The sequence below is a fragment of the Lygodium microphyllum genome, chromosome 2 (genome assembly GCF_053477565.2).
Source record: "Lygodium microphyllum isolate KBCC chromosome 2, Lygodium_microphyllum_v1.1.10, whole genome shotgun sequence".
Lineage (NCBI taxonomy): Eukaryota > Viridiplantae > Streptophyta > Polypodiopsida > Schizaeales > Lygodiaceae > Lygodium > Lygodium microphyllum.
The window spans coordinates 64,136,917-64,209,005 of NC_141136.1; the positions used below are offsets into that span (position 1 = coordinate 64,136,917).

The 72,089-nt window shown below is 41.0% G+C and overlaps 1 protein-coding gene across 1 annotated transcript; it reads right to left on the reverse strand.

The window, feature by feature from the left end:
* Positions 1 to 10,965: 10,965 nt before the first annotated feature.
* Positions 10,966 to 50,380, reverse strand: LOC148039819 (zinc finger CCCH domain-containing protein 14-like). The gene is made up of 3 exons (XM_087694302.1): positions 49,999 to 50,380; positions 12,545 to 12,596; positions 10,966 to 12,446 (listed from the first exon to the last, which is right to left on the reverse strand). Exons 1-3 carry the CDS (start codon positions 50,195 to 50,197, stop codon positions 11,609 to 11,611), a joined length of 1,089 nt encoding a protein of 362 aa, XP_087550428.1. The 5' UTR covers positions 50,198 to 50,380; the 3' UTR covers positions 10,966 to 11,608.
* Between the last annotated feature and the right edge of the window lie 21,709 nt (positions 50,381 to 72,089).

Sequence of the window (72,089 nt, forward strand, 5' to 3'; positions counted from 1 at the left end):
TATCATGGGGTACTTGAAGGGCACAGTAACTATATGCATATGTTATGGCTACCAAGATAGTGGACTCATGGGGTACATCAACTTTGATTATGCAGGACATGCAAATAGTAGAAAGTCCACCTCTAGCTATGTCTTCACCTTTGTTGGAGGTGTTGTTTCTTGGATATCAGGAGTGCAAAAATGCACAGCCCTCTCTACTACCAAGGCCGAGTATGTTGTATCAATTGAGGCTTGCAAGGAGGCTCTCTGGTTAAGCAAACCTTGGTATTACTGATGGGCTTCCTACATTGCATTCAAATGTGGTTAGATAGACCCTAGTATTACTGATGTGGTCCCTACATTGCATTCAGATTCTATGAGTGATATCCAGTCAGCCAAGTATCCCATCTTCCATGTGAAGACCAAACACATTGAGATGTGTTACCACTTCATCAAAGAGATCATTGAGGATAGGTCTGTTGACCTTGTCAAGATCTCAACTCACCAAAATCTTGTAGATCTGCTCACGAAAAGTTTCTTGGTCTCAGTGGAGCATTTTATCTTCTTTAGGAGGTTGATGGGTGTTGGATGAGATGACCTCTTTCCTCATCCTGATGTTCTTATGTACATTTCTACTTTGTCACTTTTTTCTTATTCTCTCCTCACTAGGGGCACATTCACCTTTAAGTGGGAGGTTGTTGGGGGTAAAGGTACCTGTGCTGCCTAGTCACTTGTGTATTACTACACTAATAGTTGCACACCTATACACTGTAGGGGATGGGTGCCCATCACTATTACTTCATTCTTTATTCTTTTAGTGACATTTGAATAAAGGAAAGGCTGATCACATATTGTGACTGTTGGATTTCCCACATCCTCTCTCTCTCTCTCTCTCTCTCTCTCTCTCTCTCTCTCTCTCTCTCTCTCTCTCTCTCTCTCTCTCTCTCTCTCTCTCTCTCTCTCTCTCTCTCTCTCTCTCTCTCTCTCTCTCTCTCTCTCTCTCTCTCTCTCTCTCTCTCTCTCTCTCTCTCTCTCTCTCTCTCTCTCTCTCTCTCTCTCTCTCTCTCTCTCTCTCTCTCTCCAAACCATAGCACTTACTTTTTCTTGTGTGCTTCCACTCCGGGCTCACTTTCTTCATCATTGTGCTTGAAGCATCTATAATTGGTGCAAGTGTAACCAATCTTAGAGCACTCTCAACAGAGATGATATTTGCCATAGTGGATGCATGGCATATTTTGTCTATGTGGCGAGGCTACTTCAAGGCTTTCACCATCTTTAGAAACTCCTATCGTTTCTTATTGACATACGTTATGAGGTTTTATTTTGCATTGGTTGCAATCTCACTTTTACTCAGCTCAGGATCTTGCTAGGAACTCTTCTTATCCCTACTCCTTTCTCTATGGAGGTATCAATCCTAATAGCTTTGCTAGTACATCATGAATGCTGGAGTGATTTAGACCCAAATTTTTGACAATGTTGGATTTTGATAGCTTTGTCTAACATGTCATTAATGTTGGATCAATTTAGACCCAAATTTCCTACCATAATTTTGTAGGTCTTTTCATCATAGAATCCCTTGACAAAATCCTTTTTTATCACCTAATAGTGGGCCTCTCTATAATGGGAATTCGTTGGAACAAGTTATTGACCTTGGAGATACAATCTCTCATACTTTTCTCTTCATGTTGCTCTATGTTCATGAGCCAAACAACAAATTTTGATATCTAGCTTTAACAATCAATTTTTAAAGAGCTATTTACATATCTAGCTTCAACAATCAATTTATAAAGAGTTATTTACATGCCATGAATGAGGATTTCTCAATGGCATCAATCCTTGTGAACCAAGTTCTACCCTTCCCTTCTAATCATAATCCAAATATCTATGCCTACTTCACATTATACGTGAGGCTCTTCCTTTGCAAACTTGTTTGAATTATTCGAGAAAGCTATAGGGGTCATCCCTAGCTCTATACTTATCTAGTTTCTTGGCCACAAGGGGAGTCTTCTTGGTCTCTTATCCTTGTTATATTCTCCATTCTTGCCAAGAAGGCCTAGGCTACATGTGCTCCAACTTGGAGCATGTTCATGTGGTCAAAGAGTCATATCTATAGTACTAGATCCAATAGCAAATATTGAGATGACATTTTAGGTGCTATGTTTAGCATATTTCTCTAATGCCATCCATTTTCACTTGCATGTTAGTAATCTATTATGGTGTATCATTGTTGAATATGTAATAGCCTATTCAAGGTAAAAATCCCTTTGTTCTTGAACTCTAAGATCTTTTGCTTCACAGAATCATTATCATAGTTGAAAGGTCAAACTCTGCGACATTTTGTTAGGTATCTAGGGTCACTTTGAAGTCATTTGAGGCCTCCCCTAGTTCCTATTTTGACTATGCTAGGCTAGGGATAGGACTTCTTGTGGGAATTGGAATATTGAGGTCACTTTCAAATGCACACACTTGAGTGTCTCTCTAGGATCTTGATGATGAGTAGAATAGGTCATGATAGGTTTGGTTCTCAAGGGTTTGTTGTTGGTTTAAGTCATATTTTGTATTGGTTGGATGGGTTCCTTTTAGATCTTTCTTTCATTCATGTTTTCTCCTTACTATCTAATTGGTTTTTACTTATTTATTATGACCAATCGCCTTCTTTCTTAACAAGACACTATGTGTAGTGGTGATCCTTGTGTTGAGACAAATTTTCTTCTTTTGAAACCAAGTTGTCTATGATAGTGCTTGAAGGTGTAGTAGTGCTTAGTTAACGGAAAACTAAAACTAAACAAGGAACAAAATTGAGGTGTGCTCTACTAAGTTTCTCTTTCTTCTTGCCTTTCTTCTTTTCTTCCCCTTCTTCTTTGATAGCTTGAGGGTAAGAATAGAGTGAGATTGAGGTTGGTACACTTCCTTCTCTACATTACCTCCTTTTTGATGGAGCACTTGCAAATCAAATCAATTATAATGGAGTAGCATTAGTAGATTGAGGAACCACACTTGTATCTTGAGGCCACTTTCCAAGATATTTGAACTACAACACATGAAGGAGACAAGGTGAGTCTATTACAAACTCTTAGTCATTAGTTTTCTTGCTTACATGGGTTGGTGAGGAGAGGGCAAATGGCTATGAGATTGGGATGTGAGCCAAGTAGGTGAGAAATGGTCATGTCAATGAGTGTCTAAAACTCTTGAAAATAATAAGAGTCTCTATCGAGATTCATGCTTGCTACACACATAGTCCAACACATTGTGTAGTAATAGACAAATTATCCTAACTTTCCTATGGATGAGTGCAAGAGGGTGATGTGGGCTAATTATATGTATCATAGGGTTTTTGGATAATGGACATTTGGTGAGTCCAAGATATCTTTTTGAGAATTAGGGTTCCTATGAGCTATGATCTCACTCAAAGATGCAATATGTTTTACTAATAGTTTCATGTGTGTCGTATCCTTCTGGGGGTAAGGGTCAATGGCCAATAGCTGGGTGGGAACCCCTTGTATAGGTGCACACTATATAGTCATATATAAGTGAAGATATTCTTGATGGACATTGAGTATATGCATTACTAAAGGTCTCAAAATCTAAGTCATGCCATTCCACATCCACCACTTCCATGCAAGTTGTTGTTTGGTCATCTTTGAAATCTACCCTCTTTCAATTTATGATTTTAAACTTCTATATAGATCCAGCAACTTGTAAATACACCAAATAACATGACCTTTTGTGTGGATATAAGTCAATAATAATTTTAGAAAAGTCATCCATAACTTCTTGCTAAGTCTTTGGTTGCAAATCCCAATACTCATGGTGTGGAAACCACATGCTTTATAATGGACGATGTGTAGATACCCATACTTGATGAAGATTCTTCCATAGCGCATCAAAATTTTTCTTAATGCATGGCACTCTCCAAAAAGCATCCACACTTTACAAACCAAGTCATCCACACTTTAGCAATGTTTGGCATTCTTGTGTAAAGGGGCCTAATAGCATACACAATATGCATCATGATATGATATATGTCATGTATTTTTTAAAAATAATTCTTTCTTTTTAAATTTTTTAAGCTCAACATTCTTGATTTGCATGCTCTTTTTGGATTTTCTCCCACTTTTGATAGAGAATATATGAGAAGATCTCCTTAATGGCATCTATGTTTTTAGCAAATACTTCAAAGTGTAGATTTGCATAAGAACATGGTTTCTCCTAGTAGAATCAACATGGAATACATGCAAATTCAGTAGATATCCATGGATTCTTATTAATTGACCTCAAATTCAACTATCTTGTGAAACTAATCAATACACCTCTAAACCATTACATGCCATGGTTCTTCTATCAATCATGCAAAACCAATTTCAAGCTTTGCATGTTGCAACCGCTGGTATAAAATGCATGGATATGCTCTCTATACTTGTTTTTTAGAAGAGGTACAATTCTTAGCATTATTCGTCACCACTTGCATCACATTTATTACTTCCACATGATCAATGGATTTAGCAACAATTTGTGCAATGTAAGTGTCACTCATTATTTGGCCAAAACTATTGATTGCTCTCAAAAAAGTTTTGCCATGAGATGTAATGAGCATTATGTGGATAAGTGGATGCCATGCCACTACACATTGGACCAACTATCACTAACAACGGTGCATCTTGAATTGTCAAGGTTGTTTAAGGACACCATGTTCACCTGTTCTTTTTGACTTGTCCATGGCATGTGCCCACAAAGAGAGCCTCATGTCATGATAGGATGGTGGGTAGTAGAAGCCATGCCTAAATTCCCCTATTTACTTCCAAGAATGTTTTCAATGGTCCTTCTTACCAATTGATAAGGACAACCTAGTAAATCAATTACTTAGTCACTTGCAAACATTTAGGTGCATCAATATTTTTATTGGTAAAAGACTATGTGGCACTTTCTCTTCCAAAACCAACTTAATTATCATAGTTCTATTTCTATAAAAGTAAAAAGAGTATTGATTTATACCTAGACACTGCCATGTTTTCTTCCCCTCTTTTACTGAACTTCCTCCCTAAGCCTTTTTTCTCATCCATCTCTATTGGAATGGGAATATTTTCCTATTGTATTTTCTTCACTTCTAGAGAAGTGGTCTCTAATATGTAAGGCCCCTCCTAATTTTTGCAAGCTACAATATGCACACCCAATCATAATACTTGTCATTCAAAATTGTTGGCAAATGGCCACTTAAGACCTAGAAGCTTCTTGCTTTGGTTTCTCTCTATATGACTATAGTCTAGAACATTGTGATGAGCATGGTTGACCACCTTTTATGGCACTAGGGTTGGCATCACCTTCCATCGTGTACTTATAGTGAATCAAGACCTATTTATCATAATCAAGGGTTTACAACTTACATCCTTTATTTACAAGTTACATGGTACTAAAATTTGGATTAAAATGTTGACATAAGTATTACTTAATAATTTTGCATTTACAACACCTCACAATCTTTTATGTTTCTTATAAAGATTCAAAGTGAAAAGGGGATAAGAATGAACCAAACAAGGGTCTACGTCTTACATCCTTGATTTACAAGTTACATGTTACTAAAATTTAGATTAAATATTGACATAAGCATTACTTCATAATTTTACATTTACAACGCACACAATCTATTATGTTTATTATAAAGCTTTAAAGTGAAAATTCATCCATGAGTTGATACATACCTACTATTTGATAATCACAAATTCTAAGGCTCTTCAAAATATTTATATAATTTATATTAAGAAAAATACAAAAATACAAACTAGAATCCAAATGGTAAACACCAATACAATAGTGAGTCTTCCTTACACACAAATATTGTTGAGAATACAAACAAAATGACCAAAATTGAAACCACACATGATACAAACACAAATGGAACTAAGACAGATGGACTCCCCAAGGCTAAGTCTTTCCTTGTAAACTACATTGGAACCACTAACCCAAGACTTATCCATCAATCACAAACCCTCTACAAGCCACACACAACAACTCTTCTTTCCCAACAATAGGACAAGTAGCCAACACTACACAACCCATAGCACACATAATAATACACCATACGTATATCTAGATACTAAGAGTACTATTGTCTAGATCATGATAAATAGCCTAAATACCTAAGCATAGATTTTTACACACTATTAATTGATGTAGATCCATGAAATATTAAGTACCTAGGACTAATTTTTCTTAATGAAAGGCAAATATCCCAATCCATGTAATAGAGTAGGTCTCAACAACAAATCCAAACAAAATATCTATATCAAGGACCAAAACAACATAAGAGCAAGACAAATGGCCCAAGTAATAAAATATACCTAAGATTTTTTCTAAGGATAGTGACCAACTAAATGTCAGCAAGGATAGTGATTCCCAAAAAGATCCCCCAAATAAAACTCTTACTAGATTTGGTGAGTTTTTATCTTTATAGAAAATTAACCCCATCGATCTTCATTCATACTCGACAATTTGTCGTGTTCTTATAATAGTCTTCTAGATATGAAGAAAGCCATGCATGCTACATTAACATCAAGTCACCATATCACTTTTTTATGTGCTGTGTGGATATGGTCTAATCTCAACACCATAAACATGACTTGTTGATATAAAATTCTAGCATTATCAACATGTCACAGTCGATGTGTTCATGTTAATGTAATGACTATCAACAACTTAATACACTTAGAGAAATTAAAAGGGCTTAGAAAGCCATCCAAATTCTTAAACTAAAGGCATCATTCTTGTGACAAGTAACAAATGTTTGCAACAAATGGCACCTTATTGTGAGTTTGGGAAAGCAATGCCTTAGCTTAGCTTCAAGAGCCTACATAAGACATTCTTATGGATTTCATGCAAGCCAGCTATGTTTGTGTTATCCATGCTTATGGAGTCACCTTTGTACATGAGAAGATGCACACCACCAAGCTTACATGATGTAGGCTCGAGAAACTACTCGTGCCAACACATACTATTAGCAAAAATGCCCATACTTAATATCCCCCTAAAAGAAGCCAAAGAAGAGAAACGTATAAGTAGACAATGTAGGAAGGATACCAATGTAGGAAAAGTGAAAGAGAAATACAAGGAGAAAGAGGAGGGGAAATGAAGGATGAGAGCAAAATAGGAGATGACATCTTTTATGAGCTCATGCAACTAAGGCAAAACTTGAAGAACCTCCTCCTCATCCCAAGACATATATTGGTGAATATTGGGAGAGAAGAAATTCAAGGTACTTAAAAATCTCCCTTGGAAGCACCATTCTTTTGCATAAAAAGGATGAGGAAATTTATGGCACAATCATCTTGGCTTTGGAATGAGTTCTTATACTACAAATTTGCTCTTTGTAGGTATACATTACTTTCCATTATGGTCAAAAATGCCTAAAAGTGGGTCAAATTTATAGATTTTCTTAAGGGCACGACTAGCAAATGAATTAGTATAATGCCATGTGTAGTGTAACATTTGATTCTCAACTAGTTCAAACAATATTCATCTACTCCTAGTAAAAGGTGACAAAGTGTCTCTAAACTTATCTCCTTAAGGCACTCACAAGCAAATGATTTGCACTTGATGCAACCTTTTTTGCCTCAATTTTCCTAACTTTCAACATCTTTGAAGTGGCTTTTTCAATTTGATATAATTTTTAGTCACCTTAAAAGTGTAAACATAAAAACTGGTACCTCAACATAAAAGTTGCATTTGAATATATTATTGTTAACACCTTATTGTGTACATTCGTCTCTCCTGCCACCATTCTTTTGGCACTTTAATTCTAGCTTCATTCTTTCAACACCTCAATTCTAGGGCTTCTATCATGTAACCAATTAATTCTATATATGCATGTACTTATTACAACACAAGAGTGATATATGGCATCTAAGGACTACAAGCTCCATGGTTATCTAACAATGCTTCTCTTTTCTGGAGATACTTCAAAGATTAAGAAATGAAAGAGAGAAATTTAGAGAGAACAAATTGTGGGTTTCAAACTACAAAAAAGAAAATGATATGCAAACATTCAACTTTTAAATTGTACAAAAAACATTCACTTAACATCTTCTATACAACAATTATCCTCACCTCATTGTAAGACCACAACTATTTATTTTATTTATATCTTCTTTGTTATTTTAAATTCTTTAAGACTTATCGTGAGAACTTTGTGAAGATGCGTTTTCATAAACAAGTATAGACTCACAACTACTAGAGTGACTCACAAGTATATTCAACATCATGCAAGTAGAATTTGGCAACCTAATTTGTTGTGATCTTCCTCCATCCTTCTTTATCCAAAAGTTTTATGTTCTTACTTTGCAATATACATTATTCTAGCAAATGCACAAGCGTATAGAAGGCTATAAGACCTGCTTGCACCTAATCTCATTTGGATTCCTAAGTACGATACACCATATGACCAAACTATCCAAGGCTCCAAGTTAGATTATCAAATGTATTCACAGTTCAATGAAGATTGGGAAAATACCAAAGAGAGATACTCACAATTCAATGAAGATTGGAAAAATATCAAAGAGAGGTATTGTCTTAGCTCATTCCATTTCATGTGTCTAGACTTCTAATTCACACTTTAACACTTCATAGATATGCGTGCATGGCATATATGCACATGCCATGTATAGTAATGAGAAAGACATATACAATTACAAAATAGTTTACAAACATGCATGCATGCACTTATACACATATGTAAGCTAAAATCCCATCACACAAGTCTTTGTTGTATTATAATTCTACTCTTTTTTTTAAAAAAAGTTTGGAACCTTTATCTATCTCCTTAAAGCAAGCCCTTATGATTACATCACCCTTACATATGAATCAACATGACTTTGCAACCATCCAAAGTTTTTTAAAAACCAATGCATTCCTCAAATTTCTAGCTAAATTAAAATGAATACAGTTTAAACATTTATTTTTGAAATGGTTTCATAGATCGACAATTCAAATTGTTCTACAAATTTTACAAAAAATGTGACATGCTATTATTGCTCATGATAACATGCAAGTGGTACTAGCACCAAAACCTAAAATTGTTGATACATACCTACATGACACTTTAATATGTTATTTGATGTTTCATATGGTTTCTTAGACCCTTCATATAATAGATAAAATCCAACGATAAATTTGCAAAACACAAGTACACTTGATTTTTTAACGACCACACTCATACACGACAATGAGAGTTGCATAGCTTTGGCAATCCTATTTTCCATGCTCAGATGAAGCACATAGAGATACAATACCATTCCATTCGGGAGAGGATATTAGATGAGATTGTTGATGTGGAATATTATAAAAGAGAGAATAACTTTGGCAGACTTGTTTACTAAGACTCTCCCTCATACTTCATTAGCATTCTAGATTAGAGCCTTATGTTGTGTTCGGGATTATCACTATCTTGGTTACTAACCAATCTTCCATCCAAAAGTTGAAGAAACTGAAACTTGTTAATAATGATTTACATGTGGGTGAATTGTTTTTACTCATTTACTTGGGGTTTTTCACGTTGTCACTGGATTTTTATTATATTTGAGACTTGGCATACCACTTAATAAGCATCCACCTTAGAGAGAAACATCAAATTTTGCCGCACAAATTCTCTCAGGGATTTTTTGTAAGTCATTTAATACAATTATAGGTACAAAACTCTCATTAGAAATGGCTATGAGAATGCAAATACTAAAATGATCTAGTAGGCTTTACTAGGGAAAGGTAACATTGGACAAATCAATTGAATGAAAGAAACTATTCTCCTCACACTCTAATGGAGTTTTCAAAACTACTTATTGATCAACCAACATTAGTATTTTAAAATGTCCCTAGAAAGAAACTTTATATTCAACTTGTAGTTTAAAGAAATTGTTATTCGCCTTGCGAGCTATTCTATGTGTGCATGGCAAATGACAAAGTGACTCCTGCCCACTTTCTTGGTTAATATCCACAGCCTACAATAATAACAAATTCAACTTGCTATAAGTGGTGCTGCACTCTTTGCATCTTTGATTCAAGGCCATAACTCACATACGCAAAGGTTATCAATTGTTTAAACAATGCTAGGAATTTAAAGATATCAGTAAGTAATATTTGGAGGGGAGGCACCCTCCTCAAGGGAGTCCGGGTGTGTGTGTGTGTGTGTGTGTCTTATCTCCCCACCAAACCCACCCCAAAAAAAAAAAAAAACAAACAAAAACAAAAACAAATAAACAAAGCAAAAAAACAAGCAATGTCCACTTCTGGAGCCAAGCGCATCATACAGACCTTCTAAGCTTTACAAGGAAAAAAACATAAATACTTCTTCTCATATTAAGGTTTCAAATAGATTCTTAAACATCTGAAAGGTGGAGTTTCTCATGGCTGCTGTTAGTTAGCAAGACACCAAACACACAACATGCAGACCCGTTAAAGCATATGAATTCGTATGCAAGACAACTTGTCACTCAACAAAAGGGAACATAAATCTGATATATACAAAACAGAAATGGATAACAATCATACATGCACCTCCCTCTATGGTAGGCATAGAATAAGATCCTTGGCCAGAGACTTATGATGTATCTTCCAAAAAAATCTGGGTTAATTTCAGCTTCTGGAACGTGTGACTCAATATCAAACAAGCCTAACACTCAACAAGCAGCTGCATGAAATTCCTGTACACTACAGAACACTCCAGAAAATCATGGACTGTTAGCACTCATTATCTAACTAAGTTCCTCTCTGTCATAGCTGCTGCATATTCAGCTGTAAGACTGGAGTCCATGATTAAAAACGAATGAGCTGGTGTCCTAGCAAAAGGCAGTCATTCCTTTTCAAAAATTAAGAGCAGCACTTGCATAAATGCCAGGTATTGCAGGATTTGTGCCATGTCTTCAGATGATACATGCAACGAAAATCCCTATCATTCAAAAACTCAGATTGATTACAAGCAAACAAGCAAGAGTAACATCAAGCTGGACCATAACAGTTTAAGAAACTAACCTAGAAACACTAGAGGAAAGCATGATTAACCAGGCTGGCATCTGTTGTCCTCTGAATTATGCAGTCAAGAACTGCAATATCCAGCTAACATATAAAGAAAATGAAAACGTGGGCTGTGATTTTAGTTTTCACCATTAAAACCATGTGAACTCATCATTATCACAGGCTTGTTTCATTCAAATTCCTATGTTATCATGTTTCTGAAATTGGTGGTAACTTCACTTACTTCAAAAGGTTATCCCTTAAAAGTTTTCTGATTGTGAGAGCTTTAACATTTGTTTGTCCAACTTCCATTCTTACAGTATCTCCTTGCACTTTTCAATCCAGATGTTTTGACCCTTGTCTTTCATTTTCTCATGTTCTTGCAAGTTCACAGCCACCAATTTACTTCAAAACAGGTTATCTATTATGAAATTCCTGGTTCTGAAAACTTAATTTGCTCTGCTTTTCTCTTCATGAGTGACTTTGACTGATTAAGGCTTCATGTTCTGTAAGTTCCATACTCTTTTCAACTGGCTTCCTGTTATTGATCCATATCTTTCTTGTTTCCATTTTTCACTTAGTGTAAGAACTTACCCAAAGCAAAACCCTGACTGATTTAACTCTTAAATGGAAGGAATCAAGCATGAAGAAAACGCAATTCAGCATCCCCATGTGCAAAATGGCAACATTCTCCAAATGTGCAATTTCCTTTAGCAAAATTTTCACACATCTTGGTCTTGTAGTTGTGAGAACCAAACCCTGCAGGTTTAGGGGGCAGTGGATCCTTATTCATTAACAGTTCTTGAACCATCTGACTAGCACTTTTTATTTGGTCAAAAGTTCCTTCCATCTCAACATTTCTAAGATTAGGATCATTCTCATGTTCACAGATTGAAATTTTTGCACCCGTCATCCTACAAATCTGTTTTGCATGCATTCCACCCCTACCAATGATAGCTCCTGCCATATTTGCATCAATACTGATCTTGGCAGTTGAAGAGGCTCCAAAGGATGCTGCAGCTGCTATACCAGGTGGAGTTGGTTCCCGATGAAAAGTAACCACAGACCCTTGGTGTGTTAGAGCGGTATCTTGACTTGGGTATGCTCCATTCAGCCCTCCAGTAAATGCAGGATCTCTAGGAAAACTAAATGTTGAGCGGCCAGCTTCTTGATTCCCAAAGCTGATTCCGTTTGGTTTCCGAAGTTCTTTCTCACCATGAGCAAAATGACACTTCTCGCCAAAGCAGCAACCCTCTTTGGTGCCATAGCGATTGCAAAGGCGTGTTTTGTAGCCACCCAAGTTGGCACCTCCATCAGCACTTGATGGAGAGGGGAAAGCAAGGCCGGCCAAACCCAAAACTCCTGGAACCCTTCTAGAGCCTGTTACACCTACTCCTGACATTGTAAGAGCAGAAAATCCTCCTTGCACATAATGAGAAAAATGGCAGCCTTCTCCATATGGGCAACCACAAGTGCTGTTACACAGACAGGAAAATATGGTTTCTTCAGCTAATGCATCATAATGTCAATCAGCAAATATTCACTGCAAATTAGTCAGTATGATCAAACCTACCTGAAAAACTTCAAGCAAGGCTTCACTGTACCTCCTGCACCAGCCAAAAATGCTGCAACCAGAAATTGTTTGGACACTCAGCTTGTAAAGAGCTTAAAAGTTACCAAGACTAGGTGATTTCTTGCAGTCACTACAAAAGAACTAATAGAATATCAAACATAATTAATCAGTACAGTATGACACAATGCAGTAAACACATGCATATGAACAGAAAACACATCCTGTGTTTGCTTAATATTCCTTGAAAGTTACCATGGAAACTCTGTAAAGCTGTAAATTGCCAAGCATCTTTACCAAACCTGAAAACTTCCAGCTGAAACCCTACTCCATATTGACATGGATGCCATAAATGTTCAGAGAAGCCATCATTTCTCATCACGAATGCTGGACCCATACATGCTGCATTGGCTCGGTATGCCCAACCAAACCTCAAGTAGTGGCTTAGTATGTTTGATTTGGCCTGATTTTGGCATAGTGTCAGAATGGCAGCGGAAGAAGGAATGGAGACATGAACTCAGAAGTTGAAGAATCTCCATAGATGACAGAAGCAATGAACAAGATACAAGGTGGCAGCCCCAAGCAAGTGCTATATGCAGGAGTGAGGGTGCTGCTGAGAGAGGGGCAAACCCACAAAGTGGTGTCCAGGCCAAACAGCAAGAAAGAGATGCAAAAAACACAGGCTGATCTGATCACGAATAGTGGTCAAGAGTGCTGTGAAAGGCAAGCAGCAGCTGGAAACAGTCAATGCAAGCTGTAGATGATGATGACTGGCTCCAGGAAGTCCCAAATTAGGCAGGCAACAGATGAAACCAGGTAACCCACCTGTAGTATGGCTGAGAACAGCAGAGACAGCACTCTGATAAGCTCCACAAACTGAGATAGGCACCAAAGGGGTGTAAACAGCAGTGGGCGTGAGGAGAGCTGATGGTAGCTGGCTGGAATAATGAATGTGGGATGAGGATGCATTCACATAGGCACCTATCTATTGAGGATTTGGGGATGCATTCACCTATTGATAAAAATAAGCCACTTGATTTTAAACTGTGTTTGGCACTGGTTTAAAGAGACTTGATTATGGGTTAATTAAAACCCCAAATTTAGTGGCTAAACAAAATGACCTTCATATGATGGTGAAAATAAGAACATTCAGGTGTTTTACACCAAGAATTAAGCCATAAATCTTCCAGTACTGAGAAGCAATGGCTAACCTCCTCAACACCAAGAGAGAGAACTCCAAGCCTGAAAAGAACTGGAAGATCTCTAGTTGAGGAAGAAGTGTAATGATTCAAGATCTATATTTGGACCTCTAAAGACAGAATCTCCACTAACAACCCACAATAATCAGGCAAACCACACGATGAAGGGTGGGGATCCCTCCCACACATGCACACACGGAAAGAGATCCTAAACTAATCTCCCTAAACACCATGCTCTAGAAATAATCCATCAAAAGAATTGGTTCCCTACAAGTAGGATACATTCCTCAAACCTTTAACAAAAGCTCTTGGGAATTTGAGAACTAGGAAACAAAACCCCAAGTATGACTCCAAACAAAGTAGCCAACCACCTCCTCCAAGAGAAGCAAGCTCCTCTAGAACCAAATGCCTCCAATTGTCTTGACTATTGTTCCTTTGTCCTTGAGGTAATAGGAGGTACGTAGTTGTGATATCTTCTTCAACGGCTTACTTGGACCTCTTTTTTTTATTGTAACTTCTATAACCCACGTAGGTTATTCAATTGGAGTCCCACCTCTTCCCATATAGGTTTGACCTTCTTCTACCCTTCTACCTCTTTTGTTTTCCTCATAGGCCCTATGATGGCAAAATGCTGTTTTTGACGAATTTTGGGCTGCAGGAAATGCATTCTTGTTGGGTGGGACATTCCCTATCCTGTCCTTGACAAGGGAACATGTTTCAAAACGCCACTTAGCTGTCAGGAATGCCTTTGGGAATGCTTGCCTTGTCTTCGATCTGTAGCTCATGACCTTGTTTTCTTTCTTATTGCATGCACTTGTTTCAACTCTTGTATGCTTCTTTTGACTACATTCATGATGTATTGTGTTTGTAACGCACGTGCGCATGCCTTTGTGACACCCTAGCTTGTCCCTCTTGCCTTCATGAAACCCAAACCTTCGGAGTCCGGCTGCACCTCTCCCTCTCGACTGCCACCTACAGTCCTCTCTTATCATCTCTTATCTTTGCCACCTACCTAGGGGCCAGCTTGCAATTGCCCTTTGGGCCTTTTTGCTGGAGAGTTGAGAACAATAGCCTTGATAGTTGTAGCCTTTTCGCATGTTACTTCAGCTTAGTTCATTGTTTACTATTTATGAAATATGTATTTTACGGTTTGCTAGCATGTAATTGAGTTTTGGGTAGTGTCTTTAATTTTTAAATGCCGTTCCCCATTCCATGGGTTTGGCATCCCCATCACTGTTCCTATCATTGTTCCTGTTTCTTGTTCCCCGTCTCATGCTTCTATGGTTTCCCTCTACCTCTTCATTGACAATATTCAGCAATGCATGTGCCACAATCTTCCCATGAGTTGGGGCAGGGATATTGTTAGATGATGTGATTGTTTAGAGGGCGTTTCTTCTTCCTCCTTAGGTATTGTTCTGTTTGGAGGAAACTCATGAGGGGACATTTAATGGATGTTTTTGTGGCATTTCGATGCCACTGTAGGAGTTTCTAGGGGCCTCTAGAATCTTAGTGTATGATTTTGCGAGATGGTCCATTACATTTTAATGCCACTATATGAGTTCCTAAAGCCCTCTAGACTCTTAGGAGAGATGCAGGCACTGTGTCTTTTGGAGTTTATCTATGATGGAGCTTGTTGATCTTAGAGGATCAAACAATAGTGTATGATTTTGTGAGATGGTCCATTACATTTTAATGCCACTATATGAGTTCCTAAAGCCCTCTAGACTCTTAGGAGAGATGCAGGTACTGTGTCTTTTGGAGTTTATCTATGATGGAGCTTGTTGATCTTAGAGGATCAAACAATAGTAGTGAGATACCAACAAGGTTCTCTATGAGAGAACTATGCTTGTTTCTTGGAGAAGCACGAACCTTGTTGGATTAGCAATCAAGTGTTGGGAATTAAGGGCCATCGTGCCATTTATATGTGCACAGGTGTGAACACACCCTTAGCACATTGTACTTTCATACATATATCTATCTAAAACCTAAAGTGGTACACTCGTCATTGTACCGAAAAACGTGTTCACTCTATACTCTACTCTCTCGCACTCTCCCTGTCTCTCTCATTGCCCGTAATGATTGTCTGTCTCGATCTCCATGCCTACTCGATTCCTTCAAACTGGTATCAGAGCTGGCAAGAGACAACTCAGGTGTTGCAGGAGTCCTAGGTGGACTCGACGAGCAGGAGTTGTCAGAGTCGAGCAGTCGGTTGCAGCAGGTAGGCTCGTGAGCAAAGGATACAGTCAACTGCTACAGAAGTGCGAAGGGCAGCAACAGTCACGATGTGCCAAGTGACTGGTTAGGTACAGGCGTAATGGACGTCTGTCGGCGTGGCAAAGTGGCGCTGAAGGCACGGACCAACGGGCTCATAGACTCACCGATAGCAAACGGCAATCGGTTGCAACAGGCGGCCATCAGGTTCTGTAGTAGGGCGCGACAGCTGCACGCGACGGGACTGCATCGCACGCTGACGAACGTGACCAGCCGGCGGGCGTGACTGTCAGGCGACGCTTGGCGGGTCAACAGACCTGTCCCCGTCATTTTTCCTTCAAAAATTCAACCTTTTTTTTTATCTCTGAAAATTGCTTCACCCCCTGACGGGGCTTCGCGCGCATAAGGACAAGACTTCAAATCTGTGCAAAATTGGCTCAGAAATTTGGGGCTTTTCTCGAATCTAGGGATCTCAACATAGAATTGGACAATCTAACTCAGAAATTGCAAAGTCGGTGCATATTTGCCCAGGAATTTTGGGGCTTTTCACATTTCTAGTGAAATTCTTTCAATTTCACTGAAATTAGTGCACGCATGACTTGGAAAATTTGGGGATTTGTCCAGATTTCATGCGCGCAAGATGCAACAGTGATATTTGTCTCAGAAATTGCAAGAATTTGTGACATTTTGTCCCCGACATTTGGGGCTTTTCATGTACATGCACAAATTGGGCTCAATTGACCCAATTCCTCGACATTGAGGCACATTGGACTCCATGCAATTTGGGGCTTTTGCGATTTGGGCAAAATTTGTGCAGCATTTGGTCATTTTATGTACATGCAGGTTGAATTCCGCGCAATTTGAACATCAACACTTGGTAAAATTTGAGGGTTTTGCTGAAATTGCTTTATTTTGGCAAAATTGGACAGTCCTATGCATGATAGAAGAAATGCAAATGTGTGTTTGACGCTTTTAAGCACAAAATTTTGGGGCTTTTGACCGTTCGTGTCAAATTTTATGCCCGTGGGTACACGTACAACAGAAATTGCAGCTGAAATTTTGGGATTTCTCATGTAAAGTGATGCACATCCCTTTTGGAACAGCTGTGATCAGTTGGTTCATGCTGTAGCACTTGGTTTGGTGCTTCTGAAATCTGAATTACAGATCTGAAATCTGTACTTCTGTGAGGCCATTTATTGCTGATTGGTACTTGTTTGTACCTTGGTCACTTGGGTGACAATTTGGGCCTGCATTTACTGGTTTTTTGGTCACTTTTGAGCTGAAAACCATGGCTGGCAGTAATGACAGCAGTAATTTGATGCATATAAAGAAGCTTGAAGGCGCACATAATTTTGCAGTGTGGCAAAAACAATGCTACAATATCCTGTTACAAAAGAAGCAGGCAAAGCCGATCAAAACTAAAGAAGCAAAGCCTGTGGACGTGGAACAGGATGGTTGGGATGAGTTGAATGAGCTTGCACGCTCAACCATAGAGCTATCGATTTCTGATGCCTTGCTCTTCAACATTGAAGGTTTGGATTCTGCATATGCTATATGGACTAGACAGGAAAAAAGGTATAGCAAAGTCTACTCACTTGAGTGAGTTTAACTCCATTTTCAACCAGCTGGTTGCCTTGAAGTTCATGATTGATGAGAAATTTAAGGCTACTTTCTTGCTTTGCACTCTACCAGAGAGTTGGGATACATTCAGGACTACCATGAGCAATTCTAATGTGATCCTTTTGTATGCTGATGTAGAGAGTGCTCTACTTATGGAAGAGATGAATCGGCTGAACAATGCATCTAGCAAGTCTTCCAGTGCTTTGCATACTAGGGGCAGATCACAACAAAAGGGCAAATATGATGGCAAGGGACGCAGTAAATCACGTGGGAAAGATGTTGAATGCCATCATTGTGGCAAGAAGGGTCACTTTAAACGTGACTGCTACAAATGGAAGAAAGAGAAGAAAAAGGCAAAAAGACAGATGATTGCAAGGAAGAGAAGAAGGACAGCCAGCCTAACAAAAACAGTGTAAAAATTGAAGAGGTGAATGTAGTCACTCATGACAGTGACAGTGGGAGTAATGTACTCTTTGTCTCTTCATATTTTGGTGCACATGCTCTACTTGCAAATACAAATGATGACATGCATACCTGGATTCTTGATTCAGGTGCTTCCTTTCATGTCACCCCTCATCGTGAGTGGTTTTCCGCATATACAGGGGGTCGACATGGTGTTGTCCATCTTGGGGACAACTATGCATGCGAGATTGCAGATATTGGAAATGTGCAGTTACAGTTTCAGCATGGCTATGTCTTTACACTTCAGCATGTACGGCATGTACCTCAGCTCAAGAAGAGCTTGATCAGCACAGGGCAGCTAGATGATGATGGTTTTCATACCACCTTTGGTGATAGAAAATGGAAGATCTCTAAAGGATCTAGGGTTATTGCCAGAGGTTACAAGAGTGATACGTTGTGTCCACTTCATGTATCTAGTGTGCGTGACCATGTTGTTGCCGTGACCGAGCAGCCAAGTGTTTCTTTGTGGCATGGCCAGTTGGGACACATGAGTCAAACAGGAATGAAAGTGCTTTCTCGTTTGGGTTACTTGCCTTGTCTTCGTTATGCTGATTTTGAGCACTGTGATCATTGTATTTATGGCAAACATGCACAGACTTCTCACAAAAAGTCTCTTTCTTTGAAATCTTCTCCTCTAGAGTTAGTACATTCAAATGTATGTCAAATGCCAGGATTATCTTTAGAGGAAAAGAAATATTTTGTCACCTTTGTCGATGATGCTACACGGAAAGTATGGATATACCCTATTCGTAGCAAGGATGAAGTGCTTGACAAGTTTTAAAAATTCTTGGCATTGGCTGAAAATCAGACAGATAAGACACTTAAGTGTCTTCGCTCTAACAATGGTGGGGAATATGTGTCCAAAGCCTTTCAGGCATTTTGTGACAGTAAAGGGATAAAGAGGGAGCTCACTGCCCCTCATAATCCACCCCAAAATGGAGTTGTAGAGCGTATGAATCGGACCATACAGGATAAGGTCCGTATGATGCTGTCTCATGCTGCATTACCCCATGGTTTTTGGACAGAAGCTGTTATGACAGCCGTTCACTTGATTAATCGGTCACCAAATAGGTCTTTGGGAGGGGGAGTTCCCCAAGAAGCGTGGTTGGACAAGCCACCTTCATATGCTCATTTGAAAGTATTTGGCTGCAAGGCTTTTGTGCACATTCGTCAAGAAAAACACAGCAAACTTGAGCTAAAGTCTTGTAAATGCATTTTCCTAGGATATGGTGACGAGGGTGAAATGGGGTATAAATTGTGGGATCCTGAGAAAAGGAAAATAGTGCGCAGCAATGACGTTATCTTCGGGGAAGATTGCATACACAAACAACCCGAAAAGATTGAGGAGGTCCGTAGGGTTGTATTCCGGGAAGAAATACCTTTTGGACAACAAAATGTGCCTGCTGTATAGCAGCAAATACCTGCTGTAAATGAACCTCTAAATGCAGGAAATGATGCTGAAAATGATCAGCCAGCTATTGCCCATGAAAATGAGCCATTACATGTGCAGGAACAGCCAGGACAGCAAGCTGTTAATGCTGGTTTGCAGGCTGAAATGCCAGGACAACATGCTGAAAATGGAAATTTGCAGGAACACCCCGCAAACAATGACCATTGGGTTAGGAGATCATCTAGGGCTACTAGACAACCTGACAGATTTGTTCCTGGTGCAATTAATGTGGCTGAGTATGTCATGTTGACAAACTGTGGTGAACCGTTTTGCTTCAAGAAAGCAATGGACAGACAGGACAGCAAGAAATGGTGTAAAGCCATGCTGTCAGAGATGGAATCTCTTGAAAAAAATGGCACTTGGGACTTGGTACACTTGCCTAAAGGGCAGAAAACCCTTCCATGCAAATGGGTTTACAAAATGAAAGTCACTTCTGGTTCCTCACTAAAGTACAAAGCAAGATTGGTTGCAAAGGGGTACAAGCAAAAGCATGGAATTGACTTCGATGAGGTTTTCTCTCCTGTAGTCAAGATGACTACATTGAGAACCATTTTCGGCTTGGTTGCAGTTGAGGATATGGACCTCATACAGATGGATATAAATACTACGTTTCTACATGGTGATCTGCATGAAGACATATATATGCAGCAGCCTCAAGGGTTTGTTGAACAAGGGAAAGAACAAATGGTATGTAAACTCGAAAGGAGTTTGTATGGGCTGAAACAAGCACCAAGAGAATGGTATCATAAGTTGATACATTCATGCAGTCCCAAGGCTTTCATAGAAGTCAAGTGGATCACTACTTGTACACCAAGAAGGCAGCAGATGGCAACCTAATTATCTTGGTTTTGTATGTTGATGACATGTTGATTGCTGGCAGGGATACTCATGCCTTGGATTCATTGAAGCAAAGTCTTCATGGCAGCTTTGACATGAAGGATCTAGGTGATGCAAATCACATTCTTGGCATGCGAATACTCAAAGATAGATCTAAAGGTTTACTCTATCTATCTCAGCAAGAGTATATCTCCAAAGTTTTGCTGCGCTTCAATCTGGAGGGGGGGAAAACAATTGGGGTTCCATTGCCTCCATATATGAAACTCAGTGCAGAGGACAGCTCTACATCTGATGATGAGAAGGCTAAAATGGCCAAGATACCATATGCTTCAGCCGTTGGCAGTTTGATGTATGCTATGGTTGCTACATGTCCTGACATTGCTTTTGCAGTGGGAGTGGTTAGCAGATACATGGCAACCCCTGGCGAGAAGCATTGGGATGCAATGAAAGGTATTATGAGATACCTCAAAGGCACAAAGGAGTTGTGCATCTGCTTTGGAAAGCAGAAAGCATCTATTGTTGGCTTTACGGATGCAGACTATGCTGGTCATGCGGGCTGCAGGAAGTCCACTTCTGGGTATGTGTTTACTTTCACAGAAGGAGCGGTCTCTTGGATCTCCAGGCTACAAAAGTGTGTTGCATTGTCTACTACAAAGGCAGAGTATGTAGCTGCCACTGAGGCATGCAAGGAGGCTTTATGGCTTTCACGTCTGGTGGGAGAGCTTGGCATCACAGAGTTACATGTTCTCCATTGTGATAGTCAGAGTGCTATCATGCTAGCACGGAATCCTGTCTTTCATGCAAAGACAAAGCACATATAGGTGAAGTATCACTTCATTAGAGATGTACTTGACAGCAAGAGCATTGAGCTTGTCAAAGTGCATACAAATGATAATCCTGCAGACCTCACTCCAACAGAGCGGTTTGCTCATTGCCGACAGATGATGGGAGTTGGATAGATATATTTATTTCAGCTTTGTACATACTTAGACTTAGCTGATTCTTTTCTCCTCTTAAGGCACATTGCCTTTAGGTGGGAGGTTGTTGGGAATAAAGGGCCATCGTGCCTTTTATATGTGCACAGGTGTGAACACGCCCTTAGCACATTGTACTTTCATGCATATATCTATCTAAAACCTAAAGTGGTACACTCGTCATTGTACCGAAAAACGTGTTCACTCTATACTTTGCTCTCTCGCACTCTCCCTGTCTCTCTCACTGTCCGTAATGACTATCTGTCTCCATCTCCGTGCCTAATCGATTCCTTCATCAAGAAGGTGGGACTCAAAGACAAAGAGTCAAAGCCTCTAGGCAATGCCTCTAGCATGCCAAGGAAGGCCCCCTACAAGGGATAACCTCCATAAACAATCAAGCTCGAAATGGGCCTAAAACTAAACTAGGTAAAACTACCACTGATCCAAAGGAACAAACCTCTAGACCATAGCATATGTCCCAAACCAACTCCATAGTACTACAATCTTGCAACCCAACTATACTAGTCTCTAAGAGTGCAAGCTCCTAAAGAATGCCATGAGAGCACAATGATGAGAAAGCCCAATTCTCTACACTGATGAGAGACATCTTCATAATGTGCTTTGCTAAAGTGTTGGGTATGGAGCTCGTGTAAAATATTACACGGCGCAGCGAACAGAATCTGAGAAAGAGATAGAGAGTACATAATAGATAAGAGGAGAATCAGTAAATTCTTTAACTCCAAACAACTAATACAAAGATGGCTCTGTCCACCCGTGCACTTCCACTGTGTGAAGCTTAGATGGCGATCTAGACAGAAGATAGGTGAAGAGCTTAAGGCTAGCTGGAACAACAACTCTGACTGGGTGAAAAGATGAGTGATCGATGGCTGTGAAGGGGTTTAGCTTTTATAGCCTGCGAAGGCCGTGAGGTTGGCCTGACCGACCTACCATATAAGCCTCCACTAGTCGGCCAGGGAATATTCCAGGGAATATTTCCTTTACCATCGGGCCGGGGGCGCTGCCCCCGGATCCCCACTAGGGGGGCCGCTGGCCCCCCTAGGACCCCCCAGCCAAGGGCCGCTTCCACGGCCCCCGGACCCCACAATAGGAGCCTCTTTTAACTCCCTTACTCCGCAACTCGATGCAATGCACCTCGAGTTGCTACCAGCTTAACCACTCCGTCTAACCCAAAGATTAGACCCACAATGGTCACATTTTTGCCATCCGGTCACATAGACCTCATCTGATATACAAGTCGGGACTCAACCAATGTCTAGGCTCACATTTGGCTTCTCCTCATAATGGGGGCCTTACAACTTTAAGCACCATGGATCATTGGTAGCACCTAATGAAAGTGGAGCATTGATCATATCTAACACCCCCCCTCAATGTCCACCCATAGGTGAACTATCTCCTCGGCCCAATGCCGAGTCTTTGAAGATGAACTTGAAGCAGATCCTTCATAAGTGCTTTGGTGAAGATATCTGCTCCATTCTCCTCTGTTGGACAGTAGACCAGTTTCACTATCCCATCCTCCATCAAATCACGCACATAGTGATACTGGATCTCTATGTGTTTGGTACGTGTATGAAACACTGGATTTTTGGCAATGGCGATGCAACTCTAATTGTCACATCTTAGCACAGTCGGTTCTTCATCCTGCACTCCTATATGCCATAGAATCCTTCTCAACCATACGGCTTCACATGCAGCAAAACAAGCTGCCTTGTACTCTGCTTCGGTAGAAGACAATGCCACTGTTGGTTGCTTCTTACTAATCCAAGAGAAAATTCCTGAACCCAAAGAGAAACAATAACCAGAAACTGACTTCCTGGAATAAATGTCTCCTGCCCAATCTGAGTCACAATTCCCCACAAGAGAAGTTCCACTGTATGTGATACCATAGTCAAGAGTTTTCTTCAAGTATCTGAGCACCAGCATCCCAGCCTTCCAATGACTCTCATGAGGTTTGTTTGAGAACCTGCTCAAAACACCAACAACAAAACTGATATCTGGTCTGGTGTTACACAAGTAGATCAGACTGCCGACCAACCTCCTATACCTCCCAATGTCTGCTAGTGCTGATGTATCCTCGACGGATAACTTTGCATTCACCTCCATAGGTGTAGCTATCTCTTTGCACTCGGTCATGCCAAATGCCTTCAAGATCTCCCATGCATACTTCTTCTGAGAGATGAAGATCTTTCCTGGCTCTTGCCAGACTTCAATCCCCAAACAATAGTGCAACAAGCCCAAGTCTGTCATTTCAAACTCAGAACTCAAAGCCTTTCGAGTTTGGTTGATCATATCTTCATAGTCACCTGTAATAAGAAGGTCGTCCACATATAGAACAATCACTACAGACTTTTTACCATCCATGTAAACATACAAGTTAGTATCTGAGGCACATCTTTTGAAGTTTAGGTTTAAAAAGAACTTATCTATCCGCTAATACCATGCTCTGGGGGCTTGTTTCAACCCATATAATACCTTCTTCAGCTTACAAACTTTGTTCTCAGAATGGGGGGCCTCAAACCCCGGTGGCTGAGCCACGTACACCTCCTCCTTGAGGTTACCATTTAAGAACGCTGACTTAACATCCATTTGGTACACTGGCCACTTCTTGTGGGCAGCCACTGTAAGTACCGTGCGAATAGTGGTCATTCTGGCAGTTGGGCAAATGACTCTTGAAAATCAAACCCTTCAACTTGTGAAAATCCTTGGGCAACCAGTCTAGCTTTGTACTTTTCTAAGGTACCATCAACCTTGTACTTTACCTTCCAGATCCACTTGGTGCCAATAACCTTCCGCTTTGCTGGTCGATCCACTAACTCCCAAGTGTCATTCTTCATTATGCTGTCATACTCTGCATGCATAGCAGCCTTCCATGATGGATCTGCAAGTGCTTCTTCTAAGTCAGTTGGCTCCTTTACTTCTCTCATAATCTCAACCATCAAGGCCATATTGACTATGTGAGCAGAAGCCCTCCTTTGCTCCTCTATTCTCTGAGACCTCCTTGGTCCATCTGCCTTCTCCTCAACAGATGCAGGCATAGGATTATTGTGGTCGTAGAGCTGCTTCACCCAGCGCGGCAATGGCTTTTCCAGTGGGGTGATGTCAGGTTGGTGAACTTTTTCCTCATCATCTGAAGATGATGCTTCCTCCTCCTTAAGAATAGGGATAGCTCTCGGGACAGGTTCATAGTGGACTACTTCTTCGCTTGATGATAAAGTGGAAGAACTTGCCTTCTCCTCCTCCACTGTATGCGGCTCCTTCTTGAAAACCACATCACGGCTCGCGATGATCTTCTTTGCCTCTTGGTCATATAACTTGTAAGCCTTCTGCTCATCACTATAACCCAAGAATATACATTTTCTGCTTTTTAGTTGTAACTTGTTTCTCTTCTCATCTGGAACATGTGCATAACATTCACATCTAAAAATTCTGAAATGTGAGGCAGATGGTTTCTTACCAGTGTAAGCCTCATGGGATGTTTTTCCCTTGAGAGCCTTTGTGTAGCTCCGATTTAGAATGTAGACTGCAGTATTAACAGCTTCAGTCCAAAAATGGTTAGGCAATCCCTTGCCCTTTAGCATGCATCTTGCCATCTCCACAATGGTGCGATTCCTGCGTTCCACAACACCGTTCTGCTGAGGTATGTGAGGCGTCGTCAATTGACGCTTGATCCCTTTACTCTTGCAAAAGCCTTCAAACTCCTTTGAGTTGAACTCACCACCACCATCTGTTCTAAATTTCTTCACACTTTTCCCTGTTTCATTCTCAACAAGTTTTAGCCATTCTTTAAACTTACCAAAAGCTTGAGCCTTATCACGAAGGAAGTACACCCACATCTTCCTATTGTAGTCGTCGACAATCAATATAAAATAAGAAGATCCCCCCAAGGCCTGTGTAGGCATCTTACCACACAAGTCAGCATGCACCAACTCTAGAGGAGCATGTGCTCTATTCTTGCTTTCTTGTGGAAATGCCTTTCTCTGTCGCTTGCCCATCATACAAGCTTCACATGGTTCCTTCAATTCAGTTATTGTAGATAGGTAAGCAACCATACCTTGCTTTTGCATCTCCTTCAACACTGCAAATCCGATGTGTCCAAACCTTTCATGCCAAAGCTTACTTGTGCCCACTCCAACGGTGGCTGTAAGAGCACTTAGCTCATACATGTTGTTCCTTCTTTCTCCTTTGCCAACAATTGTACCAGCACTATCAAGAATTTCTGCACCTGTCTTCTTGAACCTCACTTCATGACCAAGATCAGTTATGGCAACTGATAAGAGATTTCTCCTAATTTCAAGAACATACAACACATTTGAAAGCTTTTTGACTTCACCATTTGCAGCAACAAAAGAAATAGTACTTGTGCCCGCAGCAGGGCATTTAGCATCGTTTCCAACCGTCACAGTGATGGATTCTTGTAGAGGCTGCATAGAACTGTATAGACCTTTCTTGTTGGTCATGTGACGGGAGGCCCCACTATCCAACACCCATGAGTCAGTGGTAGATTCTTCTTGCGCCGAGAAGCACACTTCCTCAATGGTCGCCATGAATAATTTTAACTCTGCTTCAGCCGTATTGGCTGTCTCTTTCCCTTTACTTTTAAGGGTACCATTCTTTTCATCTGCCTTCTTGACACGACAATCTGCAATTGCATGTCCTTTCTTCTTGCAGTAGAAGCACTCTCCTTGAAACTTCTTCTTGCCGCCCTTCTTCTTTTTGTCACCATCATTTTTGGTGGAGGAAACACCTTTGCCTTTTGCATTGGCAGAGAATGCAGCATCTCCATTGTTGCTTCCTTCTCGGGCTTTAAGTCTCAACTCCTCCATTAATAATGCACAAAACTCCTCAAAAGTCAAAGCTTGAGGTCTCACCTGAGTATTAAGGGCAGTTACTAGTCCATCAAACTTTTGTGGACAAATCCGAAGACACCTCCGAGCTAGCTCTTCGCTAGTCTTTTGTATCCCAGCGCCAGCCATCTGGTCGCGCAGATTCTTAATCCGAGTGATGAATGCTTCAACTGTCTCTCCTTCAGCAAACTTCTCCGCTGCTAGTTGATTCTCCAAGTTTTGAATCCTTGTTTGGTTTCGTGTTTCATACTGACTCCTTAGTATATTCCAAGCCTCTAACGCTTTGGTTGTATGCTGAATCAAAGTCAAAACACTGTCAGAACAGCTTGTAACTAAGGCACACAATGCATCTGCATTCCTTCATTTCCAAGCTCGTAGAAGATCTGCATTCGGAGGAATCATCACACTAGGATTTGATGGGTCGGGGGTAGGCTGTGGTTCTGCGTCAGTCCCCAGCACAGTCTCCAGAAGCTCATAAGAATCAAGGATAGTTGTAATTTTGAACTTCCACAAGGTGTAGTTTGTACCATCTAACTTGCCTTCGCTGAAGGTTGGTGGACGAATCCTCAGTGTTTGAATAGCCGGTACAGCAACACCACCTCCTGCACCGCTTCCTGATGCACCAGAACCGCTTCCGTAAGTCGACATAGTTTCTCTTTGCTGTTGAAGCCTTTGCCTCTTGCACACTCTCCAATCTCTAGAGCCCCCTGGGCTCTGATACCATGTAAAATATTACACGGCGCAGCGAACAAAATCTGAGAAAGAGATAGAGAGTACACAACAGATAAGAGGAGAATCAGTAAATTCTTTAACTCCAAACAACTAATACAAAGATGGCTCTATCCACCCGTGCGCTTCCACTCTGTGAAGCTTAGATGGCGATCTAGACAAAAGATAGGTGAAGAGCTTAAGGCTAGCTGGAACAACAACTCTGACTGGGTAAAAAGATGAGTAATCGATGGCTGTGAAGGGGTTTAGCTTTTATAGCCTGTGAAGGCTGTGAGGTTGGCCTGGCTTGAACAACATGTTGAAGATTGCTCGTGCGCTCACCTTTGACATCGGGTGAAAAATGACATGCCAAGCATCTAGTACTTGGCGACACTGTTGCAAGTGATCAATACTGATTGCGATGTCCTCGACATCAAGATCGAGGGGGGTTATCTTGACAAAATTTTTAAAAAGTAAAATTTAAAAAAAACTTAAAAATTTATAGAGATATAAAAAAGTATTAAAAATTAGGTTTAGCTAGGCCCTATCACTTGTACTTGTATATCTCAACTATCATTATTAATCTATTTCTTTTTGTGTATGTCCTTGCAAGAGTTCTCTCTCTTTCTCTCTCTTTCTCTCTCTCATCCCCCCCCTTCTCCCCACAACCATCGAGTTCTATCTGCCATAGCCTGTTGGTCACACATACGAGCTGTTAGACATGATCAATGCCCCACTCTCATTAGGTGCTACCAATGATCCATGGTGCTCAAAGTTGTAAGGCCCCCATTATGAGGAGAAGCCAAATGTGAGCCCGGACATTGGTTGAGTCCTGACTTGTATATCAGATGAGGTCTATGTGACCGGATGGCAAAAAGGTGACCGTTGTGGGTCTAATCTTTGGGTTAGACAGAGTGGTTAAGCTGGTAGCAACTCGAGTGCATTGCATCGAGTTGCGGAGTAAGGGAGTTAAAAGGGGCCCCTATTGTGGGGTCCGGGGGCCGCGGAAGCGGCCCCTGGCTGGGGGGTCCCAGGGGGGCCAGCGGCCCTCGTAGCGGGGGTCCGGGGGCAACGCCCCCGGTCCGATGGTACAGTAAATATTCCCTGGAATATTCGGAAAAGCCCCAAATTGCATACAAATTGCCCCTTAAAAAAGGAAAGTTTTTGAGATAATTAAGGTTTAATGTTAAAAACCTTTTCTTGATTGGGATGAATGTCGAGGCAATTAAGCATGTCGATGGTGATATGGAAGGTCAATAGTAGAAGGCGGTAAATGATCAATCATCTAGCGCACAGGACATGGTATGCAAGAGATGAACCTTAAAATTTGATAGGCTGATGACGGTGGGCTGAACATGGATGGTGGCACGTGGCACGTGGCACTAGGCAAGAATTTTGGCAGGTCACTAGTGTTTGGGAAGGCGAAAACTTGCATGTTGAGATGTGATAAGTCAGTCGTGAAGATGTTGACCAAGACGGACCTAAAGGCAACGTGGCACAAGGCATTGAACAGATCAAGGCACTCATATACTTGGCGACAAGTTATAATTCTTTGAAGTAGTGGCATGCACGCTCAGGCAGCTACTACAGCACAATCACGATAGTAGACTTGAAGAAAAACATGGGCAAACTTGAGATGCTACCTAGAGAACCCTTGGTCACAGTAGAGCAAATACATGCAAAAGATCATATGTGGAGAGTGTGCAGTTGAAGACGTGACTGGGGCAATATCAACAGTCAAAGCAGCTTCTTCTTCTTCTTCTATAGTAGCTGAAGCACCATGAACAAAATGCAAGAGACGATGGCAAGCTATCATCAAACCCGCTTTGTGTGGGAGATCAACATATGCACCATAGCATAAATTAAAGATCCACAAGCTGATGCATAAGGTATGCCCTTCATAGCACTAGTAGTTGCATCATCCTTTGGGCAATCAACTTTGCTAAGCTTTATATGTGGTGGTAAAGGCACACCAAGGAGCTTAGCATCAGCCATATTAAACCTATCAAGTACTTTGCTAATGTACTTGTCTTGTGAGAGAAACAACAAGTGCTGCCCTCTATCTCTTTTAATGCACATGCCCAAAATGTGTTCAGCTGCCCCTAAATCTTTCATAGAGAAGGCTGAACTTAGCTGCCTTTTAAGAGTATTCAAAGTACTCTTATGCTTTCTTGCAATCAGCATGTCATCTACATATAAGACCAGCACAATAAGACTTCCATCATCAGCCTTTATAGTGTATAAGCAGCAATCTGCATGAATGCGTTTAAAACCATGGCTGAGCATGAAGGTATCAAACTTTTTGTACCATTGTCTAGGGGCTTGTTTCAGCCCATATAAGCTGCATCTCAACTTACAAACCAAATGCTCTTTCCCTCAAATGGCAAAACCTTCTCACTATTTCATGTATAGCTCTTCATCTAGGTCACCATGAAGAAAAGCAATCTTCACATCCATCTGATCCAACTCTAAATCCAAGGAAGCAGTCATCTTCACCACTGGTGAAAAAACCTCCTGGAAGTCTATTCCTTCCTTCTGTGTATAGCCCTTAGCAACCAACCATGCCTTGTACTTGAGTTTCCCATCAATACATTTCACTTTGTAAACCTGTTTATTAGGAATAGCTTTCCTATCCTTGGGAAAAGGTACAAGCTCTCAAGTGTTATTTGCATATAGAGACTTCATCTCTTCCTGCATACCAAGCTCCCACTTTCACCTGTTTTCACGTGTCTATGCCTCTCTAAATGTCAAAGGCTCACCCTCATCAGTCAATAAAATGTAATTCAAAGATGCCTGAAACCTTTGTGGCTACCTTTTGACACATGTAGACCTTCTTACCCAATGATCTGTATTACCGGGCAAGGGACCCAAAGGGCCTGCATCCTCACATATGGGCACATCATCACCAGGTTGCTGATATTCGGTATTTTTGTGCTGCTGTAAACTGTTTTCAGCATGTTCTTCTTGCTATCCTATTTTATTTTGTGCATCTATTTGCTGTCAATTATCTTCTGGCTGTAGCACAACAAGTCGCTCCTCATTTTCAGCATCAAAAGGGAGAGAATCTTCAGCTAATGACTGCTAAAGGGCTGGCTGTTCATGCTGAAATTCGACCTTCTTTTTATCAAGGTCACCTTGTGTAGCATGTTTCAACAACTTTACCTCATTAAATACTACGTCTCGCATGCATACTATTTTCCTGCCCTAAGGAAGCCAAACTCTATAACCCATCTCTCCCTCATCTCCACATCCCATGAAGATGCCCTTGATGGATTTCATGTCTAGTTTGGTCCTCTAATCTACGGGTACATGCACAAAGGCATCACAACCTAAGACATGCAAATGGTCATATGAAGCAGGTTTGCCAAACCAAACCTCTTCAAGAACGCCATTTTCCAATGCACGATTTAGAGAGCAATTGTATACATGAACTACACTTTTAAGAGCCTCTCTCCAGAATTGGAGCGAGAGATTAGTTGAGGACAGCATGCATCTAACTCTCTCACAAAGTGTGCGATTATATATCTCAGCCACGCCATTTGATGCAGGATTATAAGGGGTTATCAACTCCCTCTTAATGCCATGCATCTCACAAAACTTTTTGAACTCATTAGAAACATACTCATCCCCATTATCCGTTCTTATAGCTTTTAACTTAATTCCTTTTTGTATGGTAACAAAAGCATGAAACTTTTTAAAAGCATCCAACACTTCCTTTTTGCTCTTTAACACATACACCCATGACTTTCTACTAAAATCATCAATAAAAATGAATAAGTACCGTGCACCCCCATATGAATTAACAAGCATAGTGCACACATTAGAGCATACCAAATCAAGAGCATTGGACTTCTTAACGACATTAGAGTAATAAGGAGACTTCACAAGTTTTCCATATGTGCAATCATAACAAAATTTGAGAACAGAGCCTTTTACATCAAATCTCCCTTAAGAGGAGAGAATCTGAAGGCCCTTTTGGCTCTTATGCCCAAGTCTTTTGTACCAAAGTTCCATCTATGAATGAACTTCAGCCATAGCCAAGAACTTGCCAAGTAATGCTTTACAATGCAAATAATACAAAGTCCCATTTTTGCTCCCTTTAACAATCAACATAGAGCCCTTGTGGACCTTTTAAGATCCACCACCAAAGTTAGTAGGATACCCTCTTGCATCAAGCTACCCAACTGACAGTAGACTTTTCTTTATGCTAGGTACATATCTACAGTGTATTCAAAAAATGACTCCAAAGAGGGAGTAACATGAAAAGAGACATCGTTGTCCACTATCCATGATTGGGACAGCCCATCATGAGCTGAAAGTAAAGTATCAATTACCTCCTTTTTGGTGATGTGTATATCACCTACTCCTGCCATAATATCTACATCATTGCATGAGGCTGCAACAAGTATCTCTTTGGTGTTAGAGAGCTCTTCAATGACCACACCAGATACAACATTTGCCTTTGCAACTTCTTTTGAGAGAGAGCTAACATCATCTTTCTTGTCATCCTTCTTTTTATTTCCTTGTTGTTTCTTTCTTTCTTGCTCTTTCTTGTAGTATCGACAATCGAGCTTTTTATGCCCTTTACACCCACACTGATAGCAAGTAAGATTGTGACGTTTGCCCTTGCTTTTACTCCTACTTTTGCCTTTATTTTTTGCATTACCCCTCTTTTCTAGCCTACCTCTAAGATGATAGGCTGAACCATTGCTTTCTCCACTCGTCTTTCTTCCGATCTCCTCATTAAGGATAGAGCCCCTAATACCATCAAAAGTTAAAGCAGGGTTGTTGCTAAGTGAAACAACCAAAGACTCCCAGCTATCAAGTAAAGTCATTAACAAGAAAATAGCCTTCAGTTTATCATTGAAGGGCTGCAAACCAAAGTCCTCCAACTGACTCAAATTCCCTATGAAAGCACTCAAATGCTCAGATGCTAGCTTAGACTTATCCAACTCCATGTTCACAAGCTTGCACATGAGATGCACTTGATTTAGTGGAGTTATATTCTCATAAGTATCCATTACCTTTTTCCTGTAGGGACCAGTTAGGCACGGAGATCGAGCCAGACTGTCATTCCGCACAGTGAGAGACAAAGAGAGTGAGATAGAGCAAAGTAGAGAGTGAGCACGTTTGTAGGTACAACGACGAGCGTGTACCTTTAAGTTTTTAGATAGATACATATGTGTAACTACAAGCGCTAAGGCTGTGTTCACACCCGAGCACATTTAAAAGGCACAAAACCTTTATTCCCAACAATCTCCCACCTAAAGGCAATGTGCCTTAAGAGGAGAAAAGAATCAGCTAAGTCTAGGTATGTACAAAGCGGAAATACATATATCTATCCAACTCCCATCATCTGTCAGCAATGAGCAAACCGCTCTGCTGAAAGACCCTTCGTGAGAAGGTCTGCAGGGTTATCATCAGTATGCACTTTGACAAGCTCAATGCACTTGCTGTCAAGTACATCTCTAATGAAGTGGTACTTCACCTGTATGTGCTTTGTCTTTGCATGAAAGACAGGATTCTGTGCTAGCATGATAGCACTCTGACTATCACAATGGAGAACAAGTAACTCTGTGATGCCAAGCTCTCCCACCAGACGTGAAAGCCATAAAGCCTCCTTGCATGACTCAGTGGCAGCCACATACTCTACCTCTGTAGTAGACAATGCAACACACTTTTGTAGCCTGGAGATCCAAGAGACTGCTCCTCTTGTGAAAGTAAACACATACCCAGAAGTGAACTTCTTGTAGTTCGCATGACCAGCAGAGTCTACATCCGTAAAGCCAACAACAGATGCCTTCTGCTTTCCAAAGCAAATGCACAACTCCTTTGTATCTTTGAGGTATCTCACAATACATTTCACTGCATCCCAATGCTTCTTGCCAAGGTTTGCCATGTATCTGCTAACCACTCCCACTGCAAAGGCAATGTCAGGACATATAGCAATCATACCACACATCAAACTGCCAACAGCTTAAGCATATGGTATCTTGACCATTTCAGCCTCTCATCATCAGATGTAGGGTTGTCCTCTGCACTAAGTTTCACATATGGAGGCAATGGAACCCCAATTGTTTTCCCCCCCTCCATATTGAAACACTACAAAACTTTGGAGAGATACTCCTACTAAGATAGATAGAGTAAGCCTTTCGATCTATCTCTGAGTATTCGCATGCCACGTATGTGATTTGCATCACCAAGATTCTTCATGTCAAAGCTGCCATGAAGACTTGCTTCAATGAATCCAAGGCATGAGTATCCCTGCCAGCAATCACCATATCATCAACATACAAAACCAAGATATTACATGCAGGACTCCTTTCTATCGGTGCCCCCACTCAGCTATAGGGAAAACGAGCACGAGACAGTTCTCGACGACTCTCCACCCAGCCACGTCTAGGAAGTTGCTGGCTAGAACCCCAAATCGTGACTCCCCTGCTAGCCATCCACTTCAAGTGAGTTATATTATTTTTAAACTCACTTACTTCCTAGGCTCCCCTTGACCCCGTTCGGGTGCCCAAGGCCCCCGGACGGTCATCTCTCGCGCTTGCTCCCCAAAGTATTACACAATAAATGTAACATTTCCTCCCCCATAAGAATCGGTTTCGTCCTCAAACACGATAATTGGAAGGTCCCAACTGTAAATTGAGAAACCTTTTCCCTAAGGTACTTACTCGCTCCCATGTTGAGCTTTCTTCTAAACAATCTTTCCATTTGACCAGATATTCTAGATAAATAGTATTCGTTGTTCGTCTGTTATGAACATTTAAAATTATTTCTGGTTCATGTGAAATAGATTGGTTATCTAATAGCTCCTCAATGTTATCATTTAAGATTAGATTATCTATATCACCCAGCTTCTTTCTTAGCTAGCTTACATGAAAAACTAAATGTGTTTTACTAGTAGCAAGTAGTTGGAGCTTGTAAGCCTGTTTCCCCACCCTCTTAAGTATTGTGAAAGGACTATAATACTTGGGTGAAAGCTTTGGACATCGTCCCGTTTTTATGGTTTTAGTTTGTTCATGCATCTTAAGATAGATCAATTCCCCTTCCTCAAAGGAGATATCTCTTCGGTGAGGATATGCATAAGCTCTAGCTCGATCTTGAGCTTTCTTAATATTTTCTTGAGCAAATTTTAACATACTATTCATATCCTCCAAAAAATCCTTTGCCGCCTGAACCTTTTCCTTATGCAGTCCTACTGCATGAGGAGCTCTAGGCTGAAACTCATACATTAACATAAATGGACTATATCCGGTGGAAGAGTGCTTGGCACTATTATATGCAAACTCTGCTATCGGTAAATACTCTTCCCAATTAGTTTGCCTTTTACTTACATATGCTCTCAACATATCTTCAAGGATTTGGTTAATCCTTTCAGTTTGCCCATCAGTTTGCGGGTACTCCACCGTACTTATGCTAAGTTTAGTATCCAATTTCCTAAATACAGCGCGCCAAAATTGACTACCAAACTTTCTATCCCGATCAGAAACTATATTTGCCGGAAGGCCATACAATCGGTATATGTTCTCTATGAACAATCTAGCTAATTCTGGTGTTTTAACATTAGTTGAAGTTGGAATAAACCTAGCCATTTTGGTTAACCTATCCCCTATCACCCACACAGAGTCATGCCCCCTCTGTATCCTAGGTAACGCGACTATCAAGTCCATGGAGATACTCTCCCATTTCCCGAAGGAATCTCTAATGGATGGAGAAGTCCTCCCATTTTCAATCTTTCAGCTTTATTAACGTGCCATTTATTACATTTGACCACATAGTCAAGGACGTCCTTATTTATTCCAGGCCAATAGAACTGCCTTTTAATAAGACTATAAGTCTTATTAACTAAGAGTATTTGGCGCCTTATTCCAGGCCAACAGAATTGCCTTTTAATAAGACTATAAGTCTTATTAACTCCTGGATGTCCCGCACTAGGGATATCATGACACTCAAAGAGTATATGGCGCCTTATTTCTTCATCTTTCGAGACACATACCCTACCCTTGTAGAGTAAATAACCATTATCAATGGTAAAATTCTTCAACTTGAATCCCATTTGAGCAACGTGATGCTCCATTTTCTTGTTGAACATCCTCAGATGTTCCTTCCTCAGTGGAGGCCCTTCCATTTGGATCCCCATTTTCTATTGCTTCCCATATGCTGGAATATGCCGGATCATCCTGGCATTTCCCTTTTAAGGATTCAAGCAAATCGGAAGTGAATTGAGTAAAACTCAATTCGTTTATGATGGGCATTTTGCTAAGTGCATCAGCCACTATATTATACTTTCATTTTCTATACCTTATCTCATAGTCAAACTCTTGGAGAAGTTCGGCCCATCTGGCTTTACGCCCTTGTAGATCCAATTGGTCATTAAGCCACTTAATGCTTTCATGATCTGACTAGATCAAAAGTTTGGCACCGTACAGATAGTGCCTCCATTTCTTCATTGCATGTACTATATTGCATACAGCTCCCTCTCATAAACGGAATAATTCCGTTTTGCACGGTCTAATTTCTTGCTTTTAAAAGCAACCAATCAACCTTCTTGTAATAAGACCGCACCTACTGCCCTATCATTGGCATCAGCTTCAACCACGAATGGTTTATTGGGACCCACGGTTAATAATATTGGAGTTGTAGCAATAGCTACCTTAAGTTTTTGAAAACTTTCATTTTGGTTTGTTTCCCAATTAAAGCTCTTCCCTTTCCCTTTAAGTTGGTCCGTCATTGGAACAGCTAACTTGGCATAATCTCGAATAAATCTACGATAAAATCCAGATAAACCTAGAAAGAACTGCAGCTCTTCCAGGTTCCTTGGAGATGGCCATTCAATAATTGCCCTTACTTTTTTTGGATTCATCTTGATTCTCTCAGTCGATATAATATACCCCAAATATTTGACCTCTTGTGCGAAGAATTCACATTTAGTTTTCTTCGCATAAAGGGAATGGGTTCTTAACAATTGCAATACTAACTGTAAGTGTTTCAAATGTTCTTCTCTTGATTTACTAAAGATCAAGATATCATCCAAGAAGACTACTACAAAGTGTCCTAGATAGGGCCGTAACACACTATTCATCAACTTCATAAAAGTAGCTAGTGCATTAGTGAGACCAAAAGATATCACCAAATAATCATAATGCCCGTATCTAGTACGAAATGCCGTCTTAGGAACATCCTGGGCCTTAATTCTTACTTGGTGATAGCCTGATCTTAAATCAATCTTTGTGAAGAATTTTGCCCCTTGTAATTGATCAAAAAGATCTTCCATTCTGGGCATAGGAAATTTATTCTTCACCATTATTTTATTAAGTGCTCTATAATCAACACAAAGTCGCATAGAACCATCTTGTTTTTTCACTAATAAAATTAGTGAAGCCCAAGGTGAATTGCTGGGTTGTATAAACCCCTTATCAAGGTAATCCTTAATTTGTCTTTCGACTTCTTGGTAATGTGTTTCACTTAGCCTGTAAGGTGGTTTAGAAACAGGGCGTGTATCCTTATCTATGTCAATTGGGTGATTTACATCACCCTTATTTGGTGAAAGGCCACTAGGTAAGTCAAATGGAAACACATCTTTAAATTCATCTAACAAACCACTTAATTCATTATTTACATTCAACTCACAAGCATAAGAAATTTGTTGCTTTATATTACAAAAAGTAAAAGTGTCATGTACAGGGAAGAACCATAACATATATACCTCACAAGCTTCCTTCTTTATCAGCTTTTGAGCTTCAAGGGAACATATCAAAGGGTTATCAAATACTTCATGTTCACCTTGAATCACAAAAGTCTTACCATCCCTTTCAAATTCCAGTGTATTACGATGATAACTACGCTTTAAGGATGGTTCTAATCCCCATAGCCACTCCCTCCCTGAAGCAATATCGACTCTTTCCATATTCATAATCTAGAAATCAAGCTTATCTTTATATCCTTGGATCTCGATTTCCAAATTGAATACCATTGTATCCCATATTTTATTATCCTGACCTTGCATCATACGAACAACGTATTGATGCTCACTCTTTTGTTGGGGAAGTTTCAACTTTTTGACAAGTGCATAACTTATGAAATTGTGGGTGGCAAAGTCATCAATCATGAATCTAACCCTCTTTCCAGCTATCAATCGATGCACTCTAACTAAATCATGTGGCTCGAAGGTAGGTTGCCACATAGAAGTTGACATACAACACCTGTGTTGTACATCCTTGTGCCAAATCTCTAAAGATTTATACTTTTCATGCCCCTTTAATTCCAAGGTCTGCACTACATGGATTTACCTTCAATGTTAAAGAGCAAGGCATCAGAAATCGATAGCTCTATGGTTGAGCGTGCAAGCTCATTTAACTCATCCCAATCGTCCTGTTCCATGTCCGCGGGCTTTGCCCCTTTGGTTTTGATCAGCTTTGCTTGCTTCTTTTGCAACAGGATATTGTAGCACTCCTTTTGCCATATTGCAAAGTTATGTGCGCCTTCAAGCTTCTTTATGTGCATTAGATTACTGCTGTCATTGCTGCCAGCCATGATTTTCAGCCCAAATGTGACCAAAAAACCAGCAAATGCAGGCCCAAACTGTCACCCAACCGACCAAGGTACAAACAAGTACCAATCAGCAATAAATGACCACGCAGAAGCACAGATTTCAGATCTGTAATTAAATTTTCAGAAACACCAAACCATGTGCTACAGCATTATCCAACTGATTACAACTGTTGCAAGGGCATATGCATCACATTACATGAGAAATCCCAAAATTTCAGCTGCAATTCCTGTTGTACATGTATCCACGGGCATAAAATTTGACACAAAACGGTCAAAAGCCCCAAAAGTTTGTGCTCAAAGCATCAAACACACATCTGCATTTTCTCTGTCATGAATAGAGCAGTCCAATTTTGCCAAAATAGAGCAATTTCACCAAAACCCCCAAATTTTACCAAGTGTTGATGTCCAAATTGCGTGGAATTCAACCTGCATGTACATAAAATGACCAAATGCTGCACAAATTTTGCCCAAATTGCAAAAGCCCCGAATTGCACGGGGTCCAATGTGCATCAATGTCAAGAAATTGGATAAATTTCAGCCCAATTTGTGCATGTACATTAAAAGCCCCAAATCTCAGGGACAAAATGTCACAAATTCCTGCAATTTCTGAGATAAATGTGCTTGTCCTGCATCAAATTTCCCAAATCTGGGAAAAGCCCCAAATTTCTGGGCCAAGATTGCATGAAAATTGAAAGTTGTGCCTCCACGCGTGAACGCCCATCAATGGGTAAAAGGAATTTCAAAAAAAAAGATTGATTTTCACAGAAAATTCTGACGGGTCCATTGACTCGCAAGGCGTCGCGTGACTTACGGCCCGCTTGCGGCCGTCCCCTGCCTGTCGCCCGCTGCAATTGTCCTCAGCTGAAGTCGTCCCGCCGACTACTGGTCCTGTCGCACTCTCTCCTCCCTAGAGCCTAGCCCCGTCGCCTGTGACTGGTAACACCATTTTTTGTGGCTGGCAACACGATACCTCCAGCTCACGCCTGGACCTGTCGCCTGTGACCGGCAACACGATGCCTGCAGCTCACAACTTGCTCGTCTGTCCTCCTCGAACTCTGAGAGGCACGAACGCCTCAACTGCAGCTCTGATACCAATTTGTAGGGACCGGTTAGGCACGAAGATCGAGACAGATTGTCGTTCCGCGCAATGAGAGACAGAGAGTGAGATAGAGCAGAGTAGAGAGTGAGCACGTTTGTAGGTACAATGACAAGCGTATACCTTTAGGTTTTTAGATAGATATATATGTGTAAGTACAAATGCTAAGGGTGTGTTCACAACCGAGGACATTTAAAAGGCATGAGGCCTTTATTCCCAACATTTCCATATAGCATAAGTTGTATCAAGACGCCTAACGTTTGTAAGTACATCATCAGATACAGCCATTTTAATGTATGCAATGACCTTCTTGTTGAGTCTAGCCCAATCCTCATCCATCATAGCTACAAGCTTGGTTTCCAAGAGAGTATTATCACAATCCTTGAGAAACAAAATGCCTTACATCCTGTCCTTCCACAAATCAAAGCCAATGACATTAAACCTCTCAATTTCCAGGAGGGATTTAGTGACACTGCTGCTAGAAGCATTAGTGGCCATTTGTTAGCAATGCACCAAAAGCCAATGTTGTAATTTATGACAACAAACAAGAAGCTGAATATTCAGCTAATTTCAGCCCAAATTTTCAGAAAGTAAGAGCAAGATTTAGTGTAACTATATTACCGACAGTGCCCAAATACAAATACAACAATAGAAAGGATGACTTTTAGCAATATAACTAAAATCTTAGCATACATTACATGCATACATCACTGTCAGGTGACTCTCACTTTAGCAATGTCACCAAAAAATTACTTCTACAACAATCCCAAATCTACACATGATCTCTAAGACTATTGCACCATGAATATTCAGCAATACATCAACTCAATAGGAGCTGCCTGACATGTATATTGCATACACATGTGTCCAAATCAACTTTTGATACACAAAAATACCAAAAATACTCTATGATTTCTCCAAAATCTCACAAGTGGGAGATAAAAGGCTCAAATTACACTGCTTATAGCACCAAGATTACTTCAGCAATATCCTTAAAGTGCATTTCACACATCTATAACTTTAACACACATCCATATAACTTTACACAAAGACAAAGGGACTTTACACCCAACAACCAACAAGCTATGGCAGATGGAACTCCATGGAGAGAGAGAGAGAGGGGGGGGAAGAGAGAGAGAGAGAGAACTCTTGCAAGTGCACACAAACTAAAAGAAATAGATTGAATTTGATAGTTGAGATATACAAGTGATAGGGCCTAGATATATAGGCTAAGTTGTGTAGCTAACCCTTTGACCCTTATTTAATGTTGTGGTGTAAAAGGTGTTCACCTAAACACACATTTTTACACACAATAATGTGTCTTCACACACAAGGATAAATAAAGCTAACATAAAGTAGAATATAGAGATCACCTCATTGTCTAATTCATGATTGGGTATGAAAGATTACAAGGCTAAAGTGCAAAGCCTATACAAGAGAACCCTACTCATTGGACTCCGACTAAATCTATTACAATGTCAACTTTGGGTAAAACATGGATGATTTTAGGGCATGGGCAAAGCAATTAATATTGCAAAGGTTGAGGTGATTGTCAACCTACCTTTGTCAAACCTAACCCAACAAAAGTCCGATGCTTTTTTGGACTTACCAGATACTATAGGCTCTTTGTGTTAAGCTATGCTATTATTGCTAGACCCTTGAACAAGCTCGTGTTCCTATGGACTAAAGAGTGTCCACAAGATTATAAAAATCCAAGGAAGACTCTTACCTCTACTCATATTTTATGAGCCTTAGATTGGACTATCATATTCTATGTATATATTCATGCATCCAAAATGATAATTTGAATTGTGTTGTTTTAGCTTAACATAGAAAGTGGGTAATTGGGGCTATGAGATAACTTGTTGGATGAAATTGAAATATGTTTCTCGTAATTTAGTCATGAACAAAGTGACTTGATCATCATTTGACTTGGGTAAGCCAGTGTTGGATGAAATTGAAATATCTTTGTGGTAATTTATTCATGAACAAAGTGACTTGATCATCAATTGACTTGGGTAAGCCAATGGTGGTGAATTCAATGAGCAATCACCAATACTCAGTCAACTCGACAAGTCAAATCATCCCTCTTAGTGATTTTAAACTCTTGGAGCTCATAGTCAAGGTAAGACTCTGCATCAACTCAATGATGGTAATGGCATTCTTCCAAGAGCAAATTACCTCATATGAGAATCAACAAGGATCAAGCTAAGGTTCATGCTCCTGAACAAGCTCCCAGAAGCCTTGGGAATCCAAGATATGCCACATCAAATTTTACCAGGCAGTAAAGTTAGACCTGTAAGAATGAGTCTTATCTGTAAACACGTACTTTGCTAATGCAAATAGATGGATGGCTTGAGGAGGAGAATAGGTGGCTGCCATAGGATAAAAAGGTGAATAACTAGTGCTACATGAGGCATTGAAGTGCCTAGCATGGTGACTCAAGATGTATGCCCTATAGGAGGTAACTAACTTGTGGATGGTCCATTTGCCGAAAAGGTATAGGATGGCCCACTAGATATTGTCATGTTGGCAAACTGTGTGGCCACTTGGTAGATGGAAGAATAAGGTGGGGCTTGAGACGCATAGGCAAGTTAAGAGGGGATGTTGAGAAACCCTTCACCCCCAGTTTTGCGTTCTACGTTTTGCGTTTAGGGTTGCGTTTTGCATTTAGGGTTTCACAGTGGATAGCCCCAAAAAGGGGCTGAGCACCCACAACGGGGCTCCACCGTAGACAGCCAACGCCCTCCCTCCGGGCACCACCCTAGACAGTTCTCTTGCCTATTTATAGGCTACCTCTGTCACTCATTCTTCACAGCTGATTCATTTAGTCCGTCACCTCCTCTCTCAAGCCTCACCACTACCCTCACACCCCTTCAAGAGAACATTGCGATTCATGGTTCATGGCTGTCTTCATCATCTTCCTTATGCTAAAACACCCTTGTTCCCTTGTATCACAGTCACTCCATGATTCCGATCTTCATCATTCCATTCATCAAAGTTTCTTCTCTCTTATCTCTTCTCTCCTCTTCTCAGTGTTTACCGAGTTCACTCAGTATTCCTCCCCGCATACCCTACTATCTTGCTGGTACATCGTCTTTTGACACACTGTGCAGATTCCCTGCATATACTACCACCTAATTTAGACAGGACAATGTAATCATCTTCTAGGCTTCAACTCTGTTGTATTAGCTTTTCTTTACATAGCATGATTCACTGCTTCATCATCTTGTTCTTCTGTGATTTCTGAGTATCTCTTCTCTCTCAATGTTTGCCATACACACTTTGTGTTTCTCCCCGCAAACCCTACTACCTCTCTAGTTTGTCGCATATTCTAACATAATATTAGAGCACAAGAGTTCAAAGAGCTAAAAATCCTATTCATTGAAGAAGGCAAAGACGGGTTGCAAGTTCAGTACCATCTAATAATTTTCTCCTTCATTTCCACTACATCATTAAGAGACAAAGATACCCTTCTCTTCCTCTCCCTCCCACCCTTTCATTTCCACGTTGATACTCTGGTGCTATGACTTCTCCATATGCAGATGGTAACATGTGTATCATTGGATGAAATCTCAGTGCTTTGAAGTTGTATTTGTTACACTTCAGTTGAATGAATATGCATATTGTGACACTAATAGCTCACACATATTTGCTATCGCCCTATGTTGCATCCGAAAACACGTATATTAAAAAGGCTCCACGTAATCATAGTTGGATACAGGATGTAATCCTCCACCTATGTGAGACTTGAACTTGCAATGACACAAATGGTAGTGCGGAAACTCCTACCATCGCCCCGTGTCATCTGTTAGCAAGTGATACATGCGATGGCACTAATAACATAGAGAATATTGTTATCGCCCTATGCCATCCGTTAGCATGTGTGGCATGCAATCGAGATCGCTTGCCTCTTTCAAGAGGGGGATATGTCCCCAACTGGTAATACTTTTTATAGATGCTTTTCTTATTTACTTATATAAATATTTTATTTTTCTTTTCTTTTGTTAATGTTGCTTCTTACCCCCAAAGTTCTCTTGGAATAAGCCGGGATCTTTGCATGGCCAGAAGAGGCAGCCATTAGGACAAATTGGACTAATGGTTTGTCTGAGCCTTAAGACCGGTTCCATATTGAATGGGCACTGAAGAATAGAATGTCAATGGTTTGGGACTGTGTGCTTAGCCACTGGAGATGGTGCAGGACAATGAGCCTGGCCAAGACAGAAGATGCACATGTAAGAATGCTCACGGAATAAAAGTCACCGTAACTCAGCTACATTACACTTTTGATGTGGTCACAATGATAAAAATTACTCAAAACAACTTGAGAAATGCAGGGGTCACCATCCCTAAAATTTAGAGAGTTACTATTTTTGGACCCCAGAATCTATTCGCATCGTTATCTTCGTTTTTGCACAAGGACTAATTCTCTGGTCTGTGCTGAGTTCAAATTTTGCACCGATCATGGAGAATTTTAGACCAGAAGGTTTAAACGGGAAAATTGTTACATGTATGCCATGTGGCACAAATTCCCAAACGAGAGAGAGAGAGAGAGAGAGAGAGAGAGACCATTAAAAAAACGTAATAGGCATAAGGGGCAGATGGGAGAATGAAGTTTTGAGGAGCTAAGGGCAGATTGCTGAAAGAAAATCAGCCATGGAGAGTACTTCTACGTCTCTGACTCAAGTGCGGAGGTAGAGCTTGCTCCATAGAAACATGAAACGGGGAACGGGGAACGGGGACGGGGACGGGAACGCCAAACCTAGGGAACGGGGACGTGGGAACGGGAACGGCATTTAAAAAATCAAAATTCATGAGTAAGTAGAAACGGGAACGCCAAACCTAGAGAAGGAAGAGAAGAAAGAGAAAGAAGAGAAAGAAGAAGAAGGAAGAGAAGGAAGAGGTTGGAGGTGGGAGGAGAAAGAAGAGAAAGAAGAAGAAGGAAGAGAGGGAAGAGAAGGAAGAGAAGAAAGAAGAAGAAGGAAGAGAATGAAGGTAGCTGGGGGCAGGATGCAGGCGGGAGCAGGACGCGACCGGGCGCAGGTAAGTTTTGCCACGTGGCGTTCCCTGTCCCGTTTCAGACAAGGAACGAAGCAGGCCCTACTGCGTTCCCTGTTTGAAATGGGACAGGGAACGTTCCATCATTTGGAAACGCGGTCCATGACGGATACATTCCGGGGACGGAGAATTCCGCGTGCCGGGGGGCCGTTCCGGCCGTTTCCTGTCACTATGGCTTGCTCCCTTTGATCAACTCTCTCACTATTCTCAGAGAAAATGCTTCGCATGATGAGCTGATTCCATCGAAGGTACAATTCTATGTTCTCTCTGAAATTCTGCACATGAATCATTGAGTATTAGTCAAAGAGAATGTAGGACATGCTGGACAGTAAGAACAGTAAATTCAGAGATCTGCAGATTATAATTCTGCACACGAATCATTGAGTATTCGTCACAAAAAATGGAAGACATGCTGGACAATAAGAAAGTGAATTCAGAGATCTGCAGACTGTAATTCTGCACATGAATCATTGAGTATTGGTCACATGTTGAACAGTAATAACAGTGAATTCTGCACATGCTGGATAGTAAGAACAGTGTGCTGGACAGTAAGAACACTGAATTCAAAGATCTGCTGACTGTGATTCTACACACGAATCATTGAGTTTTGGTCACATGTTGAATAGTAAGGACAGTGAACTCTGCACATGCTGGACAATAAGAAGAATGTGCTAGACAATAAGAATAGTGAATTCTGCACATGTCGGACAGTAAGAACTGTGAACTTTGGACATGCTGGACAGTAAGAACAATGAATTCAGAACATGCTGGACAATACGAACAATGAATTCAGGGATCTGCAGACTGCAATTTTGCACAGGAATCATTGAGTTTTGGTCACAGAAAATGCTTTCCTAAAAGGGATGTTGATCTGGGCATGCTCTATTGTTCTTATGCAGTTAGGATTTACTCAGAAGAGATGAGAACCAACTGTTCACAGGTTATGTACTTTGGAACATTATCATATTTTGTAATTTTTCATATTTTAATTGATAAAGAAATACCGAGAGAGGTGTCGGTCTTCGGGGCCAATCTGGTGTTGAGCGAGGGAGTGAGGTCTCTGCTTATGTGTGTGTGTGTGTAAAGACCAGGTGTTAATTGAAGGAACTACCGCTTTATGTGAGTCATAGACCAGTTTCACCAGCCATCTCTCCCTTCTTGGGCACAAAGTTTATTCTACACCAACTTTTAGATTTTTATGCTCAAGGCAATAAGACGCATCCGATGCCCACTAAGTCCTTTCGAGCCAAAGGCAAGTCACTTGGTACCTTGACCTCCTTGAGACCACCACAATGCACCACGAAGGTTTCTTCTACTGCTTCTAGGGTTTCGTGGTTGCCCCCACAACCATCCACGGTTCTACAATCTGCTCCCTCCAAAGGTGATTGTTTGATACCATCTACTCCTCGGTTCGCTTCTTCAACAGAGAGTGGTTGTTTGACACCTTCCGTTACTTGGGCTCCATAGTCCGCTCCATTGAGAGATGGAGACTATCCCCCACAAGCATGAACCTCTCATTTTTTTACCCTTGACTACTCAAGTTCCAGAGCCCACCTTTGGGAGTTCTTTGACATCTTTGGCACCCTAAATTACCTTCTTTAGCACGCCCAGCAATACTTCCTTCATCATCAGATGATTTCGAGTCCGTGAGCCATGAATTTTTAGATTCCCTCTCTCTCGCAGAGGGGGTTTCCGAAGGGGATGTTATTTCTTTGCCCTAAGGGTTTCTACTTCTTCTTTTACTTCAAAGAGAGCCCTTGTGTCTCCGCTCTCAAAGGGGATACATACTCATCATGAAGTTCTTCACCATTTACTCTTTGGGGATGGCTATCTTCAAGCAGTCATTTCTCCTACTCATACCAAGGATCTTCAAGTACCACCTAGATCGGGACCTTGGAGATTCAACAGTAACTTGGTGATGATGCCTTCAAATTCCTTCCAGCATGGAGTTACGGAGCTAGAGGATTCTCTCCCAAGGTGGAGTTGGGCTCTATGATTTATTCTATCTACTCCTCCTTACTACACGTTACCCTAGTTAGACAACCTAGACATGCCTATATATAGACCACCTCTTCCCTCATTCGTTATCCATCTCTTTCATTCATTTCACACTCTCTCTTCATCATTTTGACACCCTTCCCTCCTCATCACTGCTACTCATACCCCTACTGGAGAACATTGCAGTTCGTGGCTACTTTCCTTCATCTCCCAACTTGGCATCATCTCCCTCTCATTTGGCTATAAGATTCAGTCTTGTGTTTGCAGCTTCCCCTGACCTGGCGTTAGCATCCATAGCATTGGCATCAGCTTTCTCCTTCCAAGCATCAGCCATCTCTTGCATTTGGCAATCTAGAGAGCTCCTCTCTCCTTGGCATCACCATCAGGCACTTGGAGTCATGTTTGCAGCCCCTGCCACTTGCATTTGTCAGTCACGAGGCTCCACCACTTTGCATTTGCCATCTCAGGCATCTGCTCCAATTGGCAACCTTCTCCCACATAAGCGTCATCATCTGCAAGCCTCAAGCATTTGAATTTGCAACCTTGGTCCCTTCTAGTAATCTATGTTTATAGCCATGGCCCTCTTCCTAGCATCTGAAAATTGTGCTTGCAGCCCTCGCCCTCTTCTATCATCTAAGGACTATGCTTCACTCCCTTGACACTTGTCCTTCACCTTCCAATGATTACTTTGATAGCCCACTACCAAGGACTACGTTTCACTCCCTTCACAATGTAGATTCCCTACAAGTGCTACCACCTAATTCAAACAAGATAGTGCAATCGTCTTTCGAAATCGACTACGTTGTATCAACTTTTCTTCTCATAATATGATTCAGTGCTTCATCATCTTGTTCTTCTGTGTTTTTTGAGTTTCTTTTCTCTCTCAATGTTTACTGTATGCACTCTATGTTTCTCCCTATAAACCCTACTGCCTCTCTAGTTTGTTGCATATTTTGACACACTCCACCGTAGAATGGTATTGTAGAGCGCATAAACAAGACTATTCAAGAAAGAGTTCGTAGTATGCTTAGTCAAGTAGGGGAGGAGTCTCTTGTTACTCTACAACAAGCCCCAACGAGACAGCCTATTGCAATTGATGATGTAGTGGCCCACAATCCACATATTGTGCAGGACCATGCTGTTAGAAAGAGAAAACATGCCGTACAAGCCCCACAATCAACTTTGAGGCACTCTACTAGAGCTTCGTGACCTCTTGATCACTACGAGCCCTCTATGGATTATGTCATGGTGGCAAACTCTACTGAGCCACTTACCTATGAGAAGGCTATGCGCAAAGATGATTCTCATTCTTGGAAGAGGGCTATCTAGTTTGAGTTTGATTCGATGCAAAAAAACCCTACATGGGACTTAGTTTCCTTGCCTAATGAAAAACGTGCATTGCCATGCAAGTGACTATACAAGTTGAAGAGTAACCCTAGTCACCCTAAGCCAATATATAAGGCTAGATTGGTTGGAAAGGGTTTTAAGCAGGAGCATAGTGCTGACTTCGATAAAGCATTTTTCCTGTAGTCAAGATGACTACCCTACGCTTAGTCTTGGCCTTGGTTGGTTAGTTGGATCTAGATCTTTATCAAATAGATGTTAAGACAGCTTTCTTACATGGGGACTTGCATGATGAGATTTATATGCAACAACCTAAGGGCTTTATAGAGAAAGACAAGGAACACCTAGTATGCAAATTGAAGAAGAGTCTTTATGGGCTTAAGCAAGCATTTAGGGAGTGGTTCTATAAGTTTGATGCTTTTATGCATTCGCAAAGGTATTCTCACAATGACATGGATCCGTATTCATACACGAAGAAGGCCCCTGATGGTAGCCTTATTATCTTGGTGCTCTATATTAATGATATGCTTATAGTTGGGAGTACTCATACTATGCTAGATGCTCTGAAGCCTCAGCTCAAGAAGAGCTTTGAGACGAAGGATATAAGACAAGCCTCACACATACTTGGTATGCACATTACGCGCAATCACTCTAAGGGACTTCTCTACTTGTCCCACAACGAGTATATACACAAATACTTGAGCAGTTTCATATACAAGATGGTAAGCCTATTGGTTGCCCTTTACCTTTCCATGTGAAGGTTAGTCAAGCCAATGTCTGCAGTCAAATAATGATAGGGCCGAGATTGCCAAGGTTCCACATGCATCCATAGTGGGCAATTTGATGTATGCCATGATAGCCACTCATCTTGACACAGCATTTACAGGGGAAGTTGTGACACATTATATGGCTACACCTAGCAAGCAACGTTGGGACATCCTGAAAGATATCATGGGATACATGAAAAACACGGTAGATATATGCATTTGCCACGACAACCAAGATATAAGAGTCATGGGTTACACTAATTCCAATTATGCACGATATATAAACAACAGCATGAATCAGTTATATATTGTTCATGTATCTCACATAAAACCAAGCTCTCCACAACAAGATACTCTTTAAAAGAGCACCAGCTCTAATACCATGTGAATATATGCCAGGCTTTGCACAAAGAAAACACATATTGTACAAAAACAGCTAAAATACAATAACTCACGTAGAAATGCAATAGATGTAAGCCCTAAACGCAAAACGCAAAAACACCACAAACACAGAAGAAAGAGAATTCTGAAGTGAATGAATCATTGTTATAAATGAATGAGAGAAAGTACAAAATTCTCAAGAGCAAAAACTGTCCAATAGCCAATGACTCTTGTACGAGCGGACTAAGGGAGGTGTTGATGTGTGTCGTCCACTAGAGGGATCCAAAAATTACTTGCTATAGATGCAAATGCAAATGCAAATTAGGCCGATCTTGGAAATGAGAGGGTAGCAGGCTGGAAACCAAAACACAGCAATATTTGTAGCTAGACCTAGAAAACGCAGCAATGTAACTGCTTGGAGAAAATGATAGCTGATCACCAGTAACAATGGAAGGTTGGGCGACACTGTAGACCACGTAGCAGCAATTGTTAGGGGCCAAATAGCTAGTGGAAGATGATTGCGGCAAAAACATGCAACACATGGATGGATTGAATTAGAATTTTGCTGATGGGACACAAAAACTCTCTAGGACCGCACTCTATTTAATTAAACTTTTGGTCATTTACATGTTTTGAGGCTGTTTTAAAAAGCTAATTAGTTTAGAATGCCTTTTCAGCTCAACAACAAGATAACAACCTTGAGCATGTGCCAGATTATAGATGCACACATGAGTCAAGGTGTCATGAAGAGAGAAAGACAAGCCCACAATGTGGTGTCTAGGCCAAAGGGGAAGAAAGAGAGACCCCTAGGGTCTTCACGAAAAAAAGGAAAGCACTAGGGTTCTATACATAGAAAACCCTAATTGCAATCTAAAATGTTTGGGCAAACTAAAAGTATCCAACCACCAGGAATGGAATTCACAAGCACACATAACTTTCTTTGAGTTTCTATGAGTGTTGTCTTTCAGGGATAAGGGTCTCTTAAAGGAGTTGGTTAATTCAATCCATTTCGGGGTTGCCCTACTTGATGCCATGATAGGTCAATGGTGCAGGACATATGAAGTTAGTTAATCCAGTCCCGACAAGCATGACCTGCTAGAAGTCATGATAGCATGATGGTGCAAGATATATGTATTAGTTAATTCAGTTCAAATCAGTATGCTCTACTAGAATTCATGATGGGATGATAGTGCAAGACATGCATGGTTCATTAATTTTGTTGGGTAGTTCAGTTCAAATCAGCATGGCCAGCTAGAATTCATGATGGAACGATAGGGCAAGACATAAGTAGGTAGTTAGCTTCAGTTCAAATCAGTGCCCCATGCTTAAGCCACAATAGGATGATGGTGCAAGATAAGTTAAGGGGACCAATTGTCAAATGGGTGCCAAAAAGCAAACACCTTGGGTCTAGTAGTATAACTAGAAAAGGGAATATGCTGAGAATCTCGCCTTAGTGTCACTCATTGATTTGTTGTAAAGCGTACTAGTGTACAATTACCTTGAGAAACCCCCCAAATTTGCAGCTTTTAAATTGCACAATAGATTCTAAAAATAAAAGTTCAATATTAAACTCATTCAATTCCTCTTGATGTCCTCTATATCCTTATTATATTCATATCTCAAACAAATGCAAAGTGTGAAATGCCCCCCCAAAAATACATCTTTTTCGTTAGTTGTTCTATAATTGGACCCTCTATCCTAGGTGATTCACTTCGTATCAGAGACCATCCTACGATGCTTGTGCAAGACATTCTGTAATAAGTTAAATTCGGTATCCCCTGCTTGAAATTAAAAGCCTGCTAAACTACTTATATGGCTTGAGAAGCACAGTTCAGGTGGACTCAGGGACGCCAGATAGACTCTTCAATCCGCAATTCTGGTCTACATTAGACCCCAACAACCGTCTAAGCTTAGCAGTAGGACGAGGGCATACCTTGACCGTTGACCGAGGGACGCGGCTTAAGCCCATCCATGGAAGAAGAAGAAAAGCCCCCATTCTTAGCATAATCACCCTGCCGTTGTCTCTTACGATCCGGACCAGAAAACCGATTCATGTCTTGCGCGCGTGTGACAGCACCCGCCCGCCCGACCCCTCTCTCTATCTCTCTCAGTTGAGATCTCACTTCACGCATGAGCTGCCCTCCGTAGTTCTCTCTCTCCCCGCCTTTGTGGGATGTTCTCACACGTGCGCGTGCGCACTCTCTCTCTTTTCGCGCTCAAGGCACAGCACGCCAAAACGGAGTGTGTTTCCATGACCTACATGGCACGATGGTTATTATACTCCACACATAAGCATCGTATTTTGTTGTTGTCGTGGTCCACACTCTGAAAAACACATTTTATACTTGAGAATTAGACTTCTACATGCCTGCTTTCTCTTTCGTATTTCACAGCAAAGCACAAAGGCTACTGAAAGAAACCCTACGTGTAATGTTGTGCTTTCATCACCAATTTAATCTAGAAGCTCTTACAAAAGCGCGCACATTTAAGAAGGTAGTTTCACACCCCTCTTTTTACATATTCTTCCATTGTGTGTGTGTGTGTGTGTGTGTGAACTTGTCATTGTATCATTATATGTGTGTGATATTACGCATTCAACTAAGCTGATATTTCACACTAACAAGTGTATGTGCATGCATATATGCACTTGTTCTCTATCTTCTTTACTTCCTCCCTCTCTCCCCTACCACACAAATAGTTATATTGATCATTTCAATACATTTATAACGTTAATGTATTTTAGCATATGAAAACTCATTATAAACTATTAATATAATATATGGTTTACATATGTATATACTATATATTCATATTAATATGATATTTATTACTATCATCACAATATAGTTAATATTAATAATCATAATAATAATTACCATAAAATATAGTAGTCATGTTAATAGCTATATTAATAAATTCTCAAATATATTAGTAATATTAATGTATTCCCATAATATTAAACATCATTATAAAGTGTTAATGATAAGAGATTATAAATGTTAATAATGTATTATTATTGATATTATTATTAATATAATTCAACATTATTAATGTAAAATTTTATGTTAATATTACTACAATATTAAAATACATTATGATAATATAATATATTAGTATTTAATAAGGTATCTATAGTACAACTATTACTAATATTATATCAACATATAAAAATATGCTAATTTGAAAATTGATTTCTAATTGTATTCGTTTATTCTTGTTTAAAAGTGTTAATTGTATTGCAAAAAGATGGAGTTTGTACAAGGGAGGGGACTCAGCCCATTGGCTAGGGCTTAGAGGAGTTACAATGAGAATCTACATAAAGAGCTCAATCGTAAGTAGGCTTTTGGGTAGGGGTGTGGGATCCACTAGAGGGCCAAGATGCAGATTCAAGTAGCATGAGAGCAAGGAAGACCCCTACTATGGAGGGTCCTCTTCCCATATTTGCTTCCAAATTTCTTGACACTTAATGGCCTACTGGTCTAGTGTGTCAATAGACCTTGGGGAATTATTTGTTGTCCATGGCACAAGTGGAGCACATTCTCTGGCTTATTTGTGGTCATATGGGACGGGACCATATTCATCAGGACATAGATGGTATAGCCTCGAGATGCGAGTGTAACATTGATTGAACTGAACAATTTAGCAAATTGCTTCTTAATCAGCTCTTCTTTTTCCTATTTGGAAACTCTTTTCCTACTTTTCTTGATGATGGTTCAAGCTTCCAGCGTGGCGAGTGTTCATGAACTTCTTCCCACATGCAAGAAACAATTAGCTTTGAGATAGCGAAGATGATCCACATGCTTTTTATTAAATACATATTCATTACAAGCACACCAAACCATCCATAGATAGAGGCCTCTTAGAAGAGTCCAATGAGATGGAGAGAGGTCATTGACCTCTCCCAATAGAAGTTCCTTCCAAGTAAGTTTATAGGGGTGGCTAGGGAGGATGAAGCTTTGGAGCTAGCTAAGTTATTTTTTATTACAAGGGCAGTTGATGAATAGATGCGTTATGATGTAGTAGGCCCAAATCTATTAAAACTGATATTCCCATTGATGAGGGTTCTAGCAAAGCAGCCACCATCTACGGTTCAAGTTAACAAAAACATAGGTGTTGTCTCTCAGCAGGAGAGTAGGCAATGGGGTGAGGGGGATGGTTTGTCTTCCCAACCAAAGTCTAAGATCTGAACCTATCCATTGAGTTCAATCATAAGAGGGTTAGTGTTAGACCATACATTTTTCCTTTCCTAAATTATCCTTAAGTCATCTTGGTTGAGCTTGAAGGAAAAATTCATCTCATCAGAATCGAACCACTTTTTACTAGTCTTATACCACAAATCTGCCCAAACTCGTACTCCATTCTAGTTAAGTTTGGATGCAACTTTGAAGAGGGTCTTATCAATGGGGGGGGGAGGGAACTGCTCAGCCAAACTGAGTCCTTGCTACTCTAGTACAAGGCATGCTGAGGTTTGTGCAAAGAGACGAGGGGTTTATATTTTTGTTAGGATTCCCGCATCCTATTTAAGATCGGGGAGGCTTTATTGGTTTAAAATTAGTGTCAAAGAGAATTCTGGTGTGGATGGGGGGATTTCCAAAACATGAGTGGCTAACAACAACTCTTGGATATATCAACATGATTGCAATTCTACTTTGTAGCTAGCTTCTGTCTTGCTCTCTTTTCTTTCCACATGCACACACGTTCTCTATCACACACAACCATGAGCACCTTGGGGTATCATCTTCCATAGCTATGTTGTGAAGCTCATGATCATGTGCGAAAACACTGAATTTCCTAGATGAACATAGATGTCCCTACCAATACACCTTGTGGAGATTGAACCCACAACCTCTAGGTTGTGAAGCACAAGTTTTACTGCTCAATCATCACTTTGGGAACTGATTAATATACGAAACATTTATAATGGTACACTAATTTTTATCATAACTTAGTATTAACTAATTAATTATAATAAGCACTTGATTTTTTTATTTGACTAAACATTAATTAATTGGTAATTGGAACTCTTATTCTTTTGAGAGCTCAACCACTTTATTGGCAAACTCGCCCTCACCCAATTGCTCACCTCTCCTCTCCAAACCATCAAGCTCAATCTCACAAGCATGAAAAAGCAAACCAATGATTCCAAGATTTTCGTAGAAACACCTTGATCCTCCCACTCATTATGGTCTCAATACAAAGTAGAGTTGACTTCACTATCCTTGTGCTACTACCTCACTCCATGCCTTCAATCCACGCTCTCAAGCCTCCTCCAAGCTTGAATTATCGTGTAAGAGGTGAAGAGGATGCAATGGCAGTGGAGAAGGAGAAGAAGAAGATGCAGGAGAGAAGAGCACACAGAATGTAGGTGCTATCAAGAATGATATGACAGCCTTATTGCACTATCTCATATATATGAATAAAGAATATGGGCGGTCATTGTACACACGCAGGCCCGAGGGCCTTTTACCCCAACAACCTCCCATTAAAAGGCCAATGGCCTAGGGAGTGAAAAAACAAAGAAAAAAGGAAAAGAGACAAGGTGAGGAATCATGACATCTCACCCAATGCCCAATCAAAAAGCGAGCTGTGCAATAAGCGGGAACCTATGTTAAAGAAGAGTCAAGCATCCCTGAGTCCATGACATCCAGGAGACAAGTGATCCCGCAACTCCATACAGCGGAGTAATCCAAGAATGCTTCTCATGAAGCAAGCACAACTCATGAGTGCAAGACTGTAATGCATAAGTATCAGAGTAGTGCATAGCATCAGCATGGCGCGTAGGAGACAACTGAGAGCACATGGACTCTCCAAAGTCAATCATAGAAGAAGGGCCAGCATCTCGGACACATCAGACAGGGTCTCAAGAGAGTATGCAGTCTCAGTGAAGCGAAAGACTAACATATGGCTATAGCATCAACCATAAAGCGCACTGAATGTGCATCAAGAGGCTTGAGAGATGTCTGCATCTCATAAAAGACAGCATGACAACTGTGTATAACTTGTTGGCCATCCAAATCCGATAACTTGTAAGCCTCTGAAAGTCACCATCTCCATAACCAAGGAGGATACATCTGCATGACATAGGCATATCTGGCATACATACAAATGCCTGGCAGCCAAACATCCTCAAGTAATCATAGGAGTGTCTCATGCCACTCCATACCTCATGTGGTGTTATACCGTCCAAAGTCAAACATGGCATCCTATTAAGCAAGTAGACTGCCGTCATAAGGGCCTCAGCCCAAAAGCCATAAGATAACCCAACTATGGTAAGCATAGAAACAACCTTTTCCTGTAAAGCCAGGGAGATGCCACGAGCAATCCCATAATACCGTGGGCAAAAGAAATCAATGCCAAACTGCTAACAATAGGACTGAAAGCTGGGAGAGATAGCATGATTCTCATAATCCATTTGCAAGCACCTAGGCCTGCAACCAACAGAATCCATAAACATGTTAAGCATAACTGCAGCATCTTCAATCCGTACCAAGGGGAAAAGCCCAAACATGATGGGTAGCATGATCCACAAAGGTCACAAAATATGACGCTCCACCAAGTGACTGGGAAGGCATAGGTCCATATACTACAACATGGACAAGATCTAGAGGAGTATGCATCACACAATCACCATAAGCCAAAGAGGCTCTGCAAGGACCAAGAGTACAATCCATGCAAGCATCAAGATCTACATGTGACATAGGAGGTAGCAAGGAGCCCATACGAGATAATAGCTCCATCTCTCTGTGGTGCATATGGCCTAGGCGATAATGCCATAACAATGCATGTGGTATCCAGATAACTGCAACCATAGAATCTACCACATGAGAGACATGCACTGGGTAATGAGAACCATCTCTAGAACCTCTCGCCAAAACCAAGCAACCACGACAGATCTTCCATGACCTATCCTAAAGAGAAACAGTATATCCTACATTATGCAATTGATTGATAGAAATCAAGCTCTTACTGAGCATGGAAACATGTAAAACATCCCTGAGCATAAAAGAAGTCCCATCAAGCAAAGCTAGGTGCATATCCCTGTACCAACAATAGCATATAAGACTGCTCAAGGCTCAAATCAATACATTTGTCAACCTCCGTGTAAGAAGAGAACCATGCTCTATGAGGGGTAACATGACAAGATGCCATAGAGTGCAAAAGCCAATCAAACACATAGGCCTAATCATTGAGCAAGTAAGTTGTAGGGAAACAAGATGACAGGAGTGTGCTCAACTACATCATCATGGGTAACTGCATGTACCTCACCACTAGTAAGAGTGGTAACACCTGCTGCAGCAGTTATATCTATGACTCTCTGCTCATGTCAAGTTCCTCTCTGTCTTTGCTGCTCTCTAATCCGTCTAAAGCATTTTCTTTGAACATGCCCAAGCTTCCCACAATGGAAGCAAATAACATACAGAGTAGAAGAACCTGAGAAGATGATAAGAAATCCAAGTCATCATTAATAGGGCTATCCATAGCATCCATGGAGCTCAAGGAGTCGAGGGTTGTCCCAACAGAGGGAACCTACTCATAAAGACAATCATCTGCAAGTATATCAGTGGTAGAAGCATGCTACAAAGGCTCATGAACCCTCAACGGACGGGAGGACATAAAGGCATCAACCAAGGATGCAAAAGCTCCCACATGAAGAAGAGTCATAGCGAACTACATGACATAACCAACCACAATAGTGTAAAAGCCAAGACATCTGTCAAAAGAGCATACAACATTCAGCCATGAAATCAGCCCATAACCATAATGGCAAACATGACTCTGTAGTACATTAGACAACATAGTAGCATCCAAGTCAATGCAAGACCGGTAAGTGGCATAAGATCCTGCAATGGTCAAGCTCCAAGAGAAGCCCAAGTATCTATACAACAACATCCAAATAAGTGGCTCTGTAAAGTACATGACAGTAGACAAAGTGCATAGCCGGGTAAGCATCAAGAGCAACTGCTCTCTGATATGTATGGGCAACAGTAACTCAACTAGCATAGAAGCTAGCCAACACAAAAGCAACAAAGCCATAACTGCTAAACCCAAGCACTGTCAAGAAGTCCATTGATCAAGGAGTAGCCCGCAAAGAACCAAGCATCAATGAGCAATGAAAGCTCAATAACCAGCTGCCCAAGACAATGGAGCAAGCACTGCTCAAACATGTATCTGCATCCAAGTATATCCAAGATCCATAATCAAGGAATCAAGGGCTAAATAGCATCCAAGCTGCATAAGTGATAAGCTGACCAAATGCAAACTGCTCCACAAAATTCTCAAATGTAAGTCGATTCAAGCCCAAACATATGTCATACTCCAACCAAACCCAAAAGCATCCACATCAGACATCGGTCCCATAATGGATAGCACACGGGGCATAAACCTTGTCAAATGAAATGCCAGCTGTAAAGAAAATGACAGTGAACCAAGAATTGAGCTCTACTCTTTGCACAAGAAGCATCTGGGAGCATAAACATCAAAGTGGCATCATCCAAATACATCAGCATATCGTCCCGAGTAATCAGGAGCACCCATAGACCATAGGCATAACTAGACCACAGGTAAAATAACCTGTCAATCAAGGTAGCATAAATCCCAACCAACAACAAAGTGTCCACATCCAAATCAAGGCTCAATAGCTCTCAAATAGCATATCCGAGCATAAACCAAGATGACCAAGCATCAATACATTCAACATGACACCCGAATGTCAACAAAGAGCACTAAGCATAAGCCATCCCTGATAAAACCTTGCTGCCCAAACAATATACAACAGTAAATCCATGCATAAATCGAGCTATGGAAGCTCAAACCAAGTCCCAAAGTATCTCACAACATTGGGCAAACATCCCCAAAGCATCTAGGCATCAACTACCAAGCCTCGGGAGCATCACATAAGCTAAGAGCATGTCATTCTCTTGATGTAAATCAACTCAGATCTATTGTAGAAAATTTTATGATTAGAATTTAGCAGATTTGACATCGCCGTTGCATCCAGAGCGTTTCAAAACCCTAAGTTAGACTCTTACCTTGCCTAAATTGGGTTTCGGATGCCTGAGTTATGAGAAAAAATGGGATTTTTTAGCTAGATTTTGAAACAGGTGAAAAAAAAACTCGAGCTGCTACTGTGGGGCCTGCTGATTATGCTGAGGATAAGGGGGCAAATGGGGGAATACAAGATGCCCATTGAAGCCAAGGAACACCTGCAAAGAGCTTATGAGGGTGGAGAGGCGGGAGATGAAATCTTACCTCGGGGAGAAGAAGCCATGGCTAGCATTGAAGCTTCAAGCTCTAGGTCTTCAATTCGGGCTGAAGCCAAGATCCACAATCAAGCTCTGATCCAAAGCTCTGATACCAGTTGAAGGGGATGCCATGGCAGTGGAGAAGGAGAAGAGGAGAAGACATTGATAATCTTGGTGGATAAATACAGTTTCCACACAGGATGGTCCACAGTTTGAGATATTAGTAAATAGATTTTATTACAGTTCATGCCTCTTGTTTGTAAACTCACTGATGGCAGTTTCCTGCACATTATTGACAGAATCCAAGAAGATCGCAATAGTGTTGTATATTGAATTCTGAATTTCTGCACATATGACTTGAGGTCAAGGATCTACAAATGCAGCAGAATTAAATTAAGAGGCCTAAAATCAGTGAACTGAACAGATCTGAAATCATCCTGTATTTTGCAAACTTCATGGCAGAAATATGAATACTATTTGACATCATTTTCTCATTTTTCTTATTCACCTGATTGAAATTCTATTCTGAAATTTATCAAGGACTTCTGAAGTTGCGACATTGCCTTCGAAACCCTTCGACAACGTCAGCTTAAGAAACTAAAACGAATTGTTTCATCGTATATTACGATGCATGACTTGCGCAGCAAGTACTGTAGGTGATGTCAAGAATGATATGATAGTCTTATTGCACTATCTCATATATATGAATAAAGAATATGGGCTCACTGTACATGGGCAGGCCCAAGGGCCTTTTACCCCAACAAGAGGATGAGGAAGAAATGGATAAAGAAGGAAACAGGAAGAAGGAGAAGATTGTGATGGTGAATCCATTGAGTGCTTCACTGCTTGTTCCTCGCACTCTCTCAAGCTCATACACATTTTCTCCCTCACTCCCTCTTGCTACCTCCCTCTCTCGCCTTTCTCTCACGTTGTCGTGACACTCCGCGTCCACCATTACAAACCTGAGGGCATAATTTTTTGCCAAGAATTTGAACACATTAGTCAGCGTCTTTATTTATTTTATGTTGTGTGTGTTTCTTTGATTGCATTTGCATGACTCATGAGCACACGTAGTTAAGCTAGGCACAATTTCTTCAGTGCATTCATAAATTTTTGTGTGAAAGCATCGTTTGAATGATTGCATTACATGGTTTTAATTTGCAAATTGCATGAATGATTGGGCACAAAATGCTCTTCCAAAGTATATTCTTAATAGGGCACATTGCATGGAAAAACAAGTTCATATGAAGGCATCCATTTTGAAGACCCAAGGATCGCTGTGGACTTTCCCCATGTGGCTTGTAATTCAGATGTTGCTAGTGCATATGATATGTCTCTTCAAAAGTGAAATTGGTCCAACATTTAGCAGTCTATGAAAGTTAAAAGTTATCTGCTCATATCATGGATATTTAAGTGGAATATTACAACATTTGACATTTGCATTCTTTGTAGAGAAGGAGGAGACTTACTGCGATGCGACCACTGTGTTGGGGGTAAAGGTGCCTCTGCCTAGCCGCCTGTGTATTACTACACTGACATTCACTGCCACTACACACTGCAGGTGGCGGGCGCCCATCACCGTCACTTTGTTCTTTATTCTTTTAGTGACAGTTTGAATAAAGGAAGGCCTGGTCACACATTGTGACTATTGGAGTTCCCATTTCTTGTCTCTCTCTTTCTTGCTCTTGCTCTCCCGCCATAGCTCTCAAGTCCAAGCTTCGATCCGTCTCTCCCTTTCAACTGGTATCAGAGCTCAGCTTCCCAACTCTTGAGCTTGGTTCGTGGCACTCTCAGCTTCCCATCGACTCCCCACTCGCATTGGGTCTCCTTCTCGGCAGCCATATCCGACTCCTTCGAGCTGCCGTTGCCTATGGCTTGATGCTCATATCATGGTTGATTACCATATGCATACGTTGAGCTTGAGTGCTCATTGAAGCTCTACCTTGGATGCATTTTGGATTATCTGGAGTTGTCTTGGATGTTATTTGGCTTGTTAGAGTTTGGATTGAGATGTATTTGATGTCTTACATGCTTATGGATGCTACATACGGATGCTCTACCGCCTACATGTTCGGGATGTACAATTGATGTATTGTCTTGGACTTATGTAATTGGCACTGTGTCTTGCCTTGGCTTGAGCTCTTGAGCTCGTACATACGGCTTTTGTGCCAGTGGGAGCATTCTTGAATGCTTATCAGACATTGAGCAGGTGGTGCTTTTACGCATTGAGCAGTTACATGCTATTGAGCAATTACAGACACTTGAGACTTTGGGATTTCTTACCATTTGGGATGATACATTATATGTCTTGGTTCATTGTATGCTTATAAGCTGAGTCTCAGTTTTGGATCCGTATCTTTGTGAACTGACACCTACTAGTGTCAACTTTGGTAGTGGTAGGAACACTTTGCCCCATTGACTGGGGGGTGTGCCTACTCACTAACAATGTTTGTATGACATACTTGGGTGTTGGATTCATGCTTATCAACCGTCATATGCTTATACTATGCCCGCATGATGCCGGCTTTGGTCTTGGTAGTATCTGATTGCCTTGGGATCTGATTTTGGCACTGTTAGCTCTCTTTTACTGAAATCTGTAATTTATTACAGCAAGCATATATGTATGGACTGACATGGATTTTTCATGCTGAAACATTCTGAAATGATGTACTTTCACTAGTACTTGGTGGGTAGTAGCTTTGATTCCACTTTTCTCACCATTTTCCCTCGATTTTGGTGATTTTTTGGTCATTTTCTACAGTAAACAGCAAGTAGTTTTGAACTGTCTATACTCTTTCACTAGTACTTGGTAGGCAGCAGCTTTGGTTCCACTTTTCTCACCATTTTTCCTTGATTTTGGTAATTTTTTGGCTTTTTCTGCGGTAAACAGAAAGCAGTTTTGAACTGTCTACAGTCTTCCAGCCTGCATTATGGCAAGTTCGTCCACTGATCATGCTATTTTCAACATAACTAAGCTTGATGGTACGAATTACTCTTATTGGAAGAGCCAAATTTGGTAGGTGTTGGTGCAGAAATCACAGATCAAACCTTTGAGGTTGAGCAGGCATCCGCCTGCAACTATGCCAGATGAGGAATGGCTTGAGCTTGATGCGTTATGCAAGTCCACCATTGTCTTATCTCTCACAGAACAGGTTCACTACAATGTATTTGAGGAAGAACAGAGTGCATGGCAATTGTGGGATAAGATCAAGAATCTCTATGACAAGAAAAGTCCAGCGAGTCAGATGTATTGGCTAAAGCACCTTCTGGATCTGTGCATGAAGGAGAATGTGATTATGTCTGCTCACTTGAGCCAGTTCCATGCTATACTCAAGAACTTGACTTCGCAAGACATCACTTTTGCAGAGGATGTCACTCCTCTTTTCTTGCTTGGTACTCTTAATGAGTTATGGGATGTATTCCACACTGCATTATGTGCCTCTACTGTAACCTTGAAATTATCTGATGTTGAGAGTACTCTTCTGCAGGAAGAGGTTAACCGTAAGAATTTGGATGCCTCTCATGTGTCGCATGCTATGATAGTTAGAGGCAGGAATGATGGATATGGAAAGCATGGCAGTGGTAGTGGCCATGGATGGGATTCTCAGAAATCTCGGTCCAAGTCTCATGGGAAGTCACGTAGCAAATCCCGTGGTAGGAATGCAGATGTTACTTGTCACCATTGTGGGAAAAAGGGCCATATTAGGCCACAATGCCATGAACTGCGCAATGAAAGGCGCAAAGATAAGGGAAAAGACAAAGTGCAAGATAAGTCTTCTGATCGTAGCATAGTGCCTGCAAAGTCCAGTGTTAAAATTGAAGAGATCAATGTTATGCAGCCTGAGAATATTGATGATGATGATTATATCCTAGCAGTTTCTTCTAGTGCTTCGCAGATCACAGACATACACTCTATGTATGCACAGTGTTGGCTCTTGGACTCAGGTGCGTCCTTTCATGTGACACCTTCCCGAGAGTGGTTTCATTCATACCATACTATTTCGGGTTCTGTGCGCTTGGATGATGACATCTCTCTTGATATTGTGGACATTGGTGATGTTAGGCTGCAGTTTCCTTCTGGCAGAGTTTTGTTATGTAGGATGTATGTCATGTACCTGCTTTAACATGCAGTCTCATGTTAGCTAGATAGCTTGATGATGCAGGATATCATGTATATTTTGGAGACTCTGCATGAAAGATCACTCGTGGCAGACTTGTGATTGCGAGAGGTGCCAAGACTGGCAGCCTCTATCCCCTGATTGTATCAGATTCTTTCCTTGATCATGTTTTGTCTGTGGGTTCTATCCCACATGTATCTCTTTGGCATGCCCATTTGGGCCATATGTCTTTGAAGGGAATGAAAATGCTTTCTGGTTTGCAGTACTTACCGCCCCTTGATTATGCATGTTTTGATTCATGTGAGCATTGTCTTTATGGCAGGCAGACTAGGTCTACACGTAAGAAGTCTGGTAGGCCACGCATGAGTGAGCCCCTGGCATTGGTACATTCGGATGTCTGTGGGCCCATGCCTTGTCAGTCTATGGGTGGTGTAAAGTATTTTGTTATGTTCATATATGATTTTTTCCGAAATGTTTGGGCTTATCCCATTAAGCTGAAATCCGATGTCTTGGTTGTGTTTCAGAGATGGCTTGCATTGGTTGAGAACCAGTCTCGGTATAGGCTAAAATGCCTACGAACAGATAATGGGGGTGAGTATGTCTCATGTGCTTTTGAGCAGTTATGTGATGAGAGGGGTATTAAGCGTCAGTTGACCACCCCCTACATCCCCTCCAGAATGGTTTGGCTGAGCGGATGAATCGAACCATCCAGGAGCGTGTACACAGTATGCTTAGCCATGCATGCCTACCACAGAGCTTTTGGACTGAGGAAATTAGTACAGCTGTGCATGTCATAAACAGATCACCTTCTAGTGGTTTGGATTTCTAGGTTGCAGAGGAGGTATGGACTGGAAAACCTCCCTCTTATGCACATCTCCGTGTCTTTGGATGTGAGGCATTTTGCCATGTGCCCATGGACAAGAGAAGTAAGCTGGATTCTAAGAGTGTCAAATGCATTTTCCTTGGTTATGGGGATGCAGGTGAGATGGGTTACCGTCTCTGGGATTCGCAAGCATGGAAAGTCATCCACAGTCATGATGTAGTCTTCCATGAGGACAAGATGTATCGGCAGCCTTAGAGAGTTGTTGAGATCCATAGGGTCATATTTCAGGAGGAGCCGAGAGCTTCTGCACAACCAATTGGACAGCCTACAACTGCAACCGATGCTCATGGTCAGGGTGTTGGATAGGCAGCTAGGCAGGCAGTAGAGCCTGCCGTGAGATGGTCTACTAGAGACATACGCCCACCAGATAGATTTCAGCCCTCGATGCATTATGTCTTGGTTACAGATGCAGGAGAGCCTTTCACTTATGATGAGGCTATGCGCAGGGGTGACAGCCACTCTTGGGAGAGGGCTATGCACTCTGAGATAGACTCCCTGCATAAGAATGACACTTGGGATTTGGTTTCCTTGCCTATGGGCAAGAAGGCTTTGCCATGCAAGTGGGTGTATGAGCTAAAAAGTACCCCTGCATACCCCAAGCTGGCATACAAGGCTAGATTGGTAGCAAAGGGTTTTAAGCAGGAGTATGGTGTGGACTTTGATGAGGTCTTTTCTCCTGTGGTTAAGATGACCACTCTGTGCTTAGTCTTGGCTTTGGTTGTTCAGCTTGACTTGGATTTATACCAGATGGATGTCAAGACGGCTTTCTTACATGGGGACTTGCATGATGAGATTTATATGGAGCAGCCTAAGGGCTTTGCAGAACCTAGCAGGGAGCACCTAGTGTGCAAATTGAAGAGGTATCATAAGTTTGATGCCTTTATGCAGTCAAGGGCTACAGCAGGAGTGCTATGGATCCGTGTCTTTACAGAAGAAAGCTCGTGATGGTTCTTTATTGATTTTGGTCCTCTATGTGGATGATATGCTGATAATAGGGAAAGCTCATGATGAGCTAGATGCTCTTAAGGCTCATCTCAAGAAGAGCTTTGAGATGAAAGATCTGGAACAGGCTACTCACATACTTGGTATGCGCATTAAACATGACAGGCATCAAGGACTCATCTACTTATCACAGAGAGAGTACATTCATAAAGTCCTTGACCGCTTCCGCATACAAGACATCAAGCCTATTAGATGTCCCTTGCCTTCTTATGTGAAGGTATCACAGGGTGATTGTCCGCAGATAGCTGAGTAGAAGGCCGAGATGGCCAAGATTCCCTATGCATCCACGGTGGGCACTCTTATGTATGCCATGATAGCCGTCGTCCAGATATTGCCTTTGCAGTTGGTGTTGTGGCACGCTATATGGCTACACCAAGCAACATGCTTTGGGATGACGTGAAGGGTATCATGAGGTACCTGAAGGGCACTGCAGATATGTGCATATGCTATGGGAGCTAGGATACAGGAGTCGTGGGGTACACTGACTCTGATTATATAGGACATGCAGATAGTAGGAAGTCCACTTCCACATATGTATTCACATATGCTGGAGGTGTTGTTTCTTGGATGTCTAGGGTGCAGAAATGCACAGCCCTTTCTACTACAGAGGTCGATTATGTTGCAGCCACTGAGGCTTGCAAGGAGGCCATTTGGTTGGGTCGTTTGGTTGCTGACCTTGGTATTGATGCTAACCCTACACTGCATTCAGATTCTATGAGTGCTATTCAGTTAGCCAAAAATCCGGTCTTCCATGCGAAGATGAAACACATTGAGGTGAGATATCACTTCATACGTGGGGTTGTTGAGGACAAGTCTATTGACCTTGTCAAGATCTCGACTGACCAGAATCTTGCAGATCTGCTCACGAAAAGCCTCTCTATAAAGCGCTTTGCCTTCCTCAGGAGGTTGATGGGTGTGGGATGAGATGACGTCTTTCCTCATCTGTTGTACATGTGTACATGTTGTACTATCTTTTTCTTTTTCATTTCACTCCTCAGTAGGGCAAATTCACCTTTAAGTGGGAGGTTGTTGGGGGTAAAGGCACCTCTGCCTAGCCGCCCATGTATTACTACAATGACAGTCACTGCCACTATACACTGCAAGTGGCGGGCGCCCGTCATCGTCACTTTATTCTTTATTCTTTTAGTGACAATTTGAATAAAGGAAGGCCCGGTCACACATTGTGACTGTTGGAATTCCCATTTCTTGTCTCTCTCTTTCTTGCTCTTGCTCTCCTGCCATAGCTCTCGAGTCCAAGCTTCGATCAGTCTCTCCCTTTCACATTGTCCCTCTACCTTTATACATCCACACATCTTTGTTCAAGAGATTTGGTGCACCAAAACCAAAGGAAGGACCAATACTTGAAGGTATTGAAGTAGACAAGGCCCTCGAGAAGAATTTTTGGTATTCATGAAGTTTCACTAGCAAATATGAGCTTGGGATGAGGTTGGTCGTGGGCACTTTGGCCATACTTGCTTTGCAAGAGTCAAGAAGGGTGAAATGAAAGGTCAAGCTGTAGCTGTCAAAGTGATAGCCAAAGCCAAGATGACAACAGCCATTGCCATCAAGGATGTAACAAAAGAAGTGAAAATACTGAGGGTACTATCAGGGCATGACAACTTAGTAAATTTTATGATGCTTGTGAGGATAACCACGATGTATCCTTTTGCCACTTGCAAGGTGTTGTTCATCGAGATCTGAAGCCATAGAATTTTATTTTCACAACAAAGTCGGGGATATTTCGAGCAGTGATCCATGCTAATCCTAGTTGGTATGAGATGCCTTGGTCAACTATCTCTACATAAGCTAAGGATTTTGCCAGACGGCTGTTGTGCAAAGATTTACACAAGAGGATGATAGCTCCTTAGGTCTCAGACAGTTTTGGCACAAGCTCCACAATTGGGGCTAGGGTAAGCATAGTTACAGCTACTACTAATGCAACTGCAATAGCTACTCTCCCTTCTCCATCGTCTCGATTGAGTCAGCCACAAACAAATGATCCACTTGATAAAGAATTGTTGAGGCTGTGGAAAGATAGCAGGACGTTTGGAGGGCAAAGTATCGTAAAGTTGACAAACAAAATGGTAGGAAGATGAGCCAGGGTGGTGTGTCATAGGCAAAACAGTGGCATGGATGGATTGCATGGCCTAGTTTTAGCGACTATCGTTGAAGACAATCTAAGGATGGCAATGGCGGGCAGTTTGGCTATTGAATTGCATAGAAGATGGTGTTTAGCATCATAAGGATAAAATGGTCGACGAAAGGAAACATCGTGGAAATCGATGACGATTTGAGAAGGCAGCCCTAGGTAGCGAGATGGAAAGCTGTGGAAGAAACATTGAAGAGACCATATCAAGGCACATAAGAATAATTAAAAAAGAAGAAGAAGAAGAAGAAAGAAGAAGCATATGAAGAAGAATAACTACAGGATGATGATGATGATGATGACGAAGATGATGATGGCGCAAACAAACAGAAGCTCTCGAGTAGAAGGGTTTTTTTTTCCCTTCTAACTTATCACTTGCTAATTATAATTTTGGACCTGGAGAAACATTGACCTTAGCTCTCAGAGAACGAGGTGGTAGAAAATGTTAGGAAAAACTGTAGCTTTATGAAGCCAATGTGTTCAGAGATAAAGCAAGGTGACTAAGAAAGTGAGTGAAGGCAAAAAGGCATGAGATGTGGTGAATAAGATACGAAGATGGCATATTTCGAGATGGTGGTGGAAAAGCTTTATAAAAAATCTTTAAACGAAAAGAAAAATAGAATGCGGCAATTCAGCATGTATAAGAAAAGCATAAGCTTTAATGTGTAAAGCTAAATGCTTTAGTTTTTTTGGGGGCCTAAAGAAAAGTACAACATACAAAGATGAAGGAGGAAAAAATATATAAAGGGGCCTCCATGAGAGCCTTAGGGCATCAAAAAACAATTGTGTGCAAGGCTTGAGGTTGAGCTTGGATCCCTCGCCTTCTTCGAGGACCGTCATCCAATTTTGGAGAGAAGACTTGAGGACAAGGTTTAAGCCCCTCGCCTACATCGAAGATACCATCATCGCGAGTCGCTATGATGGTGAAGATTTGCTTGAGTTGAGCTTTAAAATTCTCAGCTTTTTTTTAAAAGATCGTCAACAACTTCTGTGTGTCATCAGGCTTCTGAATCGAGCTTCTTGCTCCTTGAAATTCTTCCATAAAATTTGTCATCCCACCTTCTTCTATTCTCTCTTAGTTCAAAATCTATGAACTTATATTTTGCCTATATTTTTTTAATCAAGAATTTGTTTTCCTCATTTAGAAATTCATTTGCATTGCATTCTTCCATCTCAAAGCATCCCTATGGCGAGCGACTTCACAAAACCCCGCATGAATCCCGTGCGACAACATTGGTATGCAAGCAAGAGACAATAACAAGAAGAAGCTTGAACGTAAAGTTGGCACACACAAGAATACACTTTTATTGAAATTTTCAAGCTTTTATACATGGGCACTTTCTTAGGGTCTCCTTTTAAGTTGAGCACCTTATACTCTCTTAAGGCTCTTTGGTTGGCCCTTTTCCATATGACACCTCATAGTAAGAACCCTTTTACTCTTGTCTAGGGATTGAATTGTCTAAAGTTCTATTGGGAGTTTTTTTACATTTTGCATGGGGATGAGCCCAAACCTCACAAGATTGCTTACATCGGAGCCTTAATTTCAATGTGGCCTAAAAAACTAGTAACATTGGAGCAAAATGGGATTACAAAAAGCATCCAGTAATTTTGGGGCATTTGGGACCTTTTTTCTTTGTTGCTAAATGTTAACATTACCCCCCTCCTAGTTGAGTGTAGTCCATTAGCACCCAATTGAACATCAATTTGGTAGTAGTAGGTAGATGGCCATAGGTGTTGGTACTTGGTAGAAGGAGCAATTAATCGTTGTGGCTCCATTGGGGGTTGGAGAGCTTTGTTGTTGCAAGCTAGGATGTCGAATTTGATTGTGTTGACTCATGGTAGAGGAAAGGAGTATCACCAATGTTGAAGGTTAGATCTTCAAGTACTTGCGATTTTTGGTATGCTCCCCAAGATTACAACTATCTCTACATGTAGTGAGTGTCATACTCATGTTAGTGCAATCAAGAGATGGATCAAACTTTGGAAAATCCCATAGTGTTGTCCCACAATTGAGGACCTAATTGATGTATGGTTTTTTTTTGCAGTACAATGCTCAAGGTGATAAAATGTTTGTTCATACTTGGTAGGTCCTACCCTTGAGGTGCCCTAAGATGGTGCAACGAGGGAGTGGGCTAGGGTTCCATGGAGTTCTTTTTGGAGGATGGTAATTATGGTTTGGGGAGATGATGTGTATCCTCTGAAGGCATCACTTACTTAGTAGGTATTACTTAATAGATTCATGTAGCTAGATGGAGAGCTCTAAGGAAAAATGGAAGGGTACACATTGTGAATATGTTGTTTATCATGTCTTTGAATAGAGCTGCACAATATGATGTCAACTATCCAAGATGCAACTGCACTATGGCTATGTAGTCAATCCTTGTATTCATATCAAAAAATATGTGGATAGGAGCCCATCTTCGTAGGGTAATTGGTTCTTGGAGGAGTTTCACCAATAGCCATAAATAATCACATGTAATGATGATGAGGGGTCAAGGTAGTTACTAAAACTCTATTCAAAATGGTTGAACGAGCATACATCTTCCATGGGATGAAACATGTGCATTTGGAATTTTGGGAAAGTTGTACCTTCCATGCTTGTTTTCATTATAGTTGTCATCGTGCCTTCAAGGAGGGTAAGGATAATATAATGGATTAGCCCACTCATCAAGGTGCTAGTAGTAATAGGTAGATTAGGCCTAATCCTATCCTAATGAGTGACTGTGTGGTTGTAGAGGAGAGGATTTTTGAATCTCGACTCTTCACATAACTTGAAATCAAAGGTCATCACCACAATATCTAATTGGTGCATTTCTTGGTAATTCTATAGGGTCTCCCTAGGGCTTCCTTCTTTCTCTTCGTGCTAAGGGATCTCAAGTGGGAGGTCTTGTTAACTTTCAAGTTGGGGCCCTTAAGGTCTTTATCATTTTTCGTAAGTCTCCTATTACTCTTTGGTGATCTCCTTGGCTTGTTGGGTGTCTTGCATTTCTATTGCCTCTTTTGCATCATAGTCAGAGGGCTCTGGCATCTTTCTCAAGGGCATCACAAGTGACCCCAGGTTCCATGGATATTTCTAGTTGGGGTTGAAGGTCTTCAAAAATCAATGAGGAAGGAGTGACCCAAAGACCCATGGCTTCGAGATCATGGTCATCATACCCTACATGGGGGTTGAAGGTCTTGCCTCAATGGGAAAGGGATGACCCAATGTCTCATCGACTTGCCATCATACCCTATATAGCAAAGGTGATCCACAAGCCTTCCCCTAGCAGGTTTGCAAGTTACCACAGTGAATACCCTCCCCTTGATCCAAGACAATGGTAGCAAGGCTTAATTGGGCCTTCAATTACTCCAATGGAATCAATGGATATTCTCACATTGGTGGTTATTGCATTATGGTATAGTTCCTACTAAAATGAGATGACATGTTTACACATGGAGCTACTTTCTACAATGGCAATTAGAAAAGGGACTAGGTGGAATGATCAGGTTGATGTCTTTTCTATCTATGCTTATATGGTGAAATATCAAGGATTTGAAGTCCTTGTTGAGTAGAAGCGGAAAAGAGATAATGATCAGCCTGAAGGATCGAAGACGGTGACTGGGAGGAACGATCCAGCTTCTTAGCCTTCTTCTTCAGGACCAAAGCAGAGTATGGCTGATGTTCAAAAGCTGAAAGTATAGGAAGATCAAAAAGCCCAAAAGACAAAGGATCCGAAGGCGACAATGAAGAGTCACCAGAGCCACTATAGTGTCTCTTCATAGCTCACTACTGTCACTTCACTCTAGTCTTCTCTTGAGTCTTCAGCAGCTACTTCTTCCACTTCTTTCAGCTCTTTTGCACTTGTATTCACCTCTTTCCAAGGCTAGAAAACTTTCCCAAAGTCACACATACATTCCACAGAACACTTACAGAAGCATACAGAACAGTATCAGAACAGCTACAGTACAGAACAGAACAGAGACAGAACAGAAGCAGAAGCTCTACAGAAGACCTACAGAAGGTTACAGAAGGTCATCAAAACCTCATAACTCACTCTCAAATCATTCCAAACTCTCACAAACCATTCAATAAACTTTCACAATATCTCACTCTTCATCAATCAATACTTCATCCCTCCTTACAGAAAACAATCAGAACAAAACAGACCAAAACAGAACAAAACAGAAGGTATACAGAACCATTCAGAACCTATCAGAACATCACAGAACCATCAACAAACATCATGAACTTCCAAAACACAATCAATATCATCCAAAACACTCTCAATCCACTTCTAAATCAACCAATCATCCCATAAAATCAACCATTCAGCTCTCAAAAACAACAAAAATCATCCAAAAAACAAGTCATTTCAACACTCAACATATCCCCATACTTAATAAGGAAGCGTCCTCGCGACCCAGGAAAAAGGGAATACAAGTTCAAGGAAAAGCTCAACTTTGATCTTCAATATCTTTTCAAAAAGAATGCATCCACCACGACCCCATCTTATAACCTGTTTCTGATATAAAAATACAAAGAAAGGAAAACTCTTTTGAAATTAACACCTCTGATCAAACTAAAAATCACCACAAATTTGTAAAGGATATAAGAGTTTGCTTCTTCTTCATCAGCATCAGCTTCAACTCTCCAACCACGACCCCATCTCTACAAATCTCCAAAACATAGCTCGTACACAAAATCCAATAGGAAACCACCACGTTCGTTTGACATACATGAACTCACAACACAAACACTAATACACAACACAACCATCTGAATGACTCCTTCAAAAAGAAAGTTTTTCATTAAAAGCTTCCACCATACATTGGAAAGGTATCAATGAAGATGATCCCTCTTAAAAGATTGATGTTGTCGGAATCGATCCATAGATAAGGATTCATCTACATAGGAGGATTTTGGAAAAATTGGAGACAACACATCCTTTCCAACGGGACCAAGTATCTGCTAGGCAAACAGAGGGCATGAAAATACAGTATCTCCAGCTGTTGGAAATCAATGCTAACATTGACATTCATGCACAACTTTGGAATAGGCTTTGAATCAGTATGAGAGTGCCTATGCATATACGCCAGGTACCAAGCAAAGTGAGCAGTTAATCTCACTGAGGGATCTGCAGACTGTGAATATTGTTGGGCAAAATGAACATAATTCTAATAAGCTTAACTGGAAGCTGTCCATTCCCCTGGAATTACTGGCCAATTAATCTGCGGTCCTGTAAGGCAATCATCCGAACTCCATCCCCTTCTTCTGGAAATCTGAGTATCAAAACCGTCACAGTCACTAACCAACTGAGGTGGTTGAGATATGGAAGTGTTAGGAGAGGGTAGTGGAATAAGGGAAAGTGGATGTAGGGAAGGATAGGAAAAATCATAAAAGGAAGAAAAGGTTAAAGAAGGAGTGGCAGAAATTTGGAAGGAATCACCAAGGAACGGTGTTAACTGATAAATAGGAAATGTAGAGGGTACATTTATGAGGGGTGAAGGACAGGGTGGAGAAGGGGAAAATACCCTATCCTCAATAAAGGAATAGTAAGTGAAAATAAGAATTTGAGGGAAATTTGAAGGTTGAAAAAGAAATGGTAAAATTACTGTGGAATTAGTTTGACAAAGGGAAAAATATATAGCATAGCGGTGAGCCAATTGTTGGTAATAAAGGAGGATAGGAACAGAAGGTCCTAAGAGAGATCGTCTATGATAGGCATCAAAGAAGGTAGCATCAAATGGATTATGTTTGGAAAGATAGGTTAAGAGATCCATCCTCAGTTGGTTAGTACTCTGTACAAAGGTAGGAGCTGTGTTTTGTCTTTGATTTAGGACCACCGAATCAATCATGGGATGCCACGAATTATCCTGACAATCAGCCACTTTGGAGGAATAACTTTGAAACATATCAGCTATGCGCAGCTCCAAATGATTGACATATAGAACAGCCTATAAGACCACATCCCCCACATACCATGCCATATCGACCTCATCTGGAATTAACAAATCTCCTCGGAGATACATATATGACATCAACATGGTATCTGGCGTGACAGAATCTTCAAAGACCATTCTGACTACCTCTGTCAACAACTCAGCAAACCAAGCCCCACTCCAGCCATCCTCTGGAAAAGGTAAATCCATCGTGGAAAGCTTCATGTAGAAGACCAACTTGTGTAAGTGGTAGTGGACAAAGAAAGAATGGTCAGGTAAGACATATTCCTGAAACTGCTCAAAGGTAGACCATAACAAGTCCATTCTGGACTGCAATCTTTCCACTTTGTCTTGGAATAGAGGGCACAAAGTAGCCTGTCTCTGTAAAGCAGCCAAGTCCTGCTGTGAAAGAGAAGGAATTAATGGAACAGGAGGGCTTGGAGGAACAGAGCGGGACTTTGCAAGCTGATCTTGCAACTGCTGGATTTGGGAGGCTTGATTGGCCACTGTGTCATTAGCAGTCTGTAAAGCTAAAAGCTTGTCATCTAAGATAGCTTGGAATTCTTTCACTTCGCTGGACATCCTCTCCTTCTCTGCTGAAAGGCTAGTAACCTGTGACTGAGCCTCGAATAACTGGGTCTTCAATGAAGAAATCTCATCGCTTTGAGTGGCAACCAGTTGGGTTTGTTGTTCCATTTGCTTAAATAGATCTGC

Excerpts from the sequence above, each read along its gene's own strand:
- LOC148039819 (XM_087694302.1), bottom strand. The coding sequence starts at position 50,197 with ATGCGTGAAGTGAGATCTCAACTGAGAGAGATAGAGAGAGGGGTCGGG. Across the intron at positions 12,597-49,998 it reads TCCCTCGGTCAACGGTCAAG|CATTTTTGGCTGGTGCAGGA; the intron begins GTATGCCCTCGT and ends TTCTGGTTGCAG. Across the intron at positions 12,447-12,544 it reads CCTTGCTTGAAGTTTTTCAG|CACTTGTGGTTGCCCATATG; the intron begins GTAGGTTTGATC and ends TCTGTGTAACAG.